Raw genomic sequence first — 71175 nt, 5'->3', positions numbered from 1 at the left:
CATTTTCATTGTTGGCCCAACCTCTTCGCTTTTCATTCTACCGGAGTACCTCAGTAATTTTGGTGGTGTTTCTCGTCGTCATTTGAAGATCGAAGAAGAGTTTTCCTCTAGATCTTGCCCGTTCTCTAGAAGTTTCATGGTTCCAGCTTCATATCTTCCTTTCGAATTATTCCAATAGTTAGTTAATCTTTTGTCACCTATCCGGAGTATGTCAGGAGTTGTTTTTCCATTTCTTTTCACCGGAGGCTATCATTCTAGTTATCGTTCTCCAATTATCCCGGTGCTTCATTCAAGTGTTCCTTAATCAGCTTGTTATATCCTTGTTCTTCTGCATCTAAATCCCCTCAAGCATATTTGTTCTTCTAATTCTCCCGGTGTTTCATTCTCTTTCATCAGTCATTTTCGAATTCTTACGGTGGTTCGGTCAAGATTATTTTTCTTTGATTATCATCTTAATTCTTTCGTTCTTTTCAATCCCGCCGGTGGTTCATGAAGACTTTCTCAAGTTTTGTGCTATGTTTCCCCTTAATCTTTTTTTTCAACAAGAATAAGTAGAATGCAAAATCCATTGCTTGTCATCAATTTAATTTGATGAAGGATAAGCATACAATAAATCTTATTCTTATTTCATCAGAGTGAGTAATCCCTTCCTTCAGAGTTTGTTCTTAATGAATAAATTCTAGCTCCAAGTGTTTCCCATCTTTTCTTTCCGGAGTTCAATTTCCTCGGCCATTTCGTCGGAACCTCCATCTAAATCATCGCAAGGCTCATCTTATTCTTTCATCCTCCATTCTATCTTGTCATCCTTTTGTTACCGGAGTTCTTCATGGTGGTTCTTTATGATTTAATTCATTCTTTCAAGAGTTCATCAAGTTTTGTTGGTGGAGTTCAAGTATCTTTTCTTCTCGCGTCTCGAGGTGCAATTAATTTCTCCGTATTCTTTTGAAGTGGAGTTTTGCATTTCTTCGTTCTTCTCAGATATTCAAATCCGTTCAACCTTTCTGTCTAGGTTCTTTTCATTCAACTCTTTCAATTCTTTCCGGAGGTTTTGTGTAATGTCTTCATCAAGTTTCGTTCCATCCTATCAAGCTTGTGTTCTATTCTTTCCATGTTCAGTCAGAGTGCTGCCGAAATCCTTTCAGTCTTATTCGTTTCTTTTCTCATCCTAACCACTCCGGTTAGAACGAGTGCTTTCATAGTCTATCTGATTCCGTGAGCTTTTGATTCTCGTCATTCTCGCCGTTCCCCTCTTCTTCTCAAGTGCTCTCAATTCTTTGCTTCTTCTCTTCAGTTCTTGTTTCACCTCATCCAATTTCTCTTCCGTCTCGGTCCTAAGATCTCGGGACGAGATCTCTTGTTAGTGGAGGAGTGTTGTAACGCCCCGGATTCGATGCGCCAGGTGTCCGCTAGTTATTCGCCGTCATTGCCATGTCATTTGCTTGCGTGTTGCATATTGTCATGTCATCATGTGCATTTCATTTTGCATACGTGTTCGTCTCATGCATCCGAGCATTTTCCCCGTTGTTCGTTTTGCAATTCGGCATTCCTATGCCATCCGGCGTCCCCTTCTTGCCTCTCTTCGTGTGCGGGTATTAAACTTTCTCGGAATGACCTGAGGCTTGCCAAGTGGCCTTGGTATAGCACCGGTAGACCGCCTGTCAAGTTTCGTGCCATTCGGAGGTCGTTTGATACTCCAACGGTTAACCGGGTAACCGTAAAGCCCCTCTCTCTTTGCAGCCCAACACCTCTTCCAAAGTGGCCCAAAACCCATCTAACTCCCCTCCATGCTCTCGGTCGTTCGATCACGATCGCGTGGCCGAAAACCGCTCCTCATTTGGACTCTCCTAGCTCCCTCTACCTATATATATACACCCATCCCCCGAAATCCCGCAGTCTAACCCTAGCCCTCTCCCTCCTCGCGCCGCCGGACATGTCCGCCCGGCAGCCGGACATGTCCAATTCCGCCGCCACGTCGCCCGGACCAATCCCGGGGCGACACGTCATCGCCGCCGCCGGCGGCAGCCAATTGGGGCCTGCCACGTCGCCCGCGTACCCCTGCCCAGCTCCCCCGCCGCCGCGGCCTACCGGGCCCAGGCGCGGCCCGCCCAGGCCCGCGCGGCCGCCCGAGCCCCCGTGCCCGAGGGCGTTTCGCCTCCCTCCAGCATCCCCGATCCAGGGACGCGCCGCCGCCGTGTTTCCCTGCCGGAGCTCCCCGCCGGGCTTCGCCGCCGCCGTCCCGGCCAGGTCGCGTCGCCCCTCTCTCCTCTCTCCCTCTCTCTCCTTGCCCCGCCTCACCCGGTCTCTCCTACAGGAGATCCGCCGCCGCCCGGAGAAGCCCGCTCCGGTCGCCCCTCGAGTCGCCGTGCCCAGATACGGCCGGATCCGGAGGCCCCACGGCCAGATCCGCCCTCGCCTGCCTCGCCGCCGTCCTTCCATCACCGGAAGCCGCCGCCGACGCAGCCTTCCCCCGACCGTGCGTGCGGGCGGGCGCACACGCAGCTGCGCATCGCGCGTGGGCCATCCCCGCGAGGCTCTGCAGCCGGCCCATCTCCAGCGACCGGCCCAGCCGGCCTCTCCTCCCCGGTCCAGCCCATCTTCTTCCCGCCTGGGCCAAGCCCACAAGGTGAGCGAGCCCGCCTAACCTCCGCCCTAGGTGCGAGATATCTATATAACGCCCGTCCTGTTTTTTTCAGTAAAATGACCAAGTCCCAAATCTGTGTTATTTTCATGCCATGTTCATGCCATCATATCTCTGCATCCATAGCTCCGTTTCGTGTATGTAATATGTTAAATTGTTCGTCTCAACGAGTACATCATTTCATTCTATTGCATCATATTCATTTGAGGTCATCTTGATGCCTGAATCATCGTTGTAAGAGTGCTTCATAATGTTTTCTGATGTCTGTTATCAGAACGAGCTCTTTTGTCATTTTTGCCATGATTGATGTGTGCATCCTATGAGGTTGATGTATTCATGTGTTTTGAACTAGGATATGTCTTCTTTACAGAGGTGCTTACCATGTATTTTTGTGATCAATGTGGTGACTAGCACAAGAATGCAAACTAGGCATCGTGATGTTGCTGATTTTAGTCCCTGTCCTGCTATTATTTTCATGCCATGTAAACATGTTCCTACAGAGAGATCCATGCATATTTTGAGATACTTCAGTAAGAGTGTTTTGAACATGTGGTTATTGTCTATCCATTCATGCCCTTTGTTTCAATTATGGAGTTGTCTAGCATGTCATTTTAGTGCTCTACTTTTGCTTCAAAATGTTTTCTGGCAGATTGTTTACTTGTTATTCAATTTGGCCAAGGTTGCTATAGTTGATCCTTGCATGCTATGGACTTGTTCTTGACTTGGTTTGTTTCACAAACATGTCTTCTTGATGATGCTATGCTTATCTTGTCATGCAATGACTTGTGGTGAGTGAATCGAGCTTGTTAAGTAGTGTTCATGATGTTACTGTTTTGCTAGGCTGGATCTGTTATTTCACGATGCTATATAAACATGTTGCTACTAGTCATTCTATGCATAATCTGGAGATGTGCTCTAAATATGTTTTTATCTACATGTCATGCTCTATCCATACATGCCCCTGGTAGCATTTATGGCTTGCTGTACCTTGTTCATATCTTGCTCCAAAGTTGCTTCATAATGTTGCTGTCAGCCTGTTAACATTATGATCAGTTGTTTCCATGTGTTTTCCTAGTGATCCATGCACCCTATGACTTTGCTATTGCCATGCTTAGCTTCACAAACATGCCTTCTTACTGTTGGGTGCCTTGAGATGCCATGTATTGCTCTGTAGTGAGTTGCACAAGCTCATTTACATGCCTTCATAATTATGTTCCTGCCATGTTTGAATCTGTATAATAACTTGCTATGTTTACGTGGGTGCCATCATATTTTCTATTCCTTTTTGGCTTATGGTCAGTAAGGGACTTTTGATCTATGCTTTTAGTAGATTCATGCCATGCCTTTTTTTGCCATTATAAGTTCCTGTAACATGTTTTTTGATAGCTCTGAACATTGCATCGTGATGTTATTTTCTGCAAAGTCTGAAATTGTTATAACTTGCAATCTTATCATGTGTGTTCGAGCATGTTCTAGTGATTTCTGGAGATAGCTCAGTGTTCATGTTTTGTAATGCTTTACCTGTACATCATGCCCATGCCTTTTGTTATTATGTTGAGATGCTGTAGCATGTTGTTTTGGTGCTTGCAATATGCCTAGTTGCTGTTTTGGACAGATTGTTGTTCTGACTTGTATAGTGTGTGTGTTGAACCGTTGCTCCGTTTTGAGTGTGCTCTATATGAAACTTGCTTAGAATTGCATGTAGCTTCATATTATCCTATTGCATCCTTGTTTTGAGGTGTTTGCTTGATGTTTGGGTGCATTTTGCATCAATGCCATGTTTAGCTTGTTTTGCTCATATCTTCTAGGCCGTAACTCCGAACTAAATGAACTTTATTTGTAACTTGACTAGAATCTCGTGTAGATCATCTTGGTGCATCTTAACTTGCTGTTTAACAACTTGAACATAAGGTTTATTCAGATCTGGACCAATTTCGAAACTTGCATATGAGGACTTACCGGAATTGTGATATGTTGTTCCCGGCCTCATTTAAACTTGCCTTGATGTGTTGCTCTTGTTTGCATCATCTCTTGCCATGAGTAGCTTCGTGTAGCTTTGTCATGCATCATGCTTTGTCGTGCATCATGCCTTGTTCATGTGTGGTGTGTTTACCTTGTTGTGTGCTTCTTTTTGATAGTTCCTGTTTCGTTGCGATCGTGAGGATTCGTTCGTCTACGCTTGGTTTGGCTTCATCCATTCGTCTTCTTCATGGACTCGTTCTTCTTCCTTGCGGGATTTCAGGCAAGATGACCGTTACCCTGGATATCACTACTATCATTGCTATGCTAGTTGCTTCGTTCTATCGCTATGTTGCGTTACCTATCTGTTGCTTATCAAGCCGTCCCAAATTGACATGAACCTCTAACCTTTGACACCTTTCCTATGCAAACCGTTGTTTGGCTATGTTACCGCTTTTGCTCAGCCCCTCTTATAGCGTTGCTAGTTGCAGGTGAAGTTGAAGATTTCTCCATGGTGGACAGGATTTTGGTTGGGATATCACAATATCTCTTATATTATTAATGCATCTATATATTTGGTAAAGGGTGGAAGGCTCGGCCTTTTGCCTAGTGTTTTGTTCCACTCTTGCCGCCCTAGTTTCCGTCATACCGGTGTTATGTTCCCGGATTTTGCGTTCCTTACGCGGTCGGGTGATTTATGGGACCCCTTTGACAGTTCGCTTTGAATAAAACTCCTCCAGCAAGGCCCAACCTTGGTTTTACCATTTACCTCACCTAGCCCTTTTTCCCTTGGGAGTCGCGCTCTCGAGGGTCATCTTTATATTATTATCCCCCCCGGGCCAGTGCTCGTCGTGAGTGTTGGTCCAAACTGTCGGCCGCCGGTGGCCACCAGGGGCAACTCTGGGCTGGCCTACCGGAAGTCTGGACAATCCGGTGTGCCTTGAGAACGAGATATGTGCAGCTCCTATCGGGATTTGTCGGCACATCCGGGCGGCTTTACTGGTCTTGTTTTACCATTGTCGAAATGTCTTGTAAACCGGGATTCCGAGTCTGATCGGGTCTTCCTGGGAGAAGGTATATTCCTTCGTTGATCGCGAGAGCTTGTCATGGGCTAAGTTGGGACACCCCTGCAGGGTATAATCTTTCAAAAGCCATGCCTGCGGTTATAGGCAGATGGGAATTTGTTAATGTCCGGTTGTAGATAACTTGACACCAGATCCGAATTAAAATGCATCAACCGCGTGTGTAGCCGTGATGGTCTCTTCTCGCCGGAGTCCGGGAAGTGAACACGGTTTCTGTGTTATGTTTGACGTAAGTAGGGGTTCAGGATCACTTCTTGATCATTGCTAGTTGACGACCGTTCCGCTTGCTCTCTTCTCGCTCTTATTTGCGTATGTTTAGCCACCATATCATGCTTAGTCGCTGCTGCAGCCTCACCACTTTACCACTTCCTTTCCCTTTAAGCTTTGCTAGTCTTGGTACCCATGGTAATGGGATTGCTGAGTCCTCGTGGCTCACAGATTACTACAACAACAGTTGTAGGTACAGGTTGTGCGATGATCATGACGCGAGAGCGATGCTTGCTTGCGTTGAGTTCTTCTTCTGCTTCTTCTTCGATCAGGGATAGGTTCCAGGTCGGCAGCCTGGGCTAGCAGGGTGGATGTCATTTGAGTTTCTGTTTGTGATTCATCCGTAGTCGGATGATGCTCTTATGTATTGTGATGATGTATTCATGTGGCACTGTATGCCTCTTGTATGTATCCCCATCTATTATGTAATGTTGATGTAATGATATCCACCTTGCAAAAGTGTTTCAATATGCGGGTCTATCCTTGGTGGGACCTTCAAGTTCCTTTTGGATAGGGTCGCATATTGGGCGTGACAACCGCGGCCTCTTCGGAGAACATCCACCATGGATTCAAGACCCCTTCACGGGAAGATCCCTCGTGGATTCAAGACCTTCTCTCGGAGATGAGCTACTCCCACTTGTATCGTCCGTTGTTGACTTTGGATCTCGTGTATCTCTTTGTGTTCGGTGATCTAGCACTCGTGTGATTGATTCCTTGTTGGTTGAGTGTTTTCTCTCATTTTCCCCCGTGATTCCCTTTGTTTTCTTCCGCTCATTCTTCGTGTCTCCCCGTAGGATCCACTCCAAACGTGAAAGATCGGCCCCTAGGGTTCCGCCCTACATCAATGTGTGGATGAAGATGGCGACTTGCATTCGTAAGATGGCCTCAGAGGAGTTTGGAGTGTCCAAGGGAAGGAGAAGCGAAGGTAAGGATACCTGGTGATGGAATGATGATGTCCATAGGGCGATTAAAGAGAAGAAAGATTGCTTCAGACGCCTATACCTGGATAGGAGTGCAGATAACATAGAGAAGTACAAGATGGCGAAGAAGGCCGCAAAGCGAGCTGTCAGTGAAGCAAGGGGTCGGGCATATGAGGACCTCTGCTAACTGTTAGGCACGAAGGAAGGCGAAAAGGACATCTATAAGATCGCCGGGATCCGAGAGAGGAAGACGAGGGATATTTGCCAAGTCAAATGCATCAAGAACAGAGCAGACCAACTCTTGGTTAAGGACGAAGAGATTAAACATAGATGGCGGGAGTACTTCGACAAGTTGTTCAATGGGAAGAATGAGAGTTCTACCATTGAACTGGACGACTCCTTTGATGAGACCAGCATGCATTTTGTGCGGCGAAACTAGGAGTTTGAGTTCAAGGAGGCTTTAAAAATAATGAAAGGAGGCAAGGCAATGGGCCCTGATTGTATCCTCATTGAGGTGTGGAAAGGCCTTGAGGACATAATGATGGTTTGGCTAACCAAGCTTTTCAACCTCATTTTTCGGGCAAACAAGATGCCAGAAGAATGGAGATGGAGTATATTAGTACCAATCTTCAAGAACAAGGGGGATGTTCAGAGTTGTACTAAGTACGATGGAATTAAGCTGATGAGCCATACAATGAAGATATGGGAGAGTCATTGAGCATCGCTTAAGAAGAATGACAAGCGTGACCAAAAAATCAGTTTGGTTTCATGCCTGGGAGGTTGACCATGGAAGCCATTTTCTTGGTACGACAACTTATGGAGAGATACAGGAAGCAAAAGAAGGACTTGCATATGGTGTTCATTGACTTGGACAGGGCCTATGATAAGATACCACAGAATGTCATGTGGTGGGCCTTGGAGGAACACAAAGTTCCAGCAAAGTACATTACCCTCATCAAGGACATGTACGATAATGTTGTGACAAGTGTTCAAACAAGTGATGTCGACAATGATGACTTCTTGATTAAGATAGGACTGCATCAGGGGTCAGCTTTAAACCCTTATCTTTTTGCCTTGGTGATGGATGAGGTCACAAGGGATATACAAGGAGATATCTCATGGTGTATGCTCTTTGCGGATGATGTGGTGCTAGTTGACGATAGTTTATCGGGGGTAAATAGGAAGTTAGAGTTATGGAGACAAACCTTGAAATCAAAAGGGTTTAGGCTTAGTAGAACTAAAACCGAGTACATGATGTGCGGTTTCAGTACTGCTAGGTGTGAGGAGGAGGAGATTAGCCTTGATGGGCAGGTGGTACCTCAGAAGGATACCTTTAGATATTTGGGGTCAATGTTGCAGGAGTGTGGGGGTATTGACGAAGATGTGAACCATCAAATCAAAGCCGGATGGATGAAGTGATGCCAAGCTTTTGGCATTCTCCGTGACAAGAGAGTGCCACAAAAGCTAAAAGGCAAATTCTACAGGACGGCGGTTCGTCCCGCAATGTTGTATGGCGCTGAGTGTTGGCCGACTAAAAGGCGAGATGTTCAACAGTTAGGTGTGACGGAGATGCGCATGTTGAGATGAATGTAATGTCACACGAGGAAGGGTCGAGTCCCGAATGATGATATACGAGATAGAGTTGGGGTAGCACCAATTGAAGAGAAGCTTGTCCAACATCGTCTGAGATGGTTTGGACATATTCAGTGCAGGCCTTCGGAAGCTCCAGTGCATAGCGGACGGCTAAAGCGTGCGGACAATGTCAAGAGAGGGCGGGCTAGACCGAATTTGACATGGGAGGAGTCCGTTATGAGTGACCTAAAGGATTGGAGTATCACCAAAGAACTAGCTACGAACAGGGGTGCGTGGAAGCTTCCTATTCATGTGCCAGAGCCATGAGTTGGTCGCGAGATCTTATGGGTTTCACCTCTAGCCTACCCCAACTTGTTTGGAACTAAAGCCTTTGTTGTTCTTGTTGTAATTTTCCACAAGCATTTTCAGCTTTTTAGATGGTTTTTTCGGGGGGTTTCGGCTTTCAGGTTTCCACCTGTCCTTCTTAGCTTTTCAACAAAAAAACATCAAAAGAATTGCGTGAAACAATGCGTTTTATTTTTTTTATTGCTTCCGCGAGAGGCACGGTCGTGCCTCTCGGAAACGAAAAAAACATATTCTCTTTTTTTTCTTTCGTGAGAGGCGCGGTTTTGCTTCCGCGAGAGGCATGGTTTTACTTTAGCGAGAGGCATGGTCGTGTCTCTCGAAAATGAAAAAACGTGTTTTCTCTTCTTTTTTTTTGCACAGAGGCATGGTTTTGCTTCCGCAAGAGGCACGGTCATACCTCTAGGAAACGAAGAAAATGTGTTTTCTCTTTTTTTTCTATGAGAAGCACGGCTGGGCCTCTCGGAAACGAAAAAACATTTTCTTCTTTTTCCTTCCGTGAGAGTGTCTCTCGTAAACGGCTTTTGGAAAGGGAAAAAACGTGCTCCCAGTTTGGTTTTGTCATCTACTTTTTTATGAAAAAAAGTTCGTGAAAACTTATCAGCATGTGATCTAATTTTGAAGACCTCAACGCGACGAATTCATGCTGAAAACAGTTTAAGATTTGGACGCACGGTTTAAGAGATAGAACATTTTGAGTAAATAGATCTACGGAAAAAAAATGAAAACTCCACAAGTGATGCACATGCAGTACACCACTAGTTGCAACCCACAAAGATGAGAATTATCTTCGAAAAAAGTACTCCTCAATTAGTGATTTCGGGAATCCATCTCTGGTCTTTTGATTGAACACTCGATACACTAACAACTCCGCCCAACCTCCTTTTGTGGTAAGAACAAGGGGCGCCACCTACTTGAGGCTACTCGAACCAAAATTCTTTTTGAGATTTTTTCCTTTTTTAATGTATTTCTTTTCTTTTTTTCTTCTTTGTTTTTCTTTGGTTTTCTTTATCTTCGTTTTTCTTTCTTTTATTTAGATTCTTTTTTCTTCTTTGTTTTTTCATTCCTTTTTATATTTTGTTTCTTTGTGTTTTTATTTTATTTTTCCTTTTGGTTACTTTGTTTCTATTTTTGTTTTTCTTGTATGTGTCAACAATATTTTTCAAATACACGCCTAACATTTCTTCTCATTTTTTGTTTTTTCTTATGTTTGTTTTCGTTTTTACTCTACATTTCTGTATATGTCAAAAATATATTTTTTATATGTGATTAAGATTTTTTTATACACGTTCAACATTTTCCGAACGCTTATTCATTATTGTTTAAAGTTCAACATTTTTCAAATACATATTCAATATTTTAAATACTTATTCAATATTTTCAAATACTTGTTCAACATTTTTGAAATACTCATTGAACAATTTTTAATACTTGTTCAATATTTTTTAAATACTTTTTCAATATTTTTAATACTTATTCAAAATTTTCAGATGCAAGTCAACATTTCTCAAATACTTGTTTAACACTTTTTTCATACTTCAATATTTTGAAATACTTTTTTAACATATTCCAAAATGTTTTTTGAAGAGTGTTTTTTGTATATATATGTAGAATATTTTAAAATATAAATAAAAGTAAGAAAATAAAGCAAAAAACGAGAACAGAAAACAGAACAAAAAACGAAAAAACAGGCCTCTGCCTCGCGCGTGGCTGGGCCGGCCCATCTGGGCTCCCCCGGACGCGAGGCGTCCCCATGTGCTCGCTTAAAGCGAGAAATAGCGGGATGTCCTATGCGCCGCATCTTGCGGCAAACAGTCGCAGCTTCGCATAGTCGGGTCGCTGCCTGGGCCGGCCCATCTGGGCTCCCCCGGACGCGAGGCGTCCCCATGTGCTCCCTTAAAGCGAGAAATAGCGGGATGTCCTATGCGCCGCATCTTGCGGTAAACAGTCGCAGCTTCGCATAGTCGGGTCGCTGCCTGGGCCGGCCCATGAAGAAAACGATCGGAAGCGAATCATACAGTAGCTAAAAAATTAAGCCACCCTCACCAGGTATCGAAAACAAGTTCTCAACTAACAGACCACGAAATACAACCAGCTGAGCTACTACAGGTTATCAAACGTAAAGCAACGTAAACCTTTAAGAAGCAACATACACCCAGATCCGAAAATTTTTAAGAATTCCGAACGCTTTTTTTGAAAAAAAAACCTGAGTGTTTTATGAAACACAAACACTTCTCAACTTTGTAAAAGAGCTTTGACAAACGAAAACATTTTCAAAAACAGGAACTTTTTCTGAATTTCTGATTATTCTTTTTGGAAATTGGAACATCCCTGAAATTCCCAAACATATCATAATTTGTGAAATATTTTCGAAAAATGAACATTTATTGAATTGGTGAACAAATTTGGAAAACAGGAACATTTTCTAAAATTCCTAGGTTTTTTTAATATGTGAACAAAATTGAAAAATGGGAAATTACTCTGAATTTGTATTGTGCGAACATTTTGGAAAATTGCAAACATAGTCTTGTTGCCACGAGCATTTTTCAGAAAGGATGAACATTATTTTGAAAGTGCGAACATATTTCACAAAGACGAACTTTGTTTTGAAAGCACGAACATTTTTCAAAAAGACAAACACTTTCCAAATTGCGAACATTATCTTGAAAAATGTAAATTTGTTTTGAAATTTGCAAACATCTTTTGAAAATGGGACATTTTTCATCTTTACAAACATTTTGAATACACAAACATTTTTCAAAGTTTTGGAACATTTTTTAAAACAATTTAAACATTTTTTGAAGTGCACGAACATGTTTTTTCATTTTTGAACATTTCAAACATTGTTTTGATTGCATGAGCATTTTTCAAAAAAGACGAACATTGTTTTGAAAGCGCGAACATTTTTCACAAAGATGAACATTGTTTTGGAAGCGCGAACATTTTTCAAAAAGATGAAGATTTTCCAAATTGCAAACATTATCTTGAAAAACATGAATTTGTTATGAAAGTTAAGAACATTTTTTTGAAAATGTGACATTTTTTGACTTTACCAACATTTTGAATATGGAAACATTTTTGAACATTTTTGAACATTTTTTAACTTTACTAACATTTTGGATATGGAAACATTTTTTCAAATTTGGGAACATTTTTTAACTTTATGAACAATTTGAATACGGAAACATTTTTTAAAATGGGAACATTTTTTAAAATGGGAACATTTTTTTAAACATGAACATTTTCTAGAATTTGGGAACATTTTTCTGAAAACATGAATTTGTTTGAAAACCCCAAAAATATTTTCATATTTGGGAACAATTTTGTATTCTAAACATTTTATAAATTTTCGAATTTTTCAAAAAAGACAAAGAAAAAGAAAAGAAGAAAGAGACAGAAAAGATTAAAAAAACATAGGAAAACCGAAACAGAAAAAACCACAAAGAAAACCAGCATTGAAAAACAACAGAAAAATAAAAACCGGTTCGGGGAACCTTCCCAAAACCGGGAGAAAGCCCCCCGCAATAGCCACGCTAACCGCTCAATGGGCCGCGGCCCACTGACCTCTTCGCGTCGCTCCCTTCTGCGAACCTCCGTCATTTTGACGCAGAATGCGTCAAATAGGAAATTCCAGAAATAGCGGTGCACCTTGTCACTTGCCTACGCGGCTGGTTGCGCTAACCTGTATACAAGCCCACAAACTAATCTGCATACAATCGAACGAATCTCACGTCGCCTGAGAATTAAGAAATTCTCAGGCAACTCAGAATTAGCAATTCCGTTGTCTTGTCTCAGAAAAAAAAAAGCAATTCCATTGTCTACTTTGTGCACCCCGTATGTCAAGACGCTTCAGTTTTATTTATTTTTAGATTTTTTCTTATTTTCTCTCTTGGAAATACAGGTACCGCCCATGATTCGAAAAGGCATTTCGATTCCATCGCCACCATTTGCATTTCTAACTTCTCGGGTCTTATACATTCCTTGAAAGTTCTCAATGACGGAATCATCAATCAAAAAAGAAAAAAACATACACGGTACATGCCAACCACGAACCAAAATTCAGTTAAACAAAGAACGAGTCACGATTCGGCATCAGCTATGGGAGGAGTCAAGGATGTCCCGGAAGCAAATTTAAGTTCTGAGACACCATCGTGAAGAGATCAGACAAATCCATCCTTTTCTTTTCTCACTGTTAACAGAATGTATCGCCTGCCTGCAACAATTAAAAGAACTTCAACTGTCGAAGATTTTTCCAGAATCCTTCTATAGGGCACTTGTAGTTCCAGGGCTTCAACCCACACAGTACGTCACATTCGCGTTGTGTGCCTCTTCAGCTTGAGATACGCGAACTGAACAATACATTCAGCAATCAGCGAGTCTGGTTAGCTTCAAAATGGCTTCAGTAAACCACCGTTCATGATATGCCTGATCATCCATAGAAAGAAAACATGTTCCTCAGTTACACATGCACACGTACCAGATGAAACGATATTGAAATGTTAAATCAAACAACTCACCGCGTGCATATACTCTACATCAAAAATAGGTGTACCCCGTTTCAGAATATGAATCTCTGAACCGCAAGTAGGAAGATGGTTAGAACTTATAAGAGCAGAATAATAAGTTATTATGCTGGATAAGGAAGCAAATGAAAACCTTCTGGTGGCTCTAGCTGAACGGAACTGAAAATCAGCACAGCTCCAATAAGCAAACACACTCAATATGAGGAGTGTGGGGAAACATATCGACAGGTATTACACGCTTCAGCTCGTAGCACCCGCTCAGGCCTTTCTCCTCCTGCGGGCAAATTCATTGGAGAAGCAGCTAAGCATTGCAACGGACCCAAAATATGAGAAAGCTGGTAAAAGTAGCAGCAAACATACCACGCCATGACATAGATAGTCCAGATCCCGTGCACAAGTAGCTGGATTACACGAGACGTACACTATTCGAGGGGCTTTAACTTCCAGCAGCCACTTGATTAACTTCATGTGCATCCCAGGACGATTAGGATCTGAAGAATTCATCAACAAAAAGTAGGTCTTAACAAAACAGACTGGAATTTCATCTGATAGATCATAACTCTCTAAATTCCAAAATATCTCATGCATGTCGGTTGCATAAGTTCAGCAAACAAACAAACAAAAAATCTATATCTAGAGGTGATATTAGCAGCTAGTGAATATTTCAAGACAAAATTCAGAAAGCATTGTGGTTTTCACACAAAATTTCGAGGGAGAATCAGGAGACTAGTGGATTCTGGTGCCGAAGAGTTACAACAAATTCTAAGAAACACAAACCTGATATGATTATGTCAGGCTTTGGAAATTCCTTCCCAAATGTTTCGTTGATTTTGTTAAGGTCTCCCTGAACAAATGTAGCATTACTGATACCATTCAACTGAGCATTCTTTTGGGCATCCGCAATGGCTTCAGGGACAACTTCATATCCATAAACATGCTTTGCACTGGGCAAAAGAAGAATGCTTAGTAACTGTAGTTTTATGTTAACCAGATATAGAAGTTAGCCAGTGGTTGGTAGCTGTTGCTAACTTGCTATCTCAAAATAGCTACCACCACAAGGACGCCTACCTTCTAGCAAGAGTCAGCCCAATGGTTCCAGTTCCACAAAACAAGTCAAGAACAATCTCAGAGCCATCTCCTTTAAGCCCAGCAGAATCTCCAATAAGCTTATAAAGAACATCAGCCTGCAAGAAAACCATGCTACTTTCATATGCAGACATGGGGAACGTATTGATAAAATTTGAAGTACTAAACATCCAGCTAGTACACCACCAGAAACTGACTTCATTTCAACAATCATATTTCTAACATTCAGTAGTTTCTTTCAGCTGAGTAAATGTGCAACCTCCTCATATATGCTATTTTTAAAGCTATTTGCATGCTTCCATTGAAATTAAACAGCCTAAAAACATAGGAGATGCATGACATGACATGCTGCAATGATGATTAGAAAAATATGTTACCATGCGATTCATGCATTTATACATAAACAAACCTGTTTTGTATTAGTCTGGAAAAAGGAGTTGGCAGATATCTGGAATGTAAGTCCTCTCAACATCTCTGTAATGGTCGGTTTCCCGTACAAGGTATATTCTTGCTCACCCACAGATGTATTGCCAACAGATGTATTCACATTATTTACGACACTTACCTACATTAGCAGTACATGAATATCAATACTGGTCAGCCAGGATAGTTGTGGCATAAAAGAGTTCTACTGGGATATATGATTGGCTAAGTAGATTAAACACCATGTCAGGAAAGATTCAATTATGTACCACTTCAGATATTTTTGTGATTCTATCCACAAGAGGCACCAGTAGCTCAGGTTTATAACATGATGTCACAAAATTGACCATCACTTCTGGAGCTCCAGTGCTGACATTTCTGAAAGGAAAAAACGGAATCTTTAAAGCGTCCATCAAACAAAAAGATTGCTCAAAAAGTAACAAAAAGTTGAATGGCTCCTTTGTTTGGTGGCAAACAACATGACCTGCCCCTGCCTTAACAACTATACTTTTTTAATTGGAAGATTTATAAATAATGCCTTTCTAGATATCAATATATGGCCAAACAGCTAATGAGGCCAAAGATACAAAACGGAAAATTTCACACTTTATCAATTCAATTTGTTATGGTATACTAGTTTATTTGAGTGCATTGTATCAGTACCATTCTGTCATTATGTTGTGGCAATAATATTAATATATCTACAACTATACTATGCATAAAATTTTCATGCAGTAAACAGTAAATATGATACTCCCTCCGTTCCATAATGGCGTATAGATTTTTCGAAAAGTCAAACTTTGCAAACTTTAATCAAGTTTATACAGAAAACTATTTATATCTAAGATACCAAATATATAAAATATGAAACTACATCTTATGATGAATCTAAAGATATATTTTTGGCATTCTAGATGTAAATATTTTTCTCCATAAACTTGGTCAAAGTTTGTTAGGTTTGACTTTTCAAAAAATCTATATGCACTACATTATGGAACGGAGGGAGTATCATACTATGAATCAAAACGCACATCCAGATTCATGAAAAGTGATATACACAGCATCAGCTGCATTACTGTTGGATCAAGTGGGGAAAAACAATCAGATAGGCCACCATACCTTCCAGTTCGTATCATTAGATGCTTGAGAAACCCAGTGTGCTTGTAGACATCGTAAGGCGTGAGGCCAAGAGCCGGATCCGTCCAACTTCCTTGAACAACTGCAAGAACCTATGGAAATTAGCAATTAATCAATTCAACATCCTGTAATCAAACACCAAAAACGAATGTGCTATGTGCATTCAATGATAGTACAGTAACATCACACACAAAAAAGTGAACAAACAAACAAACAAAGCCAAACTACACCAGACCTCTACCAACACCAGTTAACACAAGGGTGCCAGAAATATAGCCAAGCTCACTAGTTCCCCAACGGCACAGCATTCGCAATGCAATACGGCACAACCAGTCTAGCTTTGACACAATCACCAGATTACATAGTTGTAAAACTTCTAATAAAGAATGATCCTAAGAGTTGAAAAGATAGATTTAAGAAATATATTTCAGCATATAAGCAAAATCATCTTAGCAATTCATCTGCTTGTTTTGTCTGATATGGCAATACATTTCCAATGTTCAGAGGATTAAAAGTCATAGCTTTAGAGTATCAAGCTAACCAGCCAGAACAGTATGCATGCTGCTACCACCAAGCTAACAATTCGAGTTATATATCTCTACCATCCGACATCCCAATCAATCAAATACTCTTTTCTCAGTAAGTAAATCAAGTACATTCTCATCAACAAGTTCATTACCTTATCTGCTGGCTCACTGTGCAGAAAGCACGTCTCGACGTGAAGCACCTTATCAAAGAACCCTGGTGCATGGAGGCCAAGTGAATAACCATCAGTCTCCACCTCTTCCCCCTTCGACACCTCCTCTTTCTCCTCCTTCCACTCCCTTTTCATCCACCTCTTCGTCCCAAACGAGAACTCCATCTACAAACATGGCCGCAAATGCATCACCTCCCACACCCCAAACCCTTCCTAAACCCCCAAAGGCCCAAACCCAAACCTCACCTTGTTCCTGTACCGAAATATCTCATCGCACGGCACGATGGGCTTAAGGACGGCATCTGAATCCGAGCTCTCCAGCTTCCTGGGATCAAACTTGCCGAAATTTACCAGCAGGTCGCGGACCTGGACGTACTTGTGGTGGATTTGCGCAGGGTAGGCCAGGGACTGGCTCTTGCAGCCGCCGCAGTCGGCGGCGAGGGGGCAGGGGGCCTCGACGGCGTCGTGGTGGGGCGAGAGGGTCTTGAGCTTGGCGGCCTCGGCGAAGGCGCCGCGGCGGAGGCGACGGACGCGAGCAACGAGGCGCTCGCCGGGGAGAGCGCCGTCGCAGAGCAGGACGAAGGAGGAGCCGTCGACCTTGCAGACGCCCTTCCCCTTGAAGGCGAGCCCCTCGCAGGTCAGCTCGAGGATCTCGTTCTTCTTGGGGAAGTACCCCTTCCCGCGTGGACGCGCCGGCGGCGGCGGCTGGGACGGGGTGGGGGCAGGCGCGGGGGCTTCCGAGGCAGCGGCCGCGATGTAGAGGAAGCGGCGGTGATGATGGAGGGGTATGCGGCGGCGGAGGAGGGTGCCGGAGAGAGGGGAGAAGGCGCCAGCCGCGGCCATCTGGGCGGCGGCTGTGGCGCGGTGAGGATTGACGGCGGACGGTGGAGATGGCGCGGCAGAGAAGCCGAGGATGGTGGTAACCACTCTGTCACGACGGGCCCACTGTTCAGTTAGCAAACCAGCACACCGGTGGCAATTTGCAGTACGGACCCTTCTGAACTGCAATATCTGATCATTTTTGAAGCGCTAAAGTGTGCAGTACCCAAGCTATGTAATCGCGGGTTGCATTAATATTCTACCGAATTAATATGATCCAGTAATTGCATCCTAAAGATGGATTTGCTTTTTGAATTAGCATTTATTAGCTTACTAAAGAATAATATTTTATTTAGTAAACCCAATAAGATACGGGGAAAGTTGAGACGGATTTGTAAACCCGAACCCAATTAAGGCCCGCTTGGTAGCCCAGTAGCCCCTCCCCCCTCTTGATCTCCCTGTCACAGCCCATACGCCGAACCCAGGAGTCACAAAGTGTCAAATGCACCCAGGGAAACCCACTAACGCATTTGGTCGCATAGTGGCCGCCGGCCCGATGTGTGTTGTTTCCGCGAGGGAACAATCCACATCTCGACAGGTCGGTGAGAAAACCCAACTCTCTCTCTCTCTCCCTCCCTCCCTCCCTCCCTCCATCTCTCTCTAATGATCGGTCGAGAGGCCCCTGGGCATGCCTCAGTCTCCTCCACATAGGGCGTGTTTGGTTGCCCGCATAAAACCAGGCTCGCGCGGGAAGGATTCGGCCTGTTTGGTAGCCCGCATACACTATTGGGCTTGCATCGCACGCTTCTTAAAGCACCTATGGGCCTGGCTCACTAGGAACGCACGAATTGGCAGTTTCTCCAAGGCCAGGCCCGAGCGGTGCACGTGGGCGGGCGCGGTTGCACGCGCGCGGACACGCTCGAGAAGCCGCGTTGCTTCCCGAAGCACCGGAAGTTATTAGCCTCACCGCCCCTCACCGCTCCCTTCCCCACTCTTCCCCACTCTCCCGACTCTCACCGGCGGCGGCGGATCGGAGCAGAGGAAGAAGACCATCGGACTCCATCACCGGCGGCGGCGGATCGAAGCAGAGGAATAAGACCACCGGACTCCATCAATGGCGGTAAGCACTTCTCTCTCTTCGACATGCATACTTGATTCGATCCACGGCGGACGGGAATGTGGAATAGAGGTAGATAAGCATAGGGGTAATTCATACTAGTTCATAGCAGTTCATACGAGTTCATACATGCAAGATCGGAATGCATAAGGTAGATTTCGGGATTGGGGGATAGGGGAATAGGGGGAAAGGGGGTACACAACGAACACCGACTGACCGCGGCGGCCGTCACCGGCGTGCGGAGCGGCTGGTCGAGCCGTTGACCTTCATCTTCTTCTTCATCGCCGTGCGGGCCGGCGGGTCGTCCTCGTCGTCCTCGGCGGAGTCGAGGTCGATCTGCCAGGTAGGACGGACTGGCTCCGGCGCCCTAGCTGGCATGTGCACCGCCTCTTCTTCCTCCTCCTTAGGCTCCTCGCCGATGACCGTCGGCGGCACGATAGCCGTCTCCCAGTACACTGCTGCATGGCGGTCATCTGGAGCCCAGTAGGTCTTGTACTTGCACCACTTCTTCCTCTGTTTAGGGTCGTCGGAGACGGCCTGATTCATAGCCAAGTGAATGATGTCAACTGCCATCGCGCCCTTCGCTGGGTCAGGAATCAGCGCTTCAGCTCTTCTTTAGTGGCCTTCATGAGCACGGCATTAGATTCGTTCTGCATGTCCGGCATGGAGCCAAAGTTCGAGCACACCTCCATGGTGTTCTCGAACTTGGTCCGGTCACCAGCCGTCCACCCGAGGAAGAAGGCCCTCCAGCCAATACCCCAAGGGAAGGGTTGGCGTTGGAGCTGGAGCTAGAGCTCATGGCGAAGGGGAGGAGGAAGGTTGACAGTGAAAGAAGAGAGGGGGTGGGTAAGTAGTGGTGGGCAAGGTGAGTAAATATAGGGGGGTGGAGAGGAGGAGAAGAGTGACAGTCATGCCATTTTAACTACAATCTCTTGAATTAGCCATGAACTCTGTGCAGTGCCTGACTCCATGACTTGTGTGCAGATCGAGGATAGCAATGAGATGGGCACAGAGGTGCTCCCGGCCGTTGACAACAAGGGCAAGCAGCCCCTTCACCCAATGCCCGACGAGGTTGAGCTGCCGCCCACCGCCGAGGAAGACCCAAAGACGCTTGAGGGTGGCGACGACGAGGGCATGGAGGAGCCCCCCAGCAACAAGCGCCGCAACTACGGCCACTACCATCACGAGGATGGCCCAACTCACTTCCGCAAGGCCATCCTTGCACCGAAGCTTGAGTGCATTCCCATGCCCCTGGACTTCACCAAGCACTTCGTCTTGGTGCCGACGGAGTTCAAGCTCAGGAACAACACCGGCTGCTCCTGGAAGGTGACGGTCAAGCTGATGAACGGTAGGGTGACCCTGGATCAGGGTTGGGCCACCTACGCAGTCGTTCATCAGAACAAGATCGGCTACATGGTGACGTTCAAGCTCCTCACTCCCGACACCCTCAAGGTCATCATCTTCGACGACGATGGCATTGAGGTCGTCAACAAGTGCGGGAAGCACGACGAAGCCTTCGCCGCCAAGGAGTAGGGCCGGGCCACCTCTTTTGAGCGTACTATCGAGTCTACTTTGAACATGTTTATGGTTTATGCGTTGAACTGTTATGAACTGCGGTACTGCTTATATCTGAATTATGCTAGTTGATGCTCTATTTATACTCTGCTGTGCTTATGATGTGTGCTGCCGAAGTGTGGTGGTAACCTCACCTACTAGCCAAAGAGGTTACCACACATCAGGCCTTGCATACAACCAAACACCATGCCTTGTGTTTGTGCATTAACATGCAGGCAACCAAACACCAGGCAGTGTGGTTCAGCCCATGCAGGTAAGAGGGCATGCAGGCAACCAAACAACATGCACATGGTGCATTTGAGGCTGCATTTGCATAGCCAGGTTGGGTGGAGAAGTGTATACAATGCGGGTACGGTAGCGCATGGCAACCAAACACGCCCATAGCGTCTGAGAGTAGCGCCCCCATCTTCCTCCGACAACATCCCCCGGTGCTAGCCTTCGAGTTTATTTTCCCTCTATCGATGGCCCAACGGTCGCCTCCTTCCCCTGAGCTCCACCCCGCCTCAAAGCTTATGTCCCATCAAGCGACGTCACAAGTATCTTCGTCGTCGTTCAACGAAGTTTACTACCCTCCTTGTCCTCATTCTTCCACCTTATTTTGCGTTTCCATGTGAATGCTTCCCCCTACCCTTCTGACGAGCTCTTTGCATATCCACATATGCCATTCATTGTGGTAGCCTCTTGAATTGTAGGACACGTTTTGATATGTACTCGTATTTTACTTTGCCACATATCTGGTATGCATTTAGGGTTATTGTCTGTTTCAATGGGGTTTTTTTTCGTGATGTGTCACGCTTTGTTAGAAGCCTGCCTAACGTTGCAATATACCCACCATTTTTAAACTATGTAACAACTTTGCTAACCAAATTATTCTAGAAAACATTATAGCTTCATGAATCATAAGGCATGTTTGGTTCCTAGCCATGTCTTATTCTGACGTACATTTAATGGATATTTACGGTTAATTGTTGTTTCCCTGGTTTTGTCGTCACATGTCACACTTTATTAGCAGATCATCTCACTTTGGCATAGACACGCCTTTCTTTCAAACAATGTAACACTATTGCTAACCGAAATATTCCTGGAACGTTGTGCGGCTTCCCGCACTTTATAGTAGTAGAAAGCGCGGGAAAGCTTTGCTCGAACATGAACCAAACATGTCCTCAAAATTCCCATGTAACATAATAACCATCAAGCACGAGGGCATCGCTGTAAAAAAGTACACAGTCGCCCTGTGCTTGCTCCCCACCAAACCTCGGAAGCCGAAACAACCACACAACAAGGCCCATTTCGCGTAATGTTCTCAAAACTGAGACACCACTTCCATCCCGCCCCTAATTTTTAAACAGACAAACTTATGTTTACCTCCCTGGGACCTACCCACCTCGCATATCCACCCTCCAAACCGTCCTTCCCCGCCCGCCTCCTCATGCCCTCTTCTACTTGTATCCTGCACCCGCCAAGCCAGACGCAACACGATCGACCATCTCGCCCACTCGCCTACTCTTCCTCCCTCATCCCTGGTCATCCTCCATCACAGACCCCTAGCCCAGATACAAAAATAGAGGAGCAAGATGCCATCTTCCCAATGCATGAGACGGCGAAGAAAATATCACTGGGAGGAACTGAGATGCAAGCCATGGAATGAGAAATGAGATCATGCAAATGTCTCAAGCCATCTTGGTTGGATCTCTAGGGGGAGTAGTGAGAGAACAAAGCAGGATAGATGTTAGGTAGATGTAGCCAAGAGCCCAACAACCATCATGAACCCAAATAGAGAAAAGGGAAAGGGGCTCAAAGGGAGAAGAAGGAAAAGAACGCGAAACCAGACCTTAGATAACTCACTACTTCCAAAAATGATACCACCGCAATGTTGGTCAGCTCGTAGAGAAGATGGATACGGATCGGAGATTCAACAACAACGCCACCCCAAGCACGACGCATGGCCTCAAATCTTCTTCCTTGCAGTCCTACCAAATCCTTCAACCCAACCACCATGGACGAGATGAGTGGAGGAAGGAAGAAGGAAATGTGATGTTGTTTATTATAGATGGGTAAACACTTAACAACCACTACAGATGCAAATACATGGGGAGTATAGACACGACGGATCAGGAATTGAGCCCCTTTCACCCTCGATCCTCGCGTGGTCGATGAAGCTAACGAGGAAGAGAGGAAGAGGAGTCGGTTGTTGAAACGAGAAAGGAAAGCTCATAGGCAATGGATGAGGGAGGATGGGAAATGAGGAATGACTCCCCCGTGTTGGTGAAGTTTTAGGACGTGTTTGAATCACAACTTATTGCCCTAATGACATAATAGTTTATAGTTTTTACATAGCCTCTTGAATTGTAGGGCGCATTTGGTCTATAGTCACGTATTACTTTTCCACACACATTGGGTGGGTATTGCTTGTTACATACTCCCTCTGTCCAGAAAAACTTGTCCGAGAATCCTTGATTCCCAACTGTCGTAACATGTCATATTTTATTAGGCCAATTCCTCGATTTGTCGTATAGCATCATATTTCGAAACCACATAACGGCTTTGGTAACGGAATTGTTTCTAGAACATTGTATGGCTTCCCGTGGTTCAACGATAGAAATCGTGGAAAGCTTTGCTTGGCCATGAACCAAACATGCCCTCAAAATTCCCAAGTAGCATAATAACCATCTAGCACAGGGGCATCATTGCAAAAAAAAGTACACAAATCGCCCTATGCTTGCTCCCACCAAACCTCAAACCGAGACGACGACCCAATAAGGCTCGCGTTGCACATTGTTCCTGAAACTAAAACAAGACTTCCATTCCCGCCCGTAATTTTCAAACGAGCAAACTTACGTTTACCCCCTGGAACCCTACCACCTCGCATATCCACCCTCCTCGCCGGCTGGTGAAGCCAATGGTGAAGAGAGGAAGAGGATCGGTTGAGGAAACGAGAAAGGAAAGCTTAGAGATAACAGAGGAGAGAGAACGAGAAAAGAGGAAACCCCCATGTTGGTGAAGTTTTAGGACGTGTTTGCAAAAAAAAGTTTGTAGTTTGTACATAGCCTCCTGAATTGTAGGGCACATTTGTTTTATAGTCATGTTTTACCTTGCCACACACATTCATGTGGGTATTCTTTGTTTCATAGGTTTTTGTCGTAACGTGTCACACTTTAGTAGGCTAATTCTTCACTTTCGTCATGTAGTCTCATATTTTCAATCCACATAACCGCTCTAATAACAGGATTGTTCCCGGAACGTTGTACGTCCTCCCGCGGTTTAGCGATAGAAAGCGCGGGAAAACTCTCCTCGACCATGAACCAAACATGCCCGCAAAACTCCCAAGTAACATAATAAGCATTTAGCATGGAGGCATCATTGAAAAAAAGTAAACAAATCGCCCTATGCTTGCTCCCCACCAAACCTTCAAAGCCGAGACGACGACCCAATAAGCCCCGCGTTGCACATTGTTCCTGAAACTAAGACAATACTTCCATCCCGCCCCTAATTTTCAAACAGGCAAACTAACATTTACCCCCAGGAACCATACCCACTTCGCATATCCATCCTCCTCGCCGGCCGGCGAAGCCAACAATGAAGAAAGGAAGAGGAGTCGGTTGAGGAAACGAGAAAGGAAAGCTTAGAGGCAACAGAGAAGAGATAACGAGAAAAGAGGAACGACTCCCCCTTGTTGGTGAAGTTTTAGGACGTGTTTGGATAACAATTTATTGCCCTAATAAAATAAAGTTTGTAGTTTCTACATATCCTCCTGAATTATAGGGCACATTTGTTCTGTAATCATGTTTTACTTTGCCACACATATTCAGGTGGGTGTTGTTTGTTTCGTAGGGTTTTGTCATAACGTATCACACTTTAATTCCTCACTTTGTCGTATAGCCTCATATTTTCAAACCATATAACGGCTTCGGTAATGGAGTTGTTCCTGGAACATTGTATGGCTTCATGCGGTTTAGCAGTCGATAGCGCGGGAAAGATCTACTCGGCCATGAACCAAACATGCCCTCAAAAATCCCAAGTAACATAATAACAATCTAGCACAGGGGCATCATTGAAAAAAAACACAAATCACCCTGTGCTTGCTCCCCACCAAACCTTCATAGCCGAGACGATGGCCCAGCAAGGACAGCGTTGCATAGTGTCCCTGAAACTAAAACAACACTTCCATCCCTGCACCTAGTTTTCAAACGGGCAAACTTACGTTACCCCCTAGAACCCTATCCACCTCGCATATCCACCCTCCTCGCCGGCCGACAAAGCCAACGGTGAAGCGAGGAAGAAGAGTCAATTAAGGAAACGAGAAAGGAAAGCTTAGAGGCAGGGAAGGAGAGAGAACGAGAAAAGAGGAATGACCCCCCCCCCTTCTTTGTTGGTGAAGTCTTAGGGCGTGTTTGAATCACAACTTAGTGCCCTAATAAAATAAAGTTTGTAGTTTCTCCATAGCCTCCTTAATTGTAGGGCACATTTGTTCGGTAGTCATGTTTTACTTTGCCACACGCATTTGGGTGGGTATTGTTTGTTTCATAGGTTTTTGTCGTAACATGTCACACTTTATTAGGCCAGTTTCTCACTTTATCGCATAGCCTCATATTTTCAAACCACATTACGGCTTTGGTAATGGAATTGTTCCAGAAGCGTTGTACGACTTCCTGCGGCTCAGCGCTAGATAGCGCGGGAAAGCTCTGCTCGGCCATGAACCAAACATGCCCTCAAAATTCCCAGGCAACATAATAACCATCTAGTACGGGGGCATCATTGCAAAAAAAGTACACAAATCGCCCTATGCTCCCCATCAAACCTTCAAAGCCGAGACGGCGACCCAACAAGGCCCGCGTTGCACAGTGTTCCTAAAACTAAAACAACACTTCCATCCCCGCCCCTATTTTTCAAACAGGCAAATTTACATTTACCCCCTGGAACCCTACCCACCTCACATATCCATCCTCCTTGCCGACCAGCGAAGGCAACAATGAAGAGAGGGAGATGAGTCGATTGAGGAAACGAGAAAGGAAAGCTTAGATGCAATGGAGGAGAGAGAACGAGAAAAGAGGAATGACTCCCCCTTGTTGGTGAAGTTTGGGTGGGTATTGTCTGTTTCGTAGTTTTTTGTCGTAACGTGTCACATTTTATCAGTCCAGTTCCTCACTTTGTCGTGTAGCCTCATATTTTCAAACCACATAACGGCTTTGGCAACAGAATTGTTCCGGAAGTATTGTACGGGTTCCGCGGCTTAGCGCTAGATAGCGCGGGAAAGCCCTGCTCGGCCATGAACCGAACATGCCCTCAAAACCCCCAAGCAACATAATAACCATCTAGCACGGGGGCATAGCCGAAAAAAACACACACACACAATCGCCCTGCGCTTTGCTTTCTCCCCACCAAAAACAAACACCCCCGAAGCCGAAACGGCGGCCCAGCAAGGCCCACGCGGCACGGCGTTCTCCCGAAACTGAAACAGGCAACACTTCCGTCCCAGACCCTAATTTTCAAACGGGCAAACTTGCGTTTACCCCCCTGGATCCCCGCCCACCTCGCAGACCCGCCCTCCCACCGGCCCCTCCCTTCCCTGCTCGGCTTCTCCTCCTCTACTTGTATCCTGCGCCCGCCAAGCCAAGCCTTCCCGCAGGCAAACACAACCGACCACCTCGCCCACTCGCCGCCTCCTCCACCCTCGCCCCCGATCAGCCTCCGCCGCGGGGGCCCCCGGGAACCCTAGCGGCGGCGCGGGTCCTCCTCCCGGCAGACGCGGCGAAGGCGGGGAGCTCCGTCCAGGGCGTCGGCCGTCGTCCCCGCGCGCGGTGCAGGGGCGCCGAGCTGCGCTGAGGCGCTGCCCGGGCCCGATTCCCCCCAGATCCGAGGCAGGTGAGCTTCGTCCACGGATTGGCCGGTGGAATTTCGTGGGGTGTCCGCGTAATCTCTGGCGAGATGGGTCTCCCGCCGGCGGCCGAGGCCTCCCCGGCTGGGATTTCCGCGGTGGGTTTTGGGGCGACTCTGTGGGCAATTTCCGCTGTTTTCGCTGCTCGCTTCGTCATCTCCTGGCGTGTTTTCGCTCCATCCTTGGAGGATCTCTCTCTCTCTCTCTCTCTCTCTCTCTCTCTCTCTCTCTCTCTCTCTCTCTCTCTCTCTCGCTCTCGCTCTCGCTCTCGCTCTCTCTCGCTCTCGCTCGCTCGCTCGCTCGCTCGCTCCGTGGTTCGGTCGCGTCTGGGAGGTCTGCGGGGGCGTTTTTTGGGCCGCTCTCGGAGAAGATGCGATGGGGAATTTTGCGGCTCTGTGACTTGCACGTTTTAGATGGTCTCTTCTCTATGAGCAGATGTGTGCTTAGGCCGCTTGGATTTTTTAGAACCAGTTCCCGTCGAAGATTTGGTTGCGACGGCTGCCTGCGCGCTTGGAACTCTGAGATTTATGGGTCTAAGTCGTTTCGTTTGTTGAGGTTCTGAGGGGATTTCATCCGCGACTTTTTTTGTGCGTCCCGATCTCTGATGAGATGTTCCCTGGGTTGCGTTTCGTCTATCTGCTGTTACGATTTTGGCTTGGATTTTTGTCGCATGTCTCCCCTTGCCTCTCCGATTAGTATCTGCTATTAGCAATTCTCTTCTTCGTTTCCGGTCATGGATTAATTCTGCTATCCACTTGCGGATCTTATCTAACTCGCTGTTTCTTACATTGCTTTGGACAGCCAAGGGTTTTGGCTATAGGCCATCAAAATTCATCTTTTTTGTTACAGTTCGTCGGACAATTCAGCTCTGGCGGATTTGGATGCGTGAGTGGTTTGATCTTCTCTGAGTTTTGGGTCTTTTGTCGCTTTAGAATTTGCACAGCCGGGTAGATTCCATGAACCTTTGTGTAAATTTGCGTAGTAACATGTCTAGGAGATTCAAAGTCTGTGTGATTGCCTGATTAAAGCTTGTGAAGTGTGGATTTTCTAAATGAAATCCTCTTCAGCTTCGGTTCTTAAGTAGGTCTGGCTTGAACTCTTAATTATGGTTTCCTTCCCCGAAGCTGATAGCCTCGTTGCCCAAATCTGACTAGTGATTACTGTGTAACTGCATAGGTATTAAGTATATGCATTATAAACTACTGCATACTGAGGTTGCTTTTCTGGCTTGCAGCAATATTGGGCGGGTCTCAATTCAAGGACGATTTCAATGGGTCCAGCAAAAGGTTCTCGCACAATCCACAAGATCACAATAAAAAGACACGAGGATCGACAGCATCATGAGGATCCAACTAGTTCAAGCAATGTGAAACTTAAAGTAAGACATAGCAGGACCTGATGATAGATTCATTTGCGATGACCGGTAGTTGTAGCACGAGTACACCACATTTCCCCATTCTTAAGATAACACTTCACTCTAAAATAATATGTTATTCACCTGTTATTTCTCTTGCACCCAAATGTTAGATTTCTCAGAAGAGGAAGAGGTCAGACTTAGATCCCCACTGGAACAGGGATGAGCTGATGCACTTTTATGGAGCCTACCGGCGGCATGGAAAGAATTGGAAAAAGGTTTGGATCTCATATTTCCATCTCTCTGATTTTCTTCTCCCCTAGTACCTTCTGAGGCCTAACAGAAAACTGTTTGTTGAGTCTTTTCAGATCAGTGCAGTAGTTGGCAGCAAATCGGCAGACACTGTAGAAGCTCTTTACTATGTGCATCGGGTGAGTATTTGTTCTAATGTATTAATGTCCTAGTTGCAGAGACTATTATCATGCATCTTCTACAGTTTCTGGGTTCAGCAAACCAAGACGATAATTTGCTGACAGAGAACAGGGCATTATTAAATATCTGGAGGTTATTGAAATTTTGGTTGTAGTATATTTCAGCCTGCAGTGATGTTTCACACTATGATCATTGTTTAAATTGGCATGATTTAATTTGATCAATTAACCTTAATAAAATAGTTATAGACTGACATTTCTTGTTGTAGACTTTCTTATCTCTTCCGGAGTGTGAAGGTACTGCCAGGGGATTTATTGCATTGGCTGCTGGTCATGACAATGCTTTGGTAAGATTTTGATGTTTTACTTGTGTTGGATATTTGAACTGCTGTTTACTTATGTATCTGGTTATGTGAAATCCCTGTACTTTATCTCTCTTTTTGGTTGGTTCCATAACATATGTGAATGTTTGTACCATATAATTATTATGGTTCTTCATAGTTCAGTTCTAGTGTTGCCTGTAAGTACGATATGATACTGTAAGGAGGGCTCTACAATATCTATTTAACTAAAATTGAAATGTACAGTCAACTAAGTGCAAAAGGTGGCGACTGTAAGACAAGTTTTAAAGTGATGATGATTATTACTAACCTTGAGTGCTTATCTTAACTTCTGGAGTGACTTTTGACATTGCATCCGTTGAACCGCTCTTTGCACTTAGTAGGCTCTGAAGTATGATTTTCTACAAATGGATGATTATCCATCAAACATGTGGTTAGCGAAGGAAATACAGCACAGAAAATAAGTGTTAAAGCGAGGCGAATGATAGAACTTTATAAGGAATTTGACCTACTTCTGAATTTGACTAGCATAAAACTTAATAAAACTCTCTCACTGGCAGGAATCTCCAAGTCAAAGAGAAACTGATCAGATGGTTACATCATCTGGGAAGGGACGGAGACGTGGAGAAGCTGCGTGGCAAAAAGAGAATGCAGCACCTAACCCTCACAACGCCTTCACAAATCAGGAAATGAGAATTGCTGGCTTTACATCTTCTTTCAAGAAAAGATACCATGGAGGCAAGTATTGCAAGGCAAATATGCCATGTCCTTTTGGTTCCCTTAAACGTAGTTTTGATAGTTTCATGTTCTTTTTATTTTCAGAACTTGTCAGGTACATCAGTAGACATCCTGTTCGGAAACGTACTCCTCGTGTACCAGTTTTACTTCCTTTGGACATCAATTCTACAAACAAGGCTAATGAAGAGATAAATAATGATGGAAGCTCTCCTGATGGAAGTTCAGGAATCACTGAAGCAAAGGTTGTTCAGGGCCAGACTTTCTTGGAAATCAAAGGAACTGAAGATACTGAGATATCTCAGTCCCAGCAACATTTAAATTTGAAGAAGAGAAGGATTCAGCAAAGCATGGACGAAGGCCAGACCAGCAAAGTTGAGCCTGGTACCACGATGGTGGCTGAAAAAGAAGGGCATAACTTATCTGATTATGAGAGACTTAGTCGGTTATTTTCTCCAGGTATTCTTTGAAACAAATTGTTGCTCTGCCTTGTCATTGGCAACAAACAGAGAGCTTCTTTCTGGAATTAGCGATCATGTGTCATGTGAGTCGTGAATACTGTGATATGATACATTTCTGAAATGATGCATAAAATGGTCTGATTTATGTGTACTTATTTGGAGATGGAGACTCAAAACTGCCAGTTCAGATGCATAGAAACCAAATAAAATAGTATGGCAACCACTCTAGCTTATTGTCCGAACCGCAGGTCCATGAGCTGGCCAAGGAAACACAGTCTAAATGAGCAACAACTTAATTTTTGCTGCTGCCTAATTGCTTTTCAGCATAGCTTCCTGGTCACATGCGATTAACCCTCGTTAGCAATGCTTAGTACTACTAATAATTATCAGCAGTGTAACATTCTGACTACTGTTTTTTTCAGAGGAGATGATGGTCTTAGATGTGTTGGAGAGTCTGGTGACTGTGCCCAATGAAACGTCACAGGCCAAGATTAATAGTCCTTCAGGTTCGCCAAATTTCTCCTAATTCATCTTTCCAACTACATTATCTCAGGAATGTTGTTAATGGCCTATCCTTCCCCTTTTCCATCTAATGATCCAGGTACATGTGGAAAGATAATTTCTGCATCATGTAACACACAGGAGGAAGGGCTTTCTCCTGTCGATCAATCTAAACAAACGAAGCAAGATAGTGATTCCAGTGCTTCAGAGGAAAGGAAAAAAAGGAGAAAGAAGTTACCAGATGAAGAGGTAAGATATTGTGAATATTTAACTATGTTGTATGCATGCTGTGAATCCAAATTTTAGAAGGTCCCTTTCCGACTCATACAGAAGTAACAGAACATAAAATTAAGTCAATTCATTGATTTTCCTAATTTGAGCTAGCTGTCTTCTGTGGCAGCTTCTATTAGTTGTACTTGTCTTCATGCTGTCGGCATTTACAGTTTGAAAGATGTTTTGATTCTTCAATTAGATGCTTACCATTCTTGTATTTCAACTTTATTATGCAATTGATCAGTACATTCATAAAATTTTATGCTAGTTATTCATGGGATGTCATCCCTTATGGGTTTCTAATTGGGCGTCCATTTGTTATCAATTTTCCCACTATTTCCTTGTGGTTATTCCTTTGAAGTGGACCTTAAAAAACTGTAAACATATATGTGTTCTTTTCACTATCGCTCCAGTTAGTCTAATGGCAGTTCCATTTTGTCATACTCTTCCCACAGGTGCTGGCTGAAGAACAAATCAGTTCTGGTAATACTTCAGTTATACCACAAGCATGTCAGCTTGATGCCACGGAGCAGCCCTCCTTGAATTCTGACTTTGAGAAAGAAGCAATAGATATACCTGAATCAACTGCAAATATTTGTGCTGAAGTATCCCCTGATGCACCGATGGAAATTGACCCTCAAATAAATATGTCAAGGAAGAGCAAAAGAAAATCCAAAGTACAATGCAAAAAAAACTATGTGTTTTGCAATGAAGGTGCCGATAATTTACAGGTACATTTATAATTTATCATTGCTGCAGATTTATATATTATTATGGGAGACATGTTTCCTAACTCGCAAGTGTTCACTATTTTCAGGCAAAGAAATTGCTGCATTGCTTGTCATCTGAATCACTTCGTAGATGGTGTACATACGAGTGGTTCTACAGCGCAGTTGATTATCCATGGTTTATGAATAATGAATTTGTGAACTACTTAAATTTTGCAAAATTGAGCCATCTTTCAAGGCTCACTCGATCTGAGTGGAGCACAATCCGAAGGTATTAACTTGCAAACCCTGGAAGTTGTAGCATTGTTTCTTTGTCTGTTTGCATATATGTTGAAAGATTTTTTTTATCTGCAGTTCTCTCGGCAAGCCCCGTCGCTTTTCCAATCATTTCCTGGCAGTAGAAAAGGAAAAACTTGAGGATTATCGACAAAACGTTAGGAAATACTATGCTGAACTAAGTGATGGCTTGCGGGATTCTCTACCAACAGACCTTGCTCGGCCTTTTTCAGTTGGCCAGCATGTCATTGTTCGTCACCCGAGTACCAGAGAACTTGCTGATGGTAAAGTGGTAATCATGGAGCGGGATTGTTACAAGGTCCAGTTTGATAGCCCTGATCTAGGTGTTGATATAATTAAGGTATGTATTTGTTATTTTTATTTTCTTCAACAATTATCTGTATACTTGTTACATTTTGTTGGCAATTAGACATTTAGAAATGAAGTGTGCCGTCTATCTATGTGGCAGAATAGGTCAGCTATTGGTTTTGCACTGTAGAAAGGAAGAATAAGCTTTCCTAGTCTGTAAACATGATTACCCTTCCAATGTGGAAGCTTTTGGTCCTTGACATACAAGGACTATGACCATGTTAAGCAGTTTCCATTGAAAAGTACTAATTTGGCGACAGCCTTCAGTAGATGTGGTTTTAATACATGCCAATTTATTTTTTGTAATTTGGCATGCAACCATGTGTGCACTTTTGCTATGTATTCCTATTAGTTATATTCCTATCATGAGAAGCACATGTACTTCCTTGATGTAGTCATTCAAGAACAAGGTGAATGCTATATTTTTGTACCCAGAAATGCATAACTGAACTTATTCTTTTCCAGGACACTGATTGTATGCCTGTAAACTGGTTGGATAATCTGCCTGACGATCTCAAGAAGAGGAGCTCCCTCTCAAATAATGCACACCGCAAACCGGATTTTGAGCACATTCCGGAGCTTACTTCAAAGGAGAGCTGGGGTAATATCATGAATGACATTTCCGTACCTGAGTCGTCCAGTAGTCGACAGGTAACATCAGATGAACAGCATAAGGTTTTATTCTGTCCAAATTTATATTTTCTAAGGAGCGTAGTTATTAGTCAAAGTTGAATATGCAGTGCTTATATGTAAGTTAAAGCTAATATATACTCCTTCCGTCCGGAATTACTTGTCTTAGATTTGTCTAGATATATCTAGATAAATCCAACACAAGCAATTTGGGAAGGGGGTAATATTTATGATCATGGACATCAAATACTGCTTGGTCCTTGAACTGTTCTATAGAATCCAATTACTTGTGATTGTAGTAGTACTTCAGGGCTAGTTCTGATTAATCTATTTATCGACAGGCTTCATCTTCTGTGGGCGGTGAACTGCTACCCAGCAAGAGTACCACCATTTGTAGATCTACACTGCCACCATTCCACCCACTCCAGTCCGCCGCCGACAGTTTACAATCAAGGGGTCGCTCAAACAACAACAGTGGTCAGAGTGATGAACTGGATTCTCATGTTACTGCATTTGTCCAGAAATCGCTTAAACAAGCCAAACAGATGGTTGGTGAAGTCATGCAGGTAAGTTCAAGTCCTTCTGGCAACTCTCAACTTCTGTGCAGCCACGGTTTCATCGTATTTTTCAACTCAATATGTTGTTGATTTCCGTTGCTTAGGCAAGCTATGGAAATGGTAATGAATCTGGGGAAGAAGCAACACCATGTATAAGCCTGGAATCTGAGTCTACTCTTGATGATGCCCAGCTTCCATCCACCCTGATAGAGAACTGTGTTGCTACAGTTATTGCAATCAAGGTAAAATGTCCACAGATCCCATCTTCTACCATATGATCTATGGTTACTATAGTTTATATCTCGCTTCATCGTCCTTGTCCAACCACGCGCAGGAGCTGAGCGAGCATCGGCACCCGCCTGCCAAGATAGCAGGTGTGCTGGAGCGTGCTTTTTCGATGCTGCGCCCAAGCTGTCCAGAGAACCTCGCGATCTACAGCGAGATAGAGAGCTACATCGCCGTCGTCAAGAGCCAGATACTAGCACTTGTGCCAACAACATCTGGCAATGCAGCTCTGGCAATGTAGTCCCAGATGCGGGAGGGCACACCCAGGGTCCTCCGACGTGGTCCTCGGTGATTGATTCTGGGTGACTTTACCAAGACTTGTGACGGCAAATCAGGGCATCTGGAGTAAGCTCAACTCTCTGCCCTGCCGACATTAGCTTAGAAATGCAGCGTTTTGAGTAGAAAACGTAGCATAGATGTGTTGCTGGCCAATTGTCCAGCTCGCTTGTAATCTCTGTGTATAGAATAAACCCTTCAGGGTAGGTCTGCTTGGCTTGCAGACCTGAACAGTTCATTACTCACAGGAACAATAAGAGATACATGTATTCCCTGTTTTTTTACCAATACAAATTCGGACGGCTGAATTTTGTTATGACGGTGTTGCTAAATCCCACTCACAGTACGTAGTTGGCTGTCTTGAGATCTTACACAGAGACCTGTGTGATTTTTCAAGTTCTTTTCTTACTTTTTATAAATGTTATTTGTAACTAAACATGATGGTGTCTCGAGAATTGGTTAAATCTCAGTTGACTGAGACCTTGCGCAATTGCATCTCAGTGTATTGTGTGTACTGAAATTCAGAGTGACAAGCGCAGCTATCCAGAGAAGTATCCGTCGTACCCAACAACATAAGAAAACTCAAGGACTCCGTATGTATGTATATGTTCACTGCCTACCCAAACACTCAAGAAACTCGGTGTATATTTTACAATCTCTGTCTGCCTAATTCACTGTATGTAAACATATTCTGTATTCCCTGTGCCTATTACACTTACTACTATCCAAAATCTTGCAACTGGTAATAATAATGCTGTCATTCATGTTTCTATTCATCTGTGCTGTATGTATATGAATGTACATTGATCATGTTAGTGCAGCAGCGCAGTCAGGCAGCAAGCACACCCGCCTGTCATCTCCCTCCATCTTGCTGCTGCTGCTGCAGCACGGTGAAGTGGAACTCAATCTGCAGCCGCCGGTGCGGCGCGCCGGCGTCGGCGCACCCGCTCTGCTCGATGTGCAGCTCCTCCCTCAGCGGGATGGCGGCCAGGAACCTCTTGATGAACTCGCCGCAGCACTCCTTGCCGGTGGCGACCACCACCTCCTCCGCCGCCTCGGACGACGGCGACGGCATGGCGCGCATCTCCGACGTGGCGTCGAACCTGAGCATGTAGGCCTTGTCGCAGCCCTCGAAGAGCCGCTCGCCGAGCGTGTCCACCACGTAGTAGCAGTCGCTCTCCGCCTTGAGCACGAAGAAGTGGTCGTTCCAGCTGACGATGTACACGTCGGCCTCGCCCGGGGCGCGCTCGCCGGCGCCGGCGCTGATCTCGCGCCAGATGTCGTCGAACGACATGGCGCCCGACAGCGACGCGAAGCTCTCCGGCTGGAAGAAGCCGACGAAGGCCCTGTCGTGCTCCACGGCGATGGGCCGCGTCCGCGCCGCCAGCACCGTCTCCAGGTCGAAGTGCCGGTTGGGGAACTGCGCCATGTGCGCCTCGTCGTCGCAGAGCCGCCTCCACTCCGACGAGCCGTCCCGGATGAGCGCGTCCAGCTCCGCCCGGGTCGGCATCAGCGGGTGGTTGGCGTGGAGCGCCGCCGCCAGCACGGCCACCAGCGCCGTGCACGCGCTCTCGCCGCCGGCGCTGTCGTCGCGCTGGTCGATGGACGCGAAGAAGACAGGCGTCCGGAGCCGCGTCTCCGAGTCCCTGCTCGTGAACTCGCGCGCCTCCCAGGCATCGTCGTCGTCCCCCACGCAGCATTTGGCGACGGGCATCTCCTGGGAGAGCGACTCCCGGCTCCGCCGCCGCCACGGCAGGAACCGGCGCTTGGACGTGGACCCGGGCTCCGGGCTGGCGCCGCCGCTGGTGCTGGTGCTGGCGCTGCTCAGGCTGACGGTGCTGCTGCTGCTGCTCATGCCACCACTGCTGACGCTGCTGGTGTCCGAGTTGCGCTTGTTCCGGTACACCGCCACCCTGCCCTGCTTCTCGGCGAGGTCGAGCAGCTGCTTCAGGTCAAGAACCTCGTGGTAGGTGGAGCCCCTGTGGATCTCCCTCATCGTCGGGACCGGCGTGGGGTTCGCCCTCGGCTTCTCCCTGAACGAGACGCTCCTCTCCACCTCCGCCGGCGTGCTCAGGTCCACCAGCTCCACGTTCACCTGCCGTTCGTCAAGCACAAGCACACGATTTTCAGGGACCAGGACTCCATTGATGCACTGAATTTATAACAAGCCAGAGCACACGAGAGCACAGTAGGGTTCGGACTCCTACCCTAGATCGGAACCAGCATGACATATACCGAAACCTAAACCGACACAAACTCGTAAACAATTGGAGAGGATGTGCAATGGAATCAAAGGAGAGGGAGGATGTATATGCTGGTTGCTTACATAGAGCATGGCATCACTTGCCCACCCGTCCTTCCTGACCCTGATGGGGACAACCACCAGCTGCTGCAGAGGAGCCCCAACTTTCTGCTGCTGCTGCAGCTGCATCTCCCAGCAGCACTCCTCCAGGCTGATCATGGCTGTCCCGATCTCGTCCAGCCTCACCAGGTCCTTGCCCCTCCCTTGTTCTTGGAATCCCTGCACCACAACAGCAAGCTATTCTACTTAGAGATTTGCCAGCTCCGAATGACCAAAAGCCCACGCATCATACATACACACGGGAATGAATACGACCCCTAGAGAAAGCAGAGATGCCTTGATTCGGTGCCATTGATTCCGCAGTAAGTTTCATGGTTCCTCTGCGTTTTTGCTTAAAAAAGAAGTTTCCAACTTTGGGATGATCCATTGGAGCTGAAAGTCCCAACATTTTTACTTCAAGAAGATGTTCTTGTAATATAGTACAGCTAAGGGAGATTAACTGATTACTGTTGTAACCCTTTTTTGTGATGCACAAGTTTAGCCAACAACCGATTAACCGGAACGGAACAAAAAGGTGACACCACATTGAACCCAACCAACCAACCATCCAGGCATGCACACATCAACGCCGAAAGATACATAACATAACGCACCATCCATCCAAGTATCCAACTATCAACCAAATGCATCTTTAACGTACACGAAAGCGATCTTCGGTAAGTACTGTTAAACCATAACACTCAAGCATAAATGTCATGACTCAACACCTCATGTCATAGATCATGCTATGCTACCTAATAACAAAAGCCTAATAGCCAAAAGTCAAACTTAATTGCCTGGCCAATGGGGGCGCCCGACCTACGTGGCCCCGTCCCACCCGGTGCTTCGTTTCACAGTTTCAAACCTCATGGTGGCATTATTATCATGCCTTTTTTGACGAAATCGCCCGACAGGGAAGTGAAAAAGAAGAGAGGAGAACGCTTCCTGTTCAGCCCGGCACTAGTGCTGGGTTATGTCATGGATTTTGGAGCCATGTGGTTAACGCAGCCATTGACTTCTCTCCCCCAAATGCTGAATTTCCTGACCGCTACTTGGCAAAAAGGTTTGTATTGACCTGAGGCGTTGTAAACTGCGGTCGTCTCAGGCTTGCGATTCACAAGAAATGCTGTCCACGCATTAGGCTTACATAGACGTAATACTAATACATCATCAACGCTATCATTGAGGAAAAATAATGCAAAATTTGGAAGCATTGGTAAAGCATGTTTATAATAGAGCGTAGAGTAAAGTTAATTAGACACCTTAAACAAACCATGTTCGTTCGTTTGTTTGTCTGTCTGTAGATGAAAACGGAGCTAGTAATTATCATACTAGTAAATCTGTCGCGAAGGTAGAAATCGTCAATCGTGTTATTTTCAGCATCGACAATAATCGTGTGTTACTATGAAATGTGCAGGAAAAACTGCAGCTTTGGAAAGAAAATGGAGCGATTGTATTAGAGGACTCTCGAGTATAAGCGAGACGATTGATCTGATGGAGTAAAAATCAAGGAAGAAACGGAGTGGCAGCGGCGGGGAGCACTCACGTATAGGACGGAGAAGAAGACGCCGCGCTCCGGCCGGCCGGCGCCGCCCGCGCCCGCGCCGCCGCGCGGGCTGGCGCTGGGCTCGACGTCGACGCGGAAGCGGTTGGCGTCGGCGGCGGCGTCCCAGCGGACGGCGCCGTCGCCGCCGACGGGCTCGACGGCGGTGACCCCGCGGCCGCCGCGCCTGCCGGTGAGCATCTGCGAGAGCGCCCCGCCGGCGCCGGGCCACTTGACCTTGACGGCGGCCACGGCGGGGGCCGACCACGCGGCCGGCAGGCCCTCGAGCTTGGTCGGGCCGACCCGCACGCCCCGCCGCCGCGCCGGCGACCGCCTGACCACCATGCCGCCGCCCTCCACCTCCGTCCGCCTCTCCCTCCTCGAGCGTCGGTCGGCCGGCCGGAGGCTTTCTCCCTGGACGCGTCTGTCTGTGCGTGTGCGAGCGAGCGTGGTGCGCGTTGTCGCTGGCTGGCGCCGCTCCGAGCCGTTGGCTGGCCTGGGTGGGGGTTGGCTTTTATTAGGCAGCCCAGCCGCAGGCGATCCGGGCATGCGCTGGGCGCGCACGTGGGGCCGGGGTGGCAGCCGGCCAGCCCGGTGGTGCCGGGAAGATTGGACGTGGACGGGGCGTGGGGCCGGACTGCGCACTGCGACCAACCGCTCGCCATGGGCGCCGGACTCCTCTACTCATCACGCGCCAAACCGAGCCGGATCGGTCGACGCGGGAAGCCGCACATGCACGTTTTTCCTCCCTCCGGCGCATTTGTTTTGGTTAAAAACGTTTTTTTGTGCTCTCCCCATGATTGGCGATTTCTTTTGGAGGCTTTTCCTATCATTGATGCTGTTGGTGGGAGTGTTCGCTTGGATTTGCTCCTGCCTTGCGGATCGCGCGCGATACGATTGATTCTCGGTCCCGCGCCGCATCATTCATGCTGAATTATTATTGTGCGTAATGCGTGCTTTGGTGGAGGAATGGTACTGGTGGTTACAGTGCTTTCGCCGCTGATCGCTTGCAATTATGTGGTGCTACATGGTACACTTGAGAAACCTAAGAAGAAGTGTTTGGATTATTATCAAATTCCAAATGTTGACCGATGGCTAATTTGGTAGTGCGCAGGTTATGTTTACGTGGAATTATTGCCGCTGTGGTATCTACAGCTATTCCACGTGGTCGTAATCATTTACGTAAAAAAAAAACATGATTGTGATCTTGTAGTCTATGATCACTGATGATTTGTTGTCATGTTAAACTATTGTGCGTGCTGTGGTGGAAGAATGTTAGTTACAGGTAGCTCCGTAATCACTTGCGATTATATTTGGCTTAACAATGTTCCGCTGTTTTTCTACTTCTGCCTAAGGCGAAATATTTTGACTATCAAATTCAAATGTCGGCCAATAATTATCGACAAGGGGTGCTCTCTCCTTTAAGCAGTACATAGTGCGTGTTGTTTTTACTCGAAAATATGAATGTAAGAGGATCTACAGCCGGACTCCTCAAATTGACCAGGCGGAGGCAGGACCACTGACCAGACAGTAGGGAGAAGCAAAAAGTTGACCGAATCAGACCTCTCTAAACCTCCCTAAATGGCTGGGGTGTTCGGCACTTCTCATAATCATCACATAGGATTGGGTCCCAGTTCTTTTGCCAGAATCTGGGGTTTCTCCCAGAATCCGACCCCTACCCAGCTTTTTCCAGAATCTTCGGGCTCCATTTGTTTTACAATCCTATCTAGTTAGGGTCTAATTTGATAGGATTGTAAAATAAACTGGGCACAAAGATTCTGGAAGAAGCTGGCAGGGGTCGGATTCTGGGAGAATCCTCAGATTCTGACAAAATAGTTGGGCCTGGGTCCATCACAAAGCATTTTTTTTCTTTATTACTCTTTTCTTTCTCTCTTTTCTTCTCCGTCCTTCAAGAAAAAAATCACATGCATGTGACCAACCGGACGTTGACCGGGCACGTTCGTGGATATTTGAGGGACCAAATTTGTAGTCCGATGCCCTAACCGAGTATAAAAGAAATTACAATGCCTACAGCACCGAATGTATCCCATACTTAGTTTTTTTAAGGTATATCTGCTCGTAGTTAACCATGATCTTTAGCTACATGGCGCTTTGTTGTATTGTACTCCCTCTGTAAACAAAGATAAGAGCGTTTAGATCACTATTTTACATAGGGAGTACTTATGAACCAGACTGATTCTGGGGCAGAAGACGACACGCCCGCACGAAAGTCAATCCTTGAACACATGGCCACTATATAGCCTATACACCAAACAATAATAATGAAATAAAAGTCAATTCGCTGAACATGGTTAACAAACAGCCTGCTGCACCGTCGCCCAGGCACAGCAGACACAGGTAACTGGATCCAATCGATCGACCGTGTGAGCTGTAGGCGCATGTGTACAGCTAGCCGGAGCTGGGGCTGGGGCACGTACCCGCGACCACCCCGCGAATGCGGAGCCGCTCGTTCCCACACGGGCCTAGCCAGCCAACCCGGGGCGGGGGGTGCAGATACAGCGTCGGTTGGCTGGTCGGGGTCCCGGTGGTTGCTCGGCTTCATTCATCGCTCCCTTCTATGGCCAGTCCTTCCTTCTGGCGGGACTCCGATCCGACACCGCGTACGCCCATGTGACCGCGACCGCCTCGTGCTCACCTGCGTGTAACAGGCGGGTGAAATCGCCGGAGCCGGCCGTGCGCGTGATTGATGCGCCACCGTTCGTACGCGCGTACGGACGGCCGGTAAGAGAAACCCAGGTTGATTATTGTACTCCTGGTAGTACTAGTATTATTCGGGTCTGACCGGACCAGACCTGGCTGGTTAGGTTAGCAGACTACCGGGGCTGCCATGACACGGTCAGCTCTGTGGTCAGATCGAAGCCGTGGCACGGACGGCGTACGTTTTGCTAGTAAGACTATGCTGGTCAATTGGGTAGCCGCACGTCATGCGCGGAACGGAACTTGTCAAGGTTACAGAGGTGGTAGTACCGTATTATGTGTGCTACTTGGCACGATTGACTGTGCGGATCTTCACCGCCGTACGTATGTGTGCGTGTATCTTTTGGGCACACCTTCGTCCATTTCGTACCGTTGCGTTCCAAGATGTTTGGCCAGTGGCCGGCGTCTTCTGGCTACACCTGCCAATAAAACACGGCGGATTTAGAATAGCTATAATGGACATGCAGAACTTTTATTTTCTACCACTATACAAACGCAGATGCTCACATACTTATCGCTATGAACACACGCACACATACTTCTATGGAAACCTCTGAGATACTGAGCTGGCATAACATCTTGAAATTGACAAAGTCGTCATAAGTGCCTCGTAATCGACGAAAACGTCTTTCCCTACTAAACGAACATCGCTGAAAAGGCTGAAACAAATCAAGAAAAATGCGAGCACAAGTAACAAGTGTCCAGTCTAGGACTTGAACCATGGTGGGCTGATTCCTACTCGTTGTAGCGTAGTCGAACCAACTTCTCTTTCCCCGTGGTTCACTCGAATGAATCGTCATGTCTTAGTTGCAGCGGCGCCTCCAAAATATTTGCACGTTACGAGGCTTCTGTCGCGCTATTTGAGCAAGGGAGACGTGGTGGCTAGGTTTTTGGAAATTTTGAACTGATCTTCTGGGGGAGATTATTGCGCCTTTCCAAGGTGGGATTCCAAAAGATATCAAAATGCTGGGAGAGGGGAAAGGATTCCCCTCTTAGCCTGCAATACTGCGTCTAGGGGTAGTGGGAGCCCAATGTCCTGGCAGGTCCAATCCTTTCAAGGCGGTCGGGTTGGTTTATCTTTGACATGTCGTTTCGGACCACGCTCCCTTCCCGCAGTTTACGTCTTTTGTGTGGTAGCACCTTGTGTGCTGGCGGTCTCGTGTGGAACTCGGTCTCTATGAGGAGCAACTTTGGCATTCTCTCGCTGGCAACCTGGTTGTGTCGTGCACATTCAGGTTTTAGGGTGAACCACTTTACCTTGATGATGTGACGTCATTCGATCCGGGACGAGAGGGTAGGTGCGTATTTTGGGGTCTCAGATGAATGGCATTGTATCGAGGTTGTTCCATACATGAGTGGGCAAGGCCTCGTTTCCTCTCACGATTGCGTCTTCCCCAAGATTATAAGGATTTATTGGAATAGGTCGTGGTGGTGGACGTTGACCTGGATGGATCAAGATGATCTTCATGTTTCTTTCTTAGCTTGCTTGTGATTCGTTTGGCCCATGGGCTATTCTGTTCGCACCTTGTAACAGCCAGCCGCCTATTTCAACTCTTAGGTTATTCAGTATGCAAAGACCTTGTTAATCAGTACATCAGTGATACGAAAAGCAAGCATTCTTCTCCAGCTGATGTACCAATCACTACTACTTAATTAGTGAAAGATACGTTGGGCTCTTTTCAATTCTCCACCAAGAGGTGGGCAACTATTTCTTTTAACACTAGACTTCAGATCGACCTCCTATTGGTTTCTTCTCGGTCTCCTCAACTAGCCGCCTGGGGTTTTATGACTTATGTGTTTCCTTGTTCTTATCTTTGTAAATTGTAAGACGTTGATTGTTGTTATCCTGGTCGGTTGATGGGCTCACCTCGTGTCTTCGTTAAAAAGAAGTATTTTGACAACATGGTGTGTGAAACATGACCATCAACCAATACATCCTTGTATGAATAAACTATTTTATGGATTTTGACAACTATGTCACATGCTTTGTGATTCCTAATCAACACAAGAGACCATTCCAAGAACATTATTGAGTAAATAATCAATACCATTTCAAAAGTCTACCCCCAAATCCTAGACCATCGCCTTCATTGTACACAAAAAGATATAGCAAAAATGGTGCAGAGGAATTTGCGAGCACAAGCCGGCAGAAAGTTGTGTTCTTCAATAGAGGTGCTTGCATGGTGGTAGATGGCCGCACGACACATTTGTTGAAGTATACTTGGCTAGGGGATGCACCCATGGCCTTAGAGCATCTACGACCGGACTCGGCAAATCCGGCCCCTCAAACACCCGCGGGATGCGTCTGTGGCACTAACCGGGCACCCTTCAAATAATGCAATCCACATCCGGACACCTTTATTGTCATATCTCAAATTCATACAAACTCAAGCAACTACGTCAATGCACACACATTGTCCGATTATGCTTTCGAGCGAGGGCACACATGTTCCTCCGCTGTCGTTTTTTCACAATGCGGGCGCGAATGGCTTCCTCCTTTGCGGCCGCCCGCGCGGATGCATCAGCCGCCTCCGTCGCCTCCATTTCCATCGCGATACGGGGCTCGGCGACCCTTATCACCTCCTTCCCACGGCGGGCCGCCCGGTCCCGGCCGGACTCATAGTCTGCCCGACTGGTGATGTGGAAGAAGAGGGATTCCGGCTGCCGGGACCGCATGGATCCAGCCCCGGAGGACCCCGAGCGCCCGGTCCTAGTATGACTCCCCTCTCCCGGCACGCCCTACAGGGGCCGGCGGCCTCCCCCTCCCTCCTTTATATACGGGGTAGGGGGGCACCCTAAAACACACAAATTTCTCTTAACCGTGTGCGGTGCCCCCTCTACAGTTACACACATCGATCATACCATCGTAGTGCTTAGGCGAAGCCCTGCGCTGGTAACATCATCATCACCGTCGTCGCGCCGTCGTGCTGATGGAACTCACCCTCGTCCTCAACTGGATCAAGAGCACGAGGGACGTCATCGAGCTGAATGTGTGCTGAACGCGGAGGTGCGTACTTTCGGTACTTGGATCGGTTGGATCGCGAAGACGTTCGACTACATCAACCGCGTTACAAACGCTTCCGCTTTCGGTCTACGAGGGTACGTGGACACACGCTCCCCTCTCGTTGCTATGCATCACATAGATAGATTTTCCGTGATTGTAGGAATTTTTTTGAAATAGTACATTCCCCAACACGTATGCGCCTCATATTTGAGCTGGATATGAGGGATGCCAATCAGTCGAACGTTTGAGGCCCGTTTGAGGCGTCCGTTTGGTTTAACAAAACGTGACCAGGTGACCCATCCAAACGTTTAAGAAGGGTCTAGACGCCGGCTGTAGATGCTTTACTACCCGTCTCTCTGTAAAGAAAACGAGCACGAGCTAGCTAGCTATACCTATAGCGGCATAGCGTCTACTTGCCGGCAAAACATGTACATGTGCGTGTGCACACAGTGCAGATCATTGGACGGGTCACGTGTGACGTGAACGTCTCCGAGATGCAATTTAATCAGCAGATCACTTTGCGGACATTTCGCCTGTGGTGATCTCACAAGGACGCCAAATCAACTCGCGTGGAGACCAGATCGGGGCCGTGGGTACGAAGAAACATGGCAGGCAGGATGCTTTTACTAGAAGCCAATTGCACACGTGGAGTCTACTTTGCAAGGAAGGTAACACGACGACGACGACGACGACGACGGCGACACGGTCCGAATTCCGTAACGGCGTGCACGGTCACGGATTGCGCGCACGGGATATGCTTCGGACCCAAGCAAGTTACAGCGAGTCAGGCAGTTTCTTCCGGCCGTGGATAAAACGAAGGCTTCCGGCTAGGCTAGCCCCGCACGGGATTACTTGTAGACTAGAAAGCTAGCTTGCCGTGGTTGACATGGTGACCACGGCCACGGCCACGAGGAGCTCGAGAAGGCGTGGCGGGTTTCCTGCACGCGGCAACAGCAGATCAGGTCCGCGACGCCACGGCACGCCGGCGCGCGCGCGCGCAGACGGTTACGATCGATCGATGCTTCGCCGCCACGCATGCACGCACGCACGACCGAACGTCATGTGGCGGCCGAATCGAGTATGGTAATAACGTGCTGCAAGGAGCTCACGGTTCGGCGATCGGCCTCGTCTTCATCTGGATGGATTGAGCGGTCGCACGTTTCGACCTGAATGAACTCAGAACTCGTCGACCGATGATGCCTTGTGGAGCAGAGGTTTGGCAAGGCGTGACGCACGCGCGTGCTCCGCTCGTTTTCTTTCTCTCTTCGGGGGGCGATGCCAAACGCGTTTTCTTAAGGGGGCGAATGGTGGCCCGCTGCTGGGAAAAATGATTTTTCGGCAGGCCGTTTTGGTTCTGTAATCATGGAATGGAGCTCCTGCTGGGTGTCGGTGATGGGCAGTAGCTTCTGTCGGTTGGGTTGATCTCGTCGTTTATCGCTGCTATGTTTTGTTAGTCAGACGTCGTGTCATCCTGCCGATTTCCGTCTCTGATGCTCTGTTCCCGTCGCGTGATAACATCTGTATCCTGTTCCCTGGTTTCGGCAAAAATAAAAAATCGTTTTCTTTCTTTATTCCCTGGCCTGTGGCCTCGTGATAACATCTGCATTCTGTTCCTTGTAAGTTAACACAACCGATGACACTGCCATCTTGGAACAGAGTTGGCCTCATGTACCCAAGACCAGTCATATTTTTCTTAAAAAAAAGAATACCCGGCCTCTGCATCTTATAATGCACACAATCGTATTTATTGAAAAAAGTCCCGGTTTAGAATAAGGCCTCCAACAATTCGACCAAACTCTAAGAAAACAGGGTAAGATGTCTAAACACCTGTCTTCACTGAACTGTTGTCCAAACCGATTGTAGTTATCCCGTGCAGTCATTTTTCATCGGTTGCATCCAATATCCATAAGCCCCCTGTGATCTGTATGGCTGAGTAACGAACACATACGAATACAAGCAAACGACCTGAAGATTACCTGCAAAAAGTGTATAATATAAAGAGGCGAGAAGTTCATATGGAAACTCTGAGCTAACATGGTGTTTAAAGTACCCTTCTAAGCTCTAATATTGGTTTAAGTTTTGGAAAAAAGAAGCCGATCTATCTTCACCTGACATGGCAGTACAAAGAATAGTGAAAGTCATAAAATTATATTCATGTCCGAAGACCACCTAGCGACGACTATAAACACCGAAACAGGGTAAAGAGAATAATTTTATCAATATGGATACTTTTACTATAACCCCGTCAATCTTGAAGTCTTGCTGTTAGAGTCAAAAAAATATGCATACGTTGTGAGGTCTATGGCTGGGCTCATCCGCCATGCTTCTAAAAATGTACAAAAAGAAGATGATAACTCAAAACGGTGCCTGGGCTCATCTGCATCTGGTGAATAGTAAAAACAAAATAGCAGAATTTTTTTTAAAAGAATGGATTTATCTTTTTTGCCATGAGATCCTCGGTTTCAGAACTGCACCAAATTTTGCCCGCACATGAGCACCCTGCACTCCAAAATGTAAAATCATAATTTGTTATTTTTGCTGATTCTACTGTTCATCGACGGGAGCATCTAAGCTCGGGAGCCAAACACCGCGCTAAAGACGGAGTATTCGTTTGGCAGTATAGAACAACGCCTCCCACGGTCAAATTTAGCACTTTTTTGCTCGTTTCTACTGTGTCGGCGGCTCCATGCAATGCATGAACTCGCAAGGCTCCAAATCACCGGGAGAGGGAGAACCGTATCTCATAATTGGAGCTGGAGTACGATTTTTATATTTATTTTAGAAAAGAAAGAAACAATCATTTTTGTAAGAGTGATAGTATAACTACGTGATGTGTACATGCGCTCGCCGTGCGGTCAGTCCCCGGTCCACGACGAGGGATACGGCCGATGATGAGTCTCTCTGATGGCAACGGCCGTGACAGGGAAGCTGACGCATCGTCGCGCCTCGTATTCTAGTCCGTTTGCATTGTCCTTTTCGAATCCCGCTCGCGTTCATGAACGGAGCCGAGCACCGATCGGTCACGCACGCACCACCACGTACCGGTATCGGTATGCCCCAACAACCGACGGCGACGCCGCGCCCCCCGCACTGGCCGTGACGTTTAGCGCCGTCCCGGCCGATCAATGGCACCGGCGGACGCGCGCCTCCGTGGCTTTGGGATGGATGAAATACTCGGCATATTATCTTTGTCTGAAGTTAAACTTTACAAACTTTAACCAAGTTTCTAGACGAAAATATTAACATATACTCCCTCCGTTTTTAAATATAAGTCTTTTTAAAGATTCCAACACAAACTACACATGGATGTATATAGACACATTTTAGAATGTAGATTCACTTATTTTGATCCGTATATAGTCCATAGTGTAATTTCTAGAAAGACTTATATTTAGGAACGGAGGTAGTAGAATACCAAATCAATACTACCATTATATTCATATCGTTGAATATATTTTTCACATCATATAACTTTTCTCGTGAAAGTGCATATTATTTTTCAACTTGGTCAAACTTTATAAAGTTTGACTTCGCTCAAAATTAATATGCGGACTAAACAAAAACAGAAAGAGTACACCGAAGGTTACTGAATCTGTGTGTGTTCATCGAATTTTGGAATATCATGTTTACTGTCACCATGGTGTCATAGTGGGCGTCGATAGTCGCTGGATACGGTTGGGCGTTGTATTCCGTCGATGTGGCATACGGTTCAACCCTTTGACCAACTTTCGGGTGATAGCTGGCGAATACAGTTTTTTTTTCTACTGGTTTGTGTATACGCAAATACGGGCGATTAGAGTTCCCCAAAAAACCAGGAGCCCCTCCGGAGGCGATTAGGGTTTTCGGTGGAAAAAGCGGTGCCCGTCGATCTCTCGTCGGCGGGGCGCACCGATCCTTGATCCGGGGATGGCAACGCCCACGGATCCCAGTGCTAGTTCAGGAGGGCCGCAGTCGCCGAGGACGGCAAGGGCTCGGATGGAGGAGGCCATGGGCAAGCTGGATCTCACCGAGGAGGAAGCCACCCCGCTTGTGGTGGACGATCTTGATGAGGGGATCCCGCAGAAGTGGTGCATCGCAGACAGGGTTTTGCATCGGAGAACTCTTCACATACAGACCATGGCCAACGCATTGAGGCCGGCCTGGGGAAACCCTAGGGGTTTGTTCTTCAGACCGGTGGCTGAGAACACCTTTGTGGCGGAGTTTGAGAATTGCCGCGACCGTGATCGTGTGCGAGAGGGATCTCCGTGGCATGTGAGCAAGCATGCAGTCATTCTAGCGGATTTCGAAGACTGTATGAGACCGTCAGAGCTTAAGTTTGATAAACTTCAATTGTGGGCTAGGGTTCCTAATCTTCCCTTCAACTTGCAGAATGAGATTTGGGGGAGAATGATTGCAAAGCAGATTGATCAGGCCGCGACATTGGTTCACTTTGATCTGATGGGGGGATTCCTGAGAGCGAGGGTCACAATAGATGTGACTAAGCCATTGAGAAGGTGGATCCTGATTGATTCTGCTAAGAGAAACTCTAGGGACTCGTACGATATTCAATATGAACATGTCCCTAATTTTTGCTTCTCGTGTGGTCGCTTAGGCCACTCGGATCTGTTTTGCCCTACTCCGGGTACCTGTAATGAGAAGGGGGACCTGCCTTTCAATACCAGCTTGTGGGCACCGGAGGACAAGAAGGGCTCGGGCTCGAGAGATAGTTCATCTAAGGAGCTGCAGAACTCAACAACTAGTAAGAAAGATGCTTCCTCGACAAACAACAAAACAGGTGGTGCTGCTGAGGTTAACTCCCCAACAAAGAGAGTCCCTCTGAAAAGAAAGGGTCGACCACGCAGGAAAAGATTTATCGTAGGGTGGAAACGCCAGCCTTGCCAAGTACTGAGAACACTCCGATCACCGGCGGTACCTCTACTAATATGATGATCTTTCAAGCGAAGGCAAAGGATGGCTCAGTTGTACCAGATGAGAGGGGTGGAGAAGTAAAGGTCATTGAACCAGACCCAAAGAAGAAGAAGCCGACTCTGCCATCATCTGAAATTTCGGCAGAGGCTGCTGGGTAGCCCTGCCAGTCGCAATGAGATGCCTAAGTTGGAATTGCCGGGGGCTTGGGAACCCCGAGGCAGTTCGGGAGCTTTGCAAAATTGTGAAGCAGGAAGGGCCCGCCCCGCTCTTTGTGTCGGAAATGAAGATTAGGGCAAAGAGGGTAGATATTTTGCAACACAGCTTGGGCTTTGCTGGCTGTTTTGCGGTGGATAGTTCTGGACTCAGTGGTGGAATTCGCCTTTTTTGGTCAAGAGAAGTGAAAGTTGGTTTACAGAACTTCAGTTCTGGGCACATTGACGTAATGGTTCAGAAAACTGATTTGACATCTCTGGAATGGAGAATGACGGGTTTCTATGGAGCTCCTAGGAGTGAGGATAGGTGCCATGGCTGGAGGTGTCTGAGAACGTTGTATACAATACCACTCCAAGCTTGGCTATGCCTTGGAGATTTTAATGAAACCATGTTCGGTTTAGAGCACTTCAGTAGAGCTGCTCGAATGGAGTGGCAAATGCGAGCGTTTCAGGAAGCCTTAGAAGACTGCTCTTTGCATGATCTCGGCTTCACGGGAGTACCGTACTTACGCTTGGGGTTCAATGACACATCAATTACATTAATTCCAAAGGTACGTAACCCACAATCCATAGCACAGTATCGTCCAATATCACTTTGCCCAGTGCCCTACAAAATAGGGGCTAAGATGATTACTAACCGTCTTAAAGAGTTGATGGATTCAGTGATTGGGGAAGAGCAAAGTGTGTTTGTCCCTGGCCGTTTGATCACGGATAATGTGGTGGTTGCTTTTGAAAGTATCCACATGATGAGAAGGCGCAAAAAGGGCAAAAACTATGCATGTGCTATCAAGCTAGATATGATGAAGGCCTATGACAGAGTTGAATGACACTATTTGCAGGCCATCATGCTAAAGCTTGGTTTCAGTGAAAATTTTGTGAACCTGGTGATGAAGTGTGTTTCTTCAGTCCGGTTTATAGTGAAAGTGAATGGCGAGCTCCTACCGTACTTCACTCCGTCTTGCGGATTGCGGCAAGGGGATCCCGTGTCACCATTTCTCTTCCTTCTTTGTGCAGAAGGTCTCACTGCCATGTTGAATAATTATGGAGGCCCTCAGGTTGATAGAGGGATCAGAGTATCTTTTCGAGCACCGTGGGTAAGCCATCTGTTATTTGCTGATGATTGTCTCATCTTCATTAGTGCAACTCAGGAGAGTGCTGTCAGGCTAAATGAAATCATGCATATATATGCTTTGTGCTCTGGCCAGTCAGTGAATAGAGATAAGAGCTCAATTTTCTTCTCGCCGAACACTCCAAGTGGTAGAAGACAGGCGCTCAAACATGTTCTTGGTATTCATGTGGAGGCACTTAGTGAGAGATATTTGGGACTCCCGACTGCGGTGGGGAGAATTACCAGTGGCACTTTCGAGCACATTGGTGAGAGATCTAGAAGCAAGATGAATGGTTGGGTTGAGAGGCTCCTTGCATGTGCGGGGCGGGAGACGTTGATCAAGTCAGTCAGTCAAGCCATCCCAACTTTCAGCATGTCTTGTTTTCTCTTAACAAAAAAGGTGTGCAAGAGCTTAACTTCGAGTATGGCAAAATTTTGGTGGAGTGGATCCCTTGACAGACGATCGCTACATTGGTTGGCATGGAATACACTTGCATCACCGAAGGCGCGAGGGGACATGGGTTTTCGTGACCTGAGACTATTCAACCTGGCGCTGTTAGGCAAGCACGGTTGGAGGTTCATCACCAATCCCAACTCGCTTTGTGCACGAGTCATGAAGGGACGTTGTTTCCCCGATTGTGATTTTATGGAGGCCACCAGACCGAAAGCTTCTTCTGCTATTTGGCACGCCATTCTGGCTGGTAGGGAGGCGCTTTGAGAGGGGCTTCTTAAGAGGGTCGAAGACGGGACTACTATATCTATTTGGCATGATAGGTGGATCCCGGGCCACCCGAACTTGGCGCCAATGGTAGTCATGGGTGGTACTACCCTTGAGACGGTTGATCTGTTGATTGATATGGAAAACTGGACATGGAAGTGGGAACTGATCCAGTCTGAGTTTGCTGCACCTGAGGCTGATGCCATTTTAAATATCCCACTGCGTGCAGGCGGTGGGGATGAATTTTTTAGCTTGGGCCCATAAAAGGAGTGGAATCTATTCTGTTAAATCCGCGTATCGTTCTCTAGTGACTCGCAAAGAGCGCTAGCTCTAGAGGAAGGGACGATTACAAACACCTCACAGACTGAAGAACATATGTGGAAGCTACTCCAGAAGCTCAAGGTTTTGCCAAAGGTACGTGTCTTCTGGTGGAGAGTTATACGGAAAATATTACCAGACGAAAGTACACTACAGCATCGACATATCAAAGCCATCAGTAGATGTAATGTTTGTCTTGCAATGGATGAGGATCTTATGCATGCTCTAGTGCATTGTTCTCGCGCCAAGTTGTTCTAGGAGCAAGCGTTTGCACTCTTCGGTGTCCGAAGGCCCCGCCTCCACCTAGATACATGGTCACGGGATATCATCTGTGATGAGTAATTCTCTGATAATGAGAGGGCTCAAATGGTCTCTGATATGTGGGCTATATGGCATTCCAGAAACAGAGTTACCCATGATGATGATCAGCTGGATCCGTTTGTGTCAGTTCAGCGCATCAGAGAGGACCTGGCGGTGCTGAATATTCCACTATCTCATGCTTCGGTGTTGCCAGGCCATGGATGGATTCCTCCTGTTGTAGGTGAGATCAAGATTAACACTGACGTGGCTGTAAGTATGGACTCCGACAAGGTGGGCGCTGGTGGTGTTGCAGATCTTCCACGGCCTTGTTGGGTGCACGGAGCAAACCCCATGTGGGGGTTACTAATCCGTTCATTGGAGAAACTATGGCGCTGCGCGATGGAGTGATCTTTGCAAATCTTCGCGGTTTCTCTCATGTGATTATGGAAACGGACTGCCTAGAGATTGTTAATCTCTGGAAACATCGTCACAATAGCTTATCTGTTGTGGCACCAATACTCTTAGAAATTGGAGAGCTAGTTTCATCTTTTGCTTCTTTTTGTGTTCAACATGTATCAAGATTAGCCAATGTACCAGCCCATCTTTGTGCAAAACATGCATGCACACTGACAGTTACTGAAAGTTGGACCGACTCTAGACCCTCTTTCCTGCCCACTAGCCTTCTGGCTGATGATCCGAGGAGTATTTGTTGAATAAAGCTCTCAAGTTGGAATGCAAAAAAGAAAAGAAAAAAGAATACGGTTCTTTTTTATTTTTTGCAAAATTCTAGCCTTGCCCCCTAAAGTGCCAGCCTTCGTTTGCCTCGTTTTTCTCATGGGTGTGGATCCAACCCATTGCTACGCATGCAAGGAGCACGGCATGTGCCAACAAGTAGAGTGGCAGCGACAGTGACCGTTCAAGAAACACTCCACTGTTACCTCGTCTACAAGAGCCGCCACCCCTTTATCAACATCCCAAGCGGTGCGGCATGCCGGCGGCTCCTCTAGATGCATTTCCACACCGTAGTGCCTTGTCGTCTTAGAGGGAGTTTCTCTGCATGTATATATAGCACAGATGCATGGACCTTGACACTAGCCGAGACATCATCCTGTAGGTGCACGTTGATGAGCTTGTTCGTGCAGCAGAGCATCTCCAAGTTTTGCAAACCTTTCATTATGAACTGCCTTGTCGTGCACCAAATTTCGCTACACCAGCTAGCTTAGATAACGCAAAAGGAATTGAGATCCTGTAATGGTGTCGTGGTTTTCTTGGCATGTACATGGATCATGGCATCCTTGGTTTGGTTCTTTTTCTTATCCTAGAGGTTTTGCCAACGGAACAACAAAGGCATTGGGTGAGAAAAATGTAACTCTCTTGCATCGACAAGAATCCAAACCCACTAACAACCCATTAGCAATGCTATCCATTGGACTTCAAACACAAGACTCCTCCTGTCAACCTCTGGATTTTATTCCCCGCGAAAATACTACATCTACAGGTAGCTACAAAGGGCTTGCATAAAATATTCTCAAACAACCAAGTCACCCCCCCCCCACAAATGAGTTTCAGGTGGTGGGCCCCTTCCAACCAAATCTCCAATCATTACGTAGGTGTAGCATTACTCTATTCCCCACGTACCATGGGGGATAGAGATCAAACACGTACCCCAGGTCACTACTAACTTCGTATGGGTTGGCCTATTTCATATTTTTTTCATCGGCTTTGGCAAGGTTAAGCCTCCCCATTACCGGTTTTCCGTTTTTCTTTGGTTTTTTCGGGTTCTTTTCTTTCTTTTATATTCATTTCGGCTTTTCCTTTTCTTTTCTATTTTCCCTCTTATTTTACTTTTTCTTTTCTTTCTCTTCTTTTTCATTTTTGGGGACATTTTAAATTGGCAACTATTTTTTGAAATTGTATATATTTTTTAAATCTTCAACATATTTTGAATTTGCAAACATTTTATGAATACATTTTGTCAATCATGAAGATTTTTGGAATCCATGAATATTTTATGATTTTCTGACCATTTTTCTAAAAGCATGCATTTTTTGAACATGTGTTTTTTTCAACAGACAAATTTTTCAAAATCACAAAAAGTTTTTGGATAAACAGCCATTTTTGAGTTCCCAAACCATTTTTTAAAACCCATTAACAATTTCTGAATTCTTGAGCTTTTGTCAAACCCAGGATCATTTTTTAATATGCAAACATTTGTCTAAATGATGATTTTTTTTAATCTCTGAATTTTTGTGTGTCACGAACATTTATTTTTCAAAATCATGAGCAATTTTGAAATCTTAAATTCTTTTAAGATTTTGATTTTTTAAAATTTTCGGATATATATATATATATAAATTCCGAACATTTTACTTGTTTTTTATTTTTTAAAATTCCAAACAAAAAGAAACGAGAAAAATGAAATAGAAAACGAAAAAAAACAGGGGTGTCTCGCCCCACACTTGGGCCCGGCCCAAATCATGCACGTTTTGGGAGAAAAAACAATTTATGATATTACAAACCTTTTTATAATTTTTGAGCATATCTTGAAAACATGTGAACAATTTCGTAATTCTGCACAAATTTTGGAGAAGTGAATAAATTTTGAAGTTTTACGAAAAACGTGAACAATTTTCATAATTTTAGAGACTATGGACTGTTTTGAAATTCTAAAGGCTTTTTAAAAAATGTGAACACTTTTTTAAAGAGGATCATCATTTTGAAGTTTCAACATGTTTTAAAGAACATTTTTTTTTGAAAATTTGAATATTTTCTAAAATTCATGAATTTATGAAAAAGGAAAGTTAGATCAAAGTTAAAAAAGATAACATAACCAAATAGAAATCCAAAAAGAGTAAAGGAAAATATCGGTTTAGGAACTTTTTAGAAGGTTCCAAAAATTGGCGAGGATCCTTCCACAAGGTTCTCCACACCGGGTGCCCCGCACGTGTAATACGTCAAGTTGGTGGACCCATGTTGAGTTCGTTTGCGCGGGCGCCGGCGCAAAGCTGTGGCAATTTGCCGCAGCTAGCAGCGAATAAGATCCCTTGTAGAGTCGACTATTCAGATATTATGTGTTTATGTTAATGTGTCACATGTTGCTTTTGTTGGTTTGATGTTTTGTTAATATTAGAATCTTTGCTTTATATTATGGTGAAGATTCTGGTTTCATGACCTGCACTCTCTAGGGGATCTTCCTTGGCCTAAGTCGGTTCATTGCTCAAGCTTCCAATCTTTTGGGGTGAACGACTGACAGGGTTTTAAGAAATCTTTGTTTGTAATTAAGTTTGTGTGGGTGAAAGACTGGTGTATCGCTACTCTTGTCCAATTGCCAAATCTTTACTAACTTTTTGCCTGTTTTCTGTCTTATAAAGATTAATACTAGAGAGTAGATGTCTCCAAAAGATTCCCTTGTAATTCTTAGTATTATTAATTATTTATAATTTGCTGGACCTTGAATCCAAAGCAGTGCATCTATAATTGTTGCGAGTATGAACAAAGTTACGTGTTATCGCAAAATAAGAAAGCATATACCGTACGCATCGAAGGTGCATTTTGAAGGGCAACCACCGCTAGATACTTTTGGTTCCCTCGCCTCTTGCTATCTTTTTGACATTGAGAGATGGGGTCCGGGGTCTTTCATACTTTTAGTCGGCCCACGATAGTATACACGATAACTCTGCAGGACTTGGCGCAAGACACGAAGACGGAGCCTTGGCGGATTCTACCTCCACCGACGTAGCCGACCTAGTTGTGTAAACCCTAGAACCACCGATATGTTATATAAGCCGGCTGATGAGGATATCAATACCGTTGTTACACCCACAACCCCTACTGCTATATATATTGGACCAATTACTAGAGCTTGCGCACTCTAATGTTCATGAGAATATGATGCTGCCTAAATTGGATACATTTGCCGTACTTACAAATGAAGGGCCTAGCTTGGACAAGAGGGATAAACATTGGAGCAAGATCAAGCATGGAGATGATGGCATGCACAAGGGGAACAAGAAGGAGTTACAAGTGATGATTTCAGGACCTTGAAGCCACCATAATGAGTGCATAAAGCCTTGAACGAAATATACAAGATGACACTTCATAAATTTCGTCCAGAGTCTATTATAGATGCTGCGTCACCTTATTTTTGGGCCAGGCCCATTTAATTTCAAAATACATAAGTATATGCTATTTTTTGAGGCCGCATGTGTGGGGAAACAAGAGATAGGGTTGGTTTCGGACCCCTCTTCCAAGGGTCATGAAATTCCCTCTCTTCCTCCATATATACAGCCCTTAGGGCGTCATTTAGACTTTGGGTTTTGTTTAGATTAAAAGTTCGCGATAGCTGCAATCGCGTACTTCATTTGTGTTCAATGACTAGACCAAGATGTCATAGAACCCCACCTTCATTAATAAAGCTTTCCTCTTATATTCACATTATCCAGATTGCAATCTCGGTTTCTTGCTTGTTCTTTGTTTGCTCGCAGGAAATAGACCCTTGTGCTCAGGTTAATCATGCTCCGGCATGGTCAACAACCCCTCAGAAGTTGGTTTAGCGATTACTAAGGCGCGACGTCTTTGCACGTTCATAGTCGGATCGTCAAAGTCGACTCCCACAGAAAACAATAGCTATCTCATCGAAACATCATGACACCTTCGCCTCTATCAAGTGGTATCAGATTTTCAGGTTGCTCGGTGAGATTTTATAGTTGATCGAGTCTGTTCTTCATACCTATAGTCCACGAAAAAGCCAAAAAAATAGTGTTAGTTCATCATATCCGAACCAATTTGAGCCTTTGCATAATCTTTTTAGGGTTTTGCTTTGTTGAATTTGCGGTTGCATCGTCATGTCTAGTTGCTGATCTTAGCATCTAGTCTTGTAGAGTTTCAAGTTTTGTCATAGTTTGCCACGCCGCCGCTGCACCATCTTCATCGCTGTTGCCATATACCACCACCGCTGCCATATCCTACCACCGCTGCCATATACCACCACCGTTGCCATATACCACCACCGCTGCCATATCCTACCACCGTATATCCACCACCAATCCGAGTTCTTTTCATATTAGGTTTGTTTTCGAGATCGATCTATTTTACGATTCGTGTTTCCTTGCCTAAGTAGGTTAAAAAAGTCTGGAGACCCCCGGGCAGTTTTTAGGCCAAAATTTCAATAGGCAAAAATATCTTTTTCCCTATCCCGTTTTTAGGTCCCAGGGAGCATTTTGAGACACTCGCTATCATAGTGATTTTTTGTCACACTTTTTTGTCGTCACTGCCCTGATTTCCAAAAAATAGTCAAAATAATTTCATGCCTATCCTGTTATTTTGACTTGGGAAGAATTTTGAGACACTCGCCATTATAGTGATTTTTTTGCAAAAAATAGGAGCGCAAAAAAAAGTAGCGCAAAAAAGAGCGATTTTTTTCTAGAGTGTGATTTTCCCTTGTTTACGTGCCGCGCCGTGATTTTTTAGTGTTCTAGGCTTGCGTCTCTAGTACGGTTTAGCCCAGGACCAGCATAGTACCGTCATTGAGCGTGTATTCAACTTTGCATATCTGAATTGGTTATTGCTGAGCTTTTTGCTACCATATATATTAAGCCTTCCCAGCTCCACATCTACATCATGCGTTTGACTCTCCCTGGTAATCTCTATCCAAACTTTGAGAATTACGGTTGCTGATCACCACCTGCTGCTGGGTAAGAACTAGTAAGAATTTGAGATTTGCTTGACGGATTGGGACACCCCACAACCACCACGTTCTAGTAGTTTGTAGGATCATATTCTTGTGTGTTTCTATTGTTGCTAACAATAGCAGGATCACAAGCCGTCGAGATTGACTGGGAGAACTCGACGAACAAGGAGCTTAATGATAAATTTCAGTGAATGTTGGGTGAACAGGTGGAAGATGTGATGGCTAGCTTTGGCAAGGCACTAGCGAGGATAGATGACATTGAGAAGATAATTGATGCCAAGTTGGATAACAAGTTCACTGAAGTGCTTGCGCGTCTACGTCCACCTACTTCCTCTGCTACACCATTGCAACAACAACAACAACCACCTCCACGTTATGAAACAACCCTCCTCCGAGCGAGCCATGTTCCTCTTGAGCATGGCCAAACTTTTAGTGCTGATGCTACTGATGTTGATGCTTATATAGCTCATGCTACTGGTGAGGAGGAGGAGGGTTACACGAGAAATTCCGAGGATGAGGTTCATCAAAATCAGAACTACGTGCAACCACCAGCACCACCACCAGGTCATCCAGATGCAAATAATCGCAATGGTAGGCGTGCACCACCACCTCATGTACGAGATCATGACCATCTTCCTAAACTAAAATTGAATATTCCACCATTCAAGGGTAGATATGTTCCTGATATATATCTTACTTGGGAGTTAGAAACTGAACAACGTTTTACATGTTTACAATATCCCAAGGAAAGACGTGTTGCTGCTGCCGTTTGTGCTTTCACTATTTTGCATGTGTTTGGTGGTCTGAACATTGTAGATTATATCCTATTCTAGCTACTTGTGCTTCTTTGAAAACTACTATGCGTACTTGTTGGGTTCCACCATATTATCAACGTGAATTACTTCAGAAATTGCAGCGTTTAAACAAGGAAAAAATTACGTAGAGGAATATTATCAGGAATTGCAAACTGGCATGATTAGATGTGGTATTGTTGAGGATAATGAAGCTATGCTTGCACGTTTTATGGGTGGATTAAATAGAGAGATACAGACCGTTCTAGAGTGTAAGGAGTATAAAAATATCACTCGTTTATTCTATCTTGCTTGTAAAGCTGAATGTGAAGTGCAGGAACGACATGCATTGGCGCGAACTAACTTTCCTGCAGGACGACCTTCATCATGGACACCACGTGCATCCTCTACTACACACGTTCTGTTACACCAACACCTCCTTCAGCCGCAACCTCCAGCCGTGATACAAGAAAGCAGGCACAACCACCACTACCTGCCAAGAGCACACCTTCTGGGCCTGCACAGAGCTCTTCTTCATCCATGGCATCAACAGGGCAAATACATGATATTATTTGTCGTCGTTGCAATGGTGGAGGTCATTATACCGAGAATGCCAATCTAAGCGTGTGACGATTGCTACTGAGGACTGTGGGTATGAGTCCGCTAGTAATTATGATGAGGAGACTTTGGCTCTTATTACAAGTGAAGAACACGGTGGAGATGAGTCTGATCATGAGACGCAATACATGGTTGCTGAAGATGCTGACATGTATGAAAGTTTAGTTGCTCAACGTGTTTTGAGTGTGCAGATCACACAAGATGAGCAAAATGAGAGGCATAATTTGTTCCATACAAAGGGAGTTGTGAAGGAATGTTCTATCCGCGTCATCATTGATGGAGGAAGTTGCAAAAACTTGGCTAGCATGGAGATGGTGAAGAAGCTATCTCTCACAATAAGACCACATCCACATCCTTACTACATCCAATGGTTCAACAACGACGGCAAGGTTAAGGTAACACGTACTGTTCGTGTGCATTTTAGTATCTCTACATATGCTGATTATGTTGATTGTGATGTGGTACCCATGCAAGCATGTTCCTTATTACTTGGTAGACCATGGCAATTTGATAAAAATTCTGTACACCATGGTAGAAACATCAGTATACTCTTGTTCATAAGGATAAGCATATTACTTTGCTTCCTATGTCTCCCGATTCCATTTTGAAAGATGATATTCGTAAAGCTAATAAAGCAAAACATGAGAAAAATAAGAGTGAAAATCAGATTGTGGCAAAAGAATTTCAGCAACAAATTAAGATAATCAACCATCTAGTGTTTCTTCTAAAATTAAATTGAAAAGTGCATGTTTACTTGCCACCAAATCTGATATTGATGAGCTAGATTTCAGATCATCTGTTTGCTATGCTTTTGTGTGCAATGAGGCACTATTTTCATTCGAGGACGTGCCTTCCTCTTTGCCTCCTCCTGTCACTAACATTTTGCAGGACTTCGCTGACGTCTTTCCACAAGACGTGCCACCGGGATTACCGGATATTCGAGGGATTGAGCATCAGATTGACTTAATTCCCAGTGCTTTGCTGCCAAACCATGCTCCATACCGTACCAATCCAAAGGAGATGAAGAAGATTTTGTGTCAAGTACAGGAGCTGCTCGACAAAGGTTATATACGGGAATCTCTTAGTCCTTGTTGTTCCTATTATACTAGTGTCCAAAAAGGATGGTACGTCGCGTATGTGTGTTGATTGTAGAGGCATTAATATTACTATTCGTTATCATCATCCTATTCCTAGGCTGGATAATATGCTTGATGAATTGAGTGGCTCTACAATATTGTCCAAAGTTAATTTGCGTAGTGGATACCATCAAATTCGTATGAAATTGGGAGATGAATGGAAAACAACATTTAAAACTAAGTTTGGATTATATGAGTGGTTAGTCATGCCTTTTGGGTTAACTAATGCACCTAGTACTTTCATGAGATTAATGAATGAAGTTTTACGTGCTTTCATTGTATGATTTGTGGTAGTTTATTTTGATGATATGCTGATTTATAGCAAATCTTTGGAAGAACATTTGGAACATTTAAGTGCTGTTTTTATTGCTCTACGTGATGCACGTTTGTTTGATAACCTTGGGAAGTGAACCTTTTGCACCGACCGAGTATCTTTTCTTGGCTATGTTGTTACTCCATAGGGAATTGAAGTTCATGAAGCCAAGATTGAAGCTATTGAGAGTTGGCTGCAACCCAAAACGGTCACACAGGTGAGGAGTTTCCTTGGCCTCACTGGTTTCTATAGGCGTTTTGTGAAAGATTTCGGCACCATTATTGCGCCTCTCAACGAGCTTACAAAGAAGGATGTGTCTTTTGTTTGGGGTACCACACAGGAAGAAGCCTTCACGGTGTTGAAAGATGAGTTGACACATGCTCCTTTACTCCAACTTCCTGATTTTAATAAGACTTTTGAGCTTGAATGTGATGCTAGTGGAATTGGATTAGGAGGTGTGTTATTACAAGATGGCAAACCTATTGCATACTTTTCTGAAAAATTGTGTGGGCCTAGTTTGAATTATTCTACTTATGATAAAGAATTATATGCTCTTGTTTGGACTTTAGAGACATGGCAACATTATTTATGGCCCAAAGAATTTGTTATACATTCTGATCATGAATCTTTGAAAGATATTGAAATTCAAGCTAAACTGAATCATAGGCATGCTAAATGGGTTGAATTCGTTGAGACTTTCCCTTATGTCATTAAACACAAGAAGGATAAAGAAAATGTTATTGCTGATGAAATGTCTCGTCGCTATACTATGGTTTCACAACTTGACTTAAAAATATTTGGTTTGGAGACCATCAAAGATCAATATGTGCATGATGCTGATTTTAAAGATGTAATGCAGAATTGTAAAGAAGGACGAACATGGAACATGTTCGTCGTTAATGATGGATTTGTGTTCCGTGCTAACAAGCTATGAATTCCAGCTAGCTCCGTTCATCTTTTGTTGTTGCAGGAGGTGCATGGAGGAGGATTAATGGGACACTTTTGCATGAACAAGACAGAGGACATACTTGCTACACATTTCTTTTGGCCAAAGATGAGACGGGATGTTGAGCGTTTTGTTGCTCGCTGCACTACATGTCAAAAAGCTAAGTCATGCCTCAATCCTCATGGTTTATATATGCCTTTGCCTGTACCTAGTGTTCCTTGGGAGGATATATCTATGGACTTTGTTTTAGGTTTACCTCAAACAAAGAAGGGGAGGGATAGCATATTTGTTGTCGTGGATAGATTCTCGAAAATGGCACATTTTATACCACGTCATAAAAACGATGATGTTGTTAATGTTGCTGATCTGTTCTTTCGGGAAATTATTCGCTTGCATGGTGTGCCAAATACTATTGTTTCAGATCGTGATACTAAATTTCTTAGCCACTTTTGGAGATGTTTATGGGCTAAGTTGGGGACTAAACTGCTTTTTAGTACTAATTGTCACCCCAAACTGATTGACAAACTGAAGTAGTAAATAGAACATTGTCTACTATGCTTAGGGTTATTTTGAAGAATAATAAGAAAATGTGGGAAGAATGCTTGCCTCATATTGAATTTGCTTATAATCGTTCATTGCATTCTACTACTAAGATGTGCCCTTTTGAAATTGTGTATGGTTTCCTACCTCGTGCACCTATTGATTTGTTGCCTCTTCCATCTTCAAAGAAGGTTAATTTTGATGTTAAACAACGTGCTGAATTGATTTTAAAAATGCATGAGTTAACTAAGGAAAACATTGAGCGTATGAATGCTAAATATAAACTTGCTGGAGATAAGGGTAGAAAACATGTTGTGTTTGCACCTGGAGATCTTGTTTGGTTACATTTGTGTAAGGATAGAATTCATGATTTTCGCAAATCAAAGCTAATGCCACGTGCTGATTGATAACCCACAAGTATAGGGGATCAATTGTAGCCTATTTCGATAAGTAAGAGTGTCGAACCCAACGAGGAGCTAAAGGTAGAACAAATATTCCCTCAAGTTCTATCTACCACCGATACAACTCTATGCACGCTTAACGTTCGCTTTACCTAAAACAAGTATGAAACTAGAAGGACTTTGTAGGTGTTGTTGGATAGGTTTGCAAGAATATAAAGAGCACATAAATATAAACTAGGTCTGTTTAGATAAAGAAGCAATAAAGTTAGTATAACGAGTGTGGAAAAGTGGTGGTAGGAGTTGCGAAATTGTCCCTAAGCAATTGACTACTTTACTAGACCGATAGCAAGTTTTATGTGGGAGAGGCCACTGCTAGCATGTCATCCCTGACTTGGAATTCTATGCACTTATGATTGGAACTATTAGCAAGTGTCCGCAACTACTAACATTCATTAAGGTAAAACCCAGCCATAACATTTAGATATATTGGTCCCCCTTCAATCCCGTATGCATCAATTTCTATGCTAGGTTGAAGCTTCTGTCACTCTAGCCCTCCAATACATAGTCCTATCAACATACAACTAACCCTATGATGCGATCCACGCGTGCACTCATATGATGGGCACCAAAGTACAACAAGATAACCACAAGCAAATTAAACCAATCATAGCAATTCATCAATTACCGATATGACAATGAAAATCTACTCAGACATCATAGGATGGCAACACATCATTGGATAATAATATGAAGCATAAAGCACCATGTTCAAGTAGAGGGTACAGCGGGTTGCGGGAGACTGGACCGCTGAATATAGATGGGGGAAGGTGATGACGATGTTGGTGAAGATGACGGAGGTGTTGGTGTAGATCACGGTGATGATGATGGCCCCGGTGGTGTTCCGGCGCCACCGGGAGAGAGGGGGAGAGAGCCCCCCTTCTTCTTCTTCTTCCTTGAACTTCTCCCTAGATGGGAGAAGGGTTTCCCTTCTAGTCCATGGTCTCCATGGCGTGGGAGGGGCTAGAGCCCCTCCAAGATTGGATCTGTCTCTCTGTCTCTCTTTGTTTCTGCGTTCCTGATTCTGCCCTTTCACCGTTTATTATATTCTCGGAGATCCGTAACTCTGATTGGGTTGTCCTTTGGACACGATTTCTATCCGGATTTTGGATTTCTTGCGGCGAAAGAAGGTCACCAACTGCCTTACGGGGTGGACACGAGGGACCAGGGCATGGCTGACCCCCTGGGGCATGCCCCCTGCCTCGTGGCCCCCTCGGACATCGTCTAGCGTTGATTCTTCTTCCCAAAATTCATAAATATTCCAAAAAAAAATCTCCATCCGTTTTTATTCGTTTGGACTCCATTTGATATGGGTTTTCTGTGAAACATAAAACATGCAATGGATAGAAACTGGCACTGGGCACTAGATCAATATCTTAGTCCCAAAAATAGTATAAAAAGTTGCAAGAAGTATATGAAAGTTGAATAATATTGGCATGGAACAATAAAAAATTATAGATACGACAGAGACGTATCACTGATGGTCCTTTCAAGGTGTTAGAGAAAATAAATGATAATGCATATAAACTTGAGTTGCCTGCAAATTTTGGGGTTAGTCCCACTTATATTGCAGATTTGAAGCCTTATTTGGGTGAGGAAGATGAGCTTCCATCGAGGACGACTTCATTTCAAGAAGGGGAGGATGATGAGGACATTAATACCATTGTTACACACATAGCCCCTACTGCTACATATACTGGACCAATTACTAGAGCTTGCACACGCCAATTACATTATCATGTACTTTTGTTCCTTGGTAATGATTCTAATGTTCATGAGAATATGATGCTGCCTAAATTGGATACATTTGCCGTGCTTACAAATGAAGGGCCTAGCTTGGACAATAGGGATGAACATTAGAGCAAGATCAAGCATGGAGATGATGGCATGCGCAAGGGGAACAAGAACGAAGTTACAAGTGATGATTTCAGGACCTTGAAGCCACCATAATGAGTGCATGAAGCCTTGGACGAAATATACAAGATGCCACTTCATAAATTTTGTCTAGAGTCTATTATAGGTGCCACGTCACCTTATTTTGGGGTCAGGCCCATGTAATTTTGAAATACATAAGTATAGGCTATTTTTAGAGTCCGTATGTGTGGGGAAACAAGAGATAGGGTTGGTTTCGGACCCCTTTTCCAATGGTCACAAAATTCCCCTCTCTTCCTCCATATATACAGCCCTAGGGCATCGTTTAGACTTTGGGTTTTGTTTAGATTAAAAGTTCGCCATAGCTGCAACTTGACATACTTCATTTGTGTTCAATGACCAGACCAAGACGTCATAGAACCCCACCTTCATTAATAAAGCTTTCCTCTTATATTCGCAATATCCAGATTGCAATCTCAGTTTCTTGCTTGTTCTTCGTTTGATCATAGGAAATAGACCCTCGTGGCCAGGTTGATCATGCTCCGGCGTGGTCGACAACCCCTTGAAAGTTGGTTTAGCGATTGCTAAGGCGCGACGTCTTCGCACGTTCATAGTCAGATCGTCAAAGTCGACTCCCACAGAAAACGATAGCTATCTCATCGAAACATCGGGACACCTCCGCCTCTATCACTGGTGATCGGGCTCGTTCTAGAACACAATCACAATCCCTTGGTACTTTGTATACACCCAAATGTGATAAAGCAAAGAGCAGGATGTAGAGTATTATCTCCTCCATGAGAACCCGAACCTGTGTAAAACCTTGTCTCTATTACCATTGTGCCTAGGATACTCAACCAAGGAATCTGATGGATTTACCTCTGACAGGATGATTTTTTATATTTGTCAATATCTATTAATTTTATTTTGGATTGGTTATAATGCACGTGCACTTTGCTAGTCGGCACATAGATTTGTAAAAACTCCCATTAATATGTATCTTAGGTTGTTTATTTCTTTTTTGCTTTAATTTTTTTGAGTCACTGTCGGCATAAGGCAACAGCTAGACTAAAATTAATTCATTCGGTGTTACTTGCTTTTTTAGTATTGAGACGGAAATAACTGTAAAACGGGTAATTGACCAAGTATTGACGTAACGATATGCTAATCCTGGATCAAGATGTAAAGTAGTTTGAACATGCATTGTTGATTGTTGAAGGTAGAAGAAATCATATTTTAATCGACATTGTACTTATGACACAATTTTATTTGTTATATATATGTTTGTGATTACTGTGTTTATGTCAACTCTCCACAATTTCTAGAAAAAAATAAAAAAACTTTCCCCTACTATTAAATGCTTGCCCCAACAAGAAGATATTACTGGTTACAACGAGGCCGAGCAAACTGGCTATTACATGGTGATCGTAACACCTTACACGTCCATTTTGCATCATCTTTTCCTATTGTTATTTATGTTGTTTTATTGTTTAATAATGCTTTTTGGAGTAATTCTAATACCTCTTATCTCATAATATGCAAGGTATACACAAAGGGGGAGAATTCTGGCAGCTGGAAATCTGGACCTGAAAAAGCTACGTCAAGCTACCTATTCTGCACATCTCCAAATGAGCTTAAACTTCACTAGGACTTTTATGGAATAAATAAGAATTTTTGGAGTCAATAAGTACCAGAGGGGGCCCACCAGGGAGCCCAGGCTCGCCCTGGTGGGTTGTGCTCACCCAGGCCCACCTTCGGTGCCCCTCTTCTGGTATATAAGTCATTTTGACCTAGAAAAAAAATAAGGAGAGGACTTTCAGGATGAAGCGCTGCCGTCTCGAGGCGGAACTTGGGTAGGAGCACTTTTGCCCTTCGGCAGAGCGATTCCGCCGGGGGAACTTCCCTCCTGGAGGGGGAAATCATCGTCATCATCATCACCAACAACTCTCCCATCTTGGGGAGGGCTATCTTCATCAACATCTTCAACAACACCAACTCCTCTCAAACCCTAGTTCATCTCTTGTGTTCAATCTTTGTACCGGAACTATAGATTGGTGCTTGTGGGTGACTAGTAGTGTTGATTACATCTTGTAGTTGATTACTATATGGTTTATTTGGTGGAAAATTATATGTTCAGATCCATTATGCTATTTAATACCCCTCTGATCTTGAGCATGATTATCATTTGTGAGTAGTTACTTTTGTTCTTGAGGTCACGGGAGAAATCATGCTGCAAGTAATCATGTGAACTTGATATGTGTTCGATATTTTGATGATATGTATGTTGTCATTCCCTTAGTGGTGTCATGTGAACATCGACTACATGACACTTGAACATATTTGGGCCTAAGGGAATGCATTGTGGAGTAGTTATTAGATGATGGGTTGCGAGAGTGACAGAAGTTTAAACCCCAGTTTATGCGCTATTCCATAAGGGACCGATTGGATCCAAAAGTTTAATGCTATGGTTATAATTTATTCTTAAAACTTTTCTCATAGTTGTGGATGCTTGCGAGAGGGTTAACCATAAGTAGGAGGTTTGTTCAAGTAAGAACAACACCTAAGCACCGGTCCACCCACATATCAAATTATCAAAGTAGCGAACACGAATTAAGCCAACATGATGAAAAGTGACCAAATGAAATTCCCGTGTACCCTCAAGAACACTTTGCTTATCATAAGAGACTGTTTTGGCCTGTCCTTTGCCCCAAAAGGTTTGGGCTACCTTGCTGCACTTTTGTTACTATTATTGTTAGTTGCTCGTTACAAATTATCTTGCTATCAAACTACTCCGCTACTTACAATTTTAGCACTTGCAGACATTACCTTGCTGAAAACCACTTGTCATTTCCTTCTGCTCCTCGTTGGGTTCGACACTCTTACTTATCGAAAAGGCTACAATTGACCCCATATACTTGTGGGTCATCACACCTCTTTTTTCACAATGCGGCAACGACTCGAAAGAAGAGAAATCAAATAAAAAATTACTTGATGAGAATGGTGTTTGGGTGCAAGATACGGAGATGAAAAGCGACATTATGGGGTATTTTTCAAAGCTTTTCAGCTCAGAAGTTGCCCAACTGAATCCAGAGTTTCTATCTCTTGTCAAAAGGAAAGTGACTAATAAATTAATAATGCGCTTCTGGCACCTTATACGGACGAGGAGGTTCGGAAGGCCCTCTTTGACATTGAAGACTTAAAGGCACCAGGTTCGGATGGTCTTCACGCTATTTTTTATAAAAGATTTTGGTCCATGTTGGGGGATGACCTGACTAAAGTGATACTTCAGGTGGTAAATACTTGTTCTATTCCTGATGGATGGAATTATACTGCAATTGTAATGACCCCAAAGGTGAATTCTTTAGAAAAGGTAACTCAGTTTAGACCAATAAGTCTGTGCAATGTGGTGTATAAGGTTATCTCAAAAATGATTGCAGCTCACTTCAAGATAATCCTATCAGAAATTATTAGTACGACCCATAGTGCGTTTGTGCCTAGGCGTATGATTACTGATGATATTTTAGTGGCATATGAGTGCTTCCATACAATAAAAAATGGTAATGAAGTCCTATGCGCTATCAAACTGGACATGCACAAAGCATATGCCCGAGTAGAGTGACCTTTTCTGAAGGAAATTATGCTCAAATTGGGATTCAAAGAGAACTGGGTAAATCTGATTATGCAATGTATATCCTTTGTGGAATACCGGGTTCGTTTAATACAGAACAAACATAGTTTTAAACCTACTAGAGGATTGAGGCAAGGAGATCCCCTCTCTCCATACTTATTCTTGTTATGTACAGAGGGACCGACTGCCCTTTTAGAAAATGCGGAGGAGAATGGAAATATTTCTAGAATAAAGGTTAGAAGAGACGCACCATCGGTTTCAAACCCTCGCTTTGCTGATGATTCCCTGATCCTCATGAAAGCAAGTGCTATCAATGCAGAGGCTTTGAAATCAGTCTTGGGTTTTTATTATGCCTCCTCGGGGCAAGTGGTAAGTGTTGAAAAGTCTAGTATATTCTTTAGTCTCAATACAAAGGTGGAAGACAAGGCACAAATATGTACAATTCTGAATATTATGACTGAAGCACTCAATGATAAATATTTGGGTTTGCCTGCAAATGTGGGTATGGCAAAAAGTGATTTCTTCCAATTCTTGATTGATCAAATTATCATGAAAATAAGTGGATGGAAAGAAAAAATGCTATCTGCTTGAGGAAAGGAAATATTGCTCAAATCTGTTGTACAAGCTATCCCAACTTATGCCATGTCCATCTTCAAAATTCCTAAAAAAATGGTAAAGGAATCATTGACGCGATGTCGCAATTTTGGTGGTGTGACGAGGACAACAAGAAGAGGATGCATTGGATGGCATGGTGGAAGATGTGTGTCCCAAAAAATCAAGGATGTATGGGTTTCAGAGATATACATTGTTTCAGTCTGGCTTTGCTAGGCAAACAAGCATGGCATCTAATTGATAATCCCGACTCCGACAGGAGCCCCCGGGCCTGGGCCACACACGATGCCGAGCGCTGTTGGGCCAGGCCCAAAACAGGGCACGGGCACGCGCGGCCTGGGTTACGCCGTATCTCACTCTGTATCCTCCGCGCCCTCCTCGAACGGCATGCGTCGAATGCGGTGTCGTGGGAGAGATCGTGGGTGGTTTCTTTATTCGAAAAGATGGAACATCTGCCCCCTCCCTCTTTATAAGCAGGGGAAACAGGGGCAGTTCGCCCATCTCGCCGGTTGCTATTCCAATCTCAAAAACCTCCCCCGCCCCCCTTCTACCCAAAGCTGAAAGAGAGCAGCGCTCCACCCCCCATCGCCACCGGCACCACCAACGCCGTCGATCTCTCTCACCACCTCCGCCATGGCTCCGAAAGCCGGGAAGGTTGTGAAGTCGGCCGAGGCGCAGCGGCTCGCGGCGCTGCGAAAGGAGCGGGCAGTCTCCCCCCCTCAGCTCGCCACGAAGGAGCTGAGGGAGTATTACTACCTCTTCTGGTCGACGGAGACGCGAGCGCATCCGCGCACGAAGGTACTCTCAGCTGCCGCTTCGGAACTGGCTCCGAATGGATATCCCTTCTTCGCGTTGTTCTTCTACTGCGGGCTCTACCCGCCTTTCTCTGAGTTTTTCTGTGATATTATGAACACCTACGGGTTCCGCCTCCTTGACTTCACCCCCAACGCCGTTCTGACCATGGCAGTTTTCGCACATCTCTGCGAAAACTTTGTTGGAGTCTATCCAAATGTGGCTCTTTTTCGCCACTTCTTTATGCCCCGAGTTGAGAGAGGGGAGCCTTTATCCGGCGGAATCGCCTGGATCTCGAGAGCTGGCAAGAAGGAAGCTTATCTGGAGGGAGAGCTCCGCAGCAAGTGGGAGGAATGGAGAGCAGACTGGTGCTGGATTGTCGAGGAGAACCCGCAGCCATTTACCGCCCAGCGCCAAGCCCCAGTAGCGCGCGACAACGATTGGAGTAACGTGGCCCCGGAAGACGATAGGCTAAAGATTGCCGTCACCCGAATCCTACGCCTCAGGCTTGCCGGGCTCACCGTAGGCGCCGTTGGCGCAGATTTTCTTCGCCGCCGCATCGCCCCTCTGTAGGAGAGGAGGAGACCCGCCTGGGAGTTGCAGAATGCGGCGGATATCATGAGGTTGCGCCCGGGCCTCAACTTCAACTTCACTGTCCTGGAACTGGACGCGATGCTCCTAGAACTGTTCAAGCGCGATCCTCAACATCCCGAAGCGTTCATGTTGCCGAGGGGTGTCGTTCCGCTGTGCAACAACTCCTCGCTCGACCGCATCCGTGCAATGATGCCGCTGTGCAATTCGCATGGAATTGTTCCAACTTGGCTAGAGCCTGCAGACGACGTCGTGCAGGAGTTCTTTGACGGCTTAGTAGAAGTGCCGGTCCGCTCCGATGAACAGAAGAGCCTTACTCGCGACACCACCGATGCGGAGATGCAGCGCATCGCCACTAGGCTGGAAGAGGTGGCGGTAGCCACTGCCGCGGGCGAATTTGGATTCACCATGGAGGAGGCAGAGGCGGCAAGCCTTGCCGAGCGAGAGGAGCTTGCCGGCGAGGGAGAGCTTGTCGGGCGTGAACCTGAGTCGAGCGAGCCCGCTGAGGGCGCAAGCGACTCGTTGAAGATCGACTCCTCCTATTTCTCACCTTCAGACAGCTCGCCGCAAGCGGAGCCTCCAGCTCCAGCAAGAAGGCGTCTCCGCAAGGCCGTGGACGTAGCGGGGCGGCAGACGGGTCAACAGCCGCCGCGCTGCGCGATGCGCTCTACCGTGGCAGGCACTGTTGCCGCGGGAGCACCTCACGCCGCTGCGGCAACTGGAGCGGGGCCCTCCCGGACCACCGCTTCTGCTCCCGCCAAGCGGCTAAGGGAACCTACTCCTCCGCCTTGTCGCGCCGAAGGTGGGCCGGACTTCGACCTCTCCGCGCTCAGCTCCGACGAGGAAGAGGAAGAGTAAGATTCTTTGCTGTACTTGTAGTTCTTCAATTCTTGCTGTTTTGTCTTGTATCTGATTTGCTTTACTCCGAACCCATTCCTTTTCAGGACTCTGGCCCAGAGAGCGGCGAAGAGAGCCAAGGTCCCGGTGATTGTCATCGAGGACGAACCCACCGCGACAGCAGGGGGTGTGTCCGACACTACCTTGCCGGACCCGGCAACTATTCCCCAAAGCAGCCCCCAGCGCAGCCCCCAGCGTAAGTATATGGTTTACTTCCTGCTGTTAGGTGCGCATGGGTGCTCTTTCTTTGCTGACATCTGACTATTTATTTGCGTAGGAGCAGAGCAGTCTCACCAGGAGTGCCCGGAAGCTGCTCCCGACATGCCATCTGCTTCGACTACACCGCCAAGGGAGGATTCCCCGGCAAGGGAGCGTTCTTCGGCAAGGGAGAATTTTCCGGTAAGGGAGAAGTCTCCGGCAAGGGACAGTTCTCCGGCAAGGGATAGCACCAGCGACCCCTCGGTGGCGGAGACCACGGCTGTAGATCCTAGTACAGGTAATCCTCTTGTTTGAAAACTTCCCTTGGGTTCTTCTTCTTCTGATTTTCTTTTTGAATATTTGCTTGACTCTTCTCCCTTTTCCGGTCGTCAGGTCCATCTGCCACGGAGCCGATGGAAACCGAGGTCGCCGGCGATGAGAACGCGTGCGGCAATACTAACGACGCCGCTGCCACCGAAGAAGAGGCCGGCGCCGATGATCCCGCCGGTGGAGAGGCCGCCAAAGCTGCCGCCGCAGAAGCTGTCGAGGGGTCCGACGATCGCACTGACGGCCCCGAGGCCACAGGAGCGTCAGGCACTACGCTGACCGCCGATCCCTCCGCCGCTGCTGCAGCGTCAGGCTCCGAAGAGCCCCAGCCCGACGCCTATTTGAAGGCCGGCGATGGCGTCTTCATCAAGCTCCCCTGGGCGTCGAGCTCCAGGGCGCCGATCGAAGGAGAAACCTTTGATAAAGAGTTGCTCGCCTCCGCTGGGCTGACGCTGGTCGACGCGCCGAGCAGCAACAGCGGCGAGCCTGAGGAGGAGCAGCTGCTGCGGAAGCTATTGTCGCTCTACCGCGCTCGATAGGCCAAGCTGATATCCCGAGAAGCGCTTGTCGCGAAGGCGGGAGAGGACATCGAGAAGCGCGCAGAGGAGCTCCGGGGTCTCAACCAGGAAGCTCTCCGGTCCCTGGCAAAGGAGCGGGAGCAACTTGCCGAGGAGCGGAAAGCCTTCCTCCTTGAGAAGGCTGAAGTTGAGGAGCAACAGCGGCTTGCTGCCGAGAAGCTGTCTACGCAGGAAGGCGAGTTGGTGCAACGGAAGGTTAACCTTGACAGCCACGAGGAGGAGCTTGCCGCACGCGAGTAAACATTCGGCGGGGCTCTCAAGGAAGCAGAGGATGCTGCCGCAGCTGCCGAGGCCACCAAGAAGGAGCTGGAGACGAAGGTGGCGCAGCTGGAGGCCGATCTCAAGTTGAGCGGCGAGGAGTTTGCTGCGCTCAAGCATGAGCGCGAGACGGACGCCTACACCCATGGCGAGCTGCAGGGTCGTCTCGCCGAGAGGAGCAAGGAGCTTAGCGCCGCCAAGGACTCCAACGCAGATCTTGAGTTGAAGCTGACTACTTTGACCAAGACGCTGGACGGCGCCAGGGAGCAGGAGGTGGCCTTGAAGGAGAAGATCAAGGCCGACGAGGCGCTGCTGGCCAGTGCTACTGCCGCCCAGAACACTTTTAGGGAGAACATGGAGCACTAGACCGAGGGTCTCGTGGATGTTGCCGCAGCCATCGACGGGGAGCTGGCGCAGCTGGGGATGGAGGATCTCGGGTATTCCTCCGATGAGCACCTCCAACCCAGTGCCAAGCTCAGCTTGTTCTTCAAAGG

General features: G+C 45.7%; 3 protein-coding genes across 4 annotated transcripts; 1 reads left to right on the top strand and 2 right to left on the bottom strand.

Moving 5' to 3' along the window:
* Positions 1 to 12959: 12959 nt before the first annotated feature.
* Positions 12960 to 19176, bottom strand: LOC123067375 (uncharacterized RNA methyltransferase BH0687). Its single transcript, XM_044490196.1, has 12 exons — positions 18958 to 19176; positions 16914 to 17678; positions 16650 to 16832; positions 15953 to 16062; positions 15103 to 15211; positions 14820 to 14975; positions 14393 to 14508; positions 14102 to 14268; positions 13685 to 13815; positions 13458 to 13598; positions 13319 to 13374; positions 12960 to 13226 (listed from the first exon to the last, which is right to left on the bottom strand). The coding sequence occupies exons 1-10, from the start codon at positions 19174 to 19176 to the stop codon at positions 13491 to 13493; spliced, it is 2064 nt and encodes a 687-aa protein (XP_044346131.1). The 3' UTR covers positions 12960 to 13226; positions 13319 to 13374; positions 13458 to 13490.
* Positions 19177 to 25779: 6603 nt separating this feature from the next.
* On the top strand, positions 25780 to 33586 carry LOC123068892 (protein ALWAYS EARLY 3). 2 transcript variants are annotated; one of them, XM_044491573.1, is made up of 16 exons: positions 25780 to 26040; positions 27288 to 27431; positions 27581 to 27685; positions 27776 to 27838; positions 28108 to 28185; positions 28740 to 28917; positions 29002 to 29373; positions 29798 to 29881; positions 29977 to 30125; positions 30605 to 30880; positions 30967 to 31148; positions 31232 to 31514; positions 31988 to 32173; positions 32494 to 32718; positions 32814 to 32951; positions 33044 to 33586. In XM_044491573.1, the coding sequence occupies exons 2-16, from the start codon at positions 27324 to 27326 to the stop codon at positions 33233 to 33235; spliced, it is 2619 nt and encodes an 872-aa protein (XP_044347508.1). In that variant the 5' UTR covers positions 25780 to 26040; positions 27288 to 27323; the 3' UTR covers positions 33236 to 33586. The 2 variants fall into 2 exon arrangements, with proteins under 2 accessions (XP_044347508.1, XP_044347509.1); XM_044491574.1 differs by having other exon boundaries at positions 25786 to 26036.
* A 312-nt stretch (positions 33587 to 33898) lies between these two features.
* Positions 33899 to 37718, bottom strand: LOC123068893 (uncharacterized). The gene is made up of 3 exons (XM_044491576.1): positions 37158 to 37718; positions 35597 to 35791; positions 33899 to 35365 (listed from the first exon to the last, which is right to left on the bottom strand). The coding sequence occupies exons 1-3, from the start codon at positions 37701 to 37703 to the stop codon at positions 34124 to 34126; spliced, it is 1983 nt and encodes a 660-aa protein (XP_044347511.1). The 5' UTR covers positions 37704 to 37718; the 3' UTR covers positions 33899 to 34123.
* Between the last annotated feature and the right edge of the window lie 33457 nt (positions 37719 to 71175).

This window comes from Triticum aestivum, chromosome 3B (genome assembly GCF_018294505.1).
Source record: "Triticum aestivum cultivar Chinese Spring chromosome 3B, IWGSC CS RefSeq v2.1, whole genome shotgun sequence".
NCBI lineage: Eukaryota > Viridiplantae > Streptophyta > Magnoliopsida > Poales > Poaceae > Triticum > Triticum aestivum.
The sequence above is the reverse complement of the archived record's forward strand: the minus strand, read 5'-3'. Positions and strand labels throughout refer to the sequence as shown.

Bases quoted from the DNA above. Each gene is read 5' to 3' on its own strand.
- LOC123067375 (XM_044490196.1), bottom strand. From the start codon at position 19,176: ATGGCAGTTGACATCATTCACTTGGCTATGAATCAGGCCGTCTCCGAC. The intron at 17,679-18,957 runs GTCCGTCCTACC...AAAAATGATCAG, and splicing joins CAGCTAGGGCGCCGGAGCCA to ATATTGCAGTTCAGAAGGGT. The intron at 13,816-14,101 runs GTTTGTGTTTCT...TGAATTCTTCAG, and splicing joins GCCTGACATAATCATATCAG to ATCCTAATCGTCCTGGGATG.
- LOC123068892 (XM_044491573.1), top strand. From the start codon at position 27,324: ATGGGTCCAGCAAAAGGTTCTCGCACAATCCACAAGATCACAATAAAA. The intron at 32,174-32,493 runs GTAACATCAGAT...ATTTATCGACAG, and splicing joins AGTCGTCCAGTAGTCGACAG to GCTTCATCTTCTGTGGGCGG. The intron at 32,719-32,813 runs GTAAGTTCAAGT...TCCGTTGCTTAG, and splicing joins TGGTTGGTGAAGTCATGCAG to GCAAGCTATGGAAATGGTAA.
- LOC123068893 (XM_044491576.1), bottom strand. From the start codon at position 37,703: ATGCCCGGATCGCCTGCGGCTGGGCTGCCTAATAAAAGCCAACCCCCA. The intron at 35,792-37,157 runs GTGAGTGCTCCC...GTTGTGGTGCAG, and splicing joins TCTTCTTCTCCGTCCTATAC to GGATTCCAAGAACAAGGGAG. The intron at 35,366-35,596 runs GTAAGCAACCAG...GACGAACGGCAG, and splicing joins CAAGTGATGCCATGCTCTAT to GTGAACGTGGAGCTGGTGGA.